We start from the raw sequence: 72,089 nt of genomic DNA, 5'->3' as shown, positions 1-72,089 counted from the left end.
AATTTTCCATCCATCTTGTCCTCTTCAAATTGGCCTAAAGGAAGGCAAGAAGATTTGCATCAATATAACAATACCCACCACTTATCGCCCAGCATCTTTCCCAGTAAAGTGGAGAAGGATCATAGATGCGATCCAGAATCCGCATTACTTGCATTCTCCATCCATAATCCGTGGAATGCATTGCCAATTTAAACATTGCTCGGAAGACAAGGAACCACTCCTAATCTTTGTCTCTCTGGGTAGGATAAAAACACATATATTAGCAAGGGAAGCGAAAAACAACTCATATCTCAGGCTACAATTACCAAGTTTTTGATTTGGTTTGGCTTTGATACTAGTTGTAATGTACCGTCCTTTATTATGTCACGAATAATGTTTTAGTAGTTGCCCAGGTTTACCTTCCAACTGTTGCCATCTGTACTCTAACCAAAATGATTGGATTTGATTTTGTCCAGCTAGTTAACCCTAGGTCTATCCCCCAGTGGAAGCATCCTGTCGTTACCCATGGAGGAGCGACTTGAAGGTTCTTAATTGACCTAACGGTTACCTATCAACAACTAGCTCACATCCAGAGGTGTCCTTCGAGAGGCTTCTTGTTCGAAAGGAGCGACTGCCATTACCCTTGGTTCATGGAGTACAACACGTTTTTCAAGTAGCAGACTAAGGATTTATGAAATCCCTCACAATGCTCTGGTGGCACAGTTGTTGTACCTTTCCCCTAAGATAACTTACAATTCAAGTTCTAAGACCAAACCCTAGGTAAGTCAGTGAATCAACCCTTCCTAGAATTTCTTCCTAGCGTTTGTTTCTGGGGAAACCTCTCGGCTAACCGAGACCATCCTTCCATAAGACTAGATTCGTCGGAAATCCATCCACTCACTTCCCTCTATGGAAGTTCTTAGTTATTTAATTATCTACCATATTACGTGAAACATATAAAAATAGTTTTAGTAATTTTTAAAAATCCTTTTATGCACAGTTTTTTGTTTACATAATTTACTCACGTACATACAATCAAAATAAAACAAATTCATTGATTATGTTCCATAATGTGTGTTTTCCCGCCCATACAAGAGAAAAATTACAATTTTACATGTTGCCTCATCCAGCGCATCTGCACATCATCAAGGTCAAATCCACCTATAACTAGCATTTTTAGGTGTCCTAAGTAGAACTTGGGCCATACAAGGGACCAAGTAGTTCCTAGGTGTGCAGAGGATTTACTAGCCAGAGTCCCCCTAGCACCTTAACCACCTCATATTTAATACGATCCCTGTTGGGAGACCTCTCGCCATCAAAGCTGGTCCATGCTTCCGCAGTGGTAAGAACATCCCCTCGTGGTATGGGGATTCAATACCTATCCTTGGGGGAGGTATAGGGCTCCTCAATTTTTATATGTTCCAATACTTAATTCAATCAGGATCTAATCTAGAAAATCGCAAACAAGATTAATGTCTTCAAGCAGTTATGACTTTAATCAATCATGCAATTTTCAAGTGATGATTAATCTTGTAGCAATCAACCTTTGAAATTCATGCAGTGAGCTCTTCCCTTGGGGTATCTAGATTTCGGGGTATCTAACCTCTCAGTTTAAGGCTTATAATGATATTCTTGTAACCAAGTTTATTGGCTTTAAGTCCACTTCTTAAAGTTAGAGATATTTCCGATTTTAAAATCTTCTATCAAAGCTTCTAGATTAAACTATAACCTTGACTAATTTCTTCAGGGTTTGTTCTTAATAAATCTGTGTTGAGAAATTCCTCATGATTTCTCTTGAGTTCTAGAATTTCGTAGTTTTCCTAACAGCTTCTAGCCTATAAGATGTTCTAATAATTTACCAAGTGAATACTCTAAGATCGCATTATTTCTTAAGAGACTTATCTTATTTCTATTGAATTCGAATAGAAATTTTTAGGAAAAAAATATGTGGTATTGAAATTGGTAAATGGCTGTTATTCACACCTATGACTCGGTTAGTGACTCCCGTGCTCGCAACTCCAACTATTGCTTCCACATTAGTAGGATAGTTTGCAATTTCCGCTTTTGAAATCTTTTTCTTTGAGGCCATGATGGAAATATGATTCGTAGAAGAAGAAGAACACAGCAGTAATACCAGTTAGCAAGGGTGTAAGACTCTCGATGATGATGATGGTTATTGTGGGATTCAATGATGTAGGCCTTGCGGATGGTTTTTCTTGCCTCCTGGAGAGCAATACTTCTCTCTCTCTAATAGACGGAATAGGGATGAGAGTAGAGGTATAACTTCTAACTGGATTGATAGAATAGGATAAAGTTCTTCATTGTCTTCTCTTCTCGAATTAGAGTAGAAGAGGATGAGAGACCTTCAGCGTATCCCCTCCTTGGGTTGAATGGAATGATGTCTCCTCATCTTGCGAAATAGAGTCTCCTCCTTCTCGATTGGCATCTTGTCCTTGTCAAGATTGCTCTTGTCTCTCTCCCTAGTCATCCCCATGCCCTCAATTTATAGTTTTGCAAAAACAGGGGTAAAAGAGAGGATGCTTGCTTTTTAGCATTTTTCGATGACATCATCGATGACAAAGAGAGAATGGTTTCTTTTAGTTCTTTTGATGACATCATTGATGACGTCAAAGAGGGAGTTCCATTTTTGCAGCTCGAAGATAAAAATTTACGAATATATGGGCGAGAATTGTATGGTGCACTATTGGGTGGCCGCTACTCCAAAGCGGCGACCAAGGCATAGACCTTGGCATCTTGGTCTTGGCATACTTGGCAACGGGCTACGAAGGCTTCGTAGGCACCATTGGCTGCACGCGAGAAGCTTCCACTAGCTTGTAGGAAAATCTTCTCGTGAGGTCACCCATCCCGCCAGTGTCGTCACCCAACTGCACTTAACTACCAAGTGACGATCCACTAGGCTAGTTATTTTTGTTGTTCTATACTACAAACGTAGTTTTAATAAGCTAGTCTTGGGAGGGTCTCTCAAGTCTTTCTTCCATGAACTGGCATATAATACCTCATTAATAATAATTATTATCTTCATAATGATATTCAGTATATTATTTTGTCTATCCATTGAATATGAAATTAGCTGTCATTCTAGCAATTAAGAATTACGAGTCACTAGATATCTCTGAAATCCATGGTCAGACTCCTTAAGTTAATTCGAAAAACTCTATCATGATGCAACCATCTTTGAAAATTTAATATAAAGTATTTCTATCCTTCTAAAATGATTTCTCTTTTTTAAAAGATACAAGCAAATTTTATGATAACATTCGTAGAGTTGACTAGAGAAAATTTTACGATACCACATGAAGTTGTTCCTACCCTTAATGTTGCTGAGATCCAAGAAAAGAAGTTCCTTCTTAAGAAAATCAAACCACCTGATTTTTATGACCAAGGCAAAAACATCAAGGTTGAAGCAAAAATATGGATCGAGTCCATGGAAGATTATTTCATTGCTACTAGAATTACCCCAGCCAATCAAGCAATGATCAACAAGTTAAAGCTAACAGGAGAAGCCTGAATTTGGTGGAAACAATGGTGGAAAGACCAAGGAATCTTTGGAATGTCTATTATTTGGGATGTATTAAAGGATGCAGTGCGAGGCCGGTATCTCCCACCAGTATATCACACACAAAAGATGAATAATTCTTTGGTCTAAAGCAACTTGGAATGACACTAGAAGCCTATTACTCGAAGTTTGTAACACTTCTCAAGTATGCACCATATATGGATATTGCGCAGCAAGCATCCAAGCTTTGCCACAAATTGGATGATCCCTTCAATACACAACTTGAAGCAATGCGTCCATCTGACCTCCAAGACGCATTGATAAGAGCAAGACCGATTGTACAGGAACATTATGCAGGAACTCCAATCCAAACTAAGAAACAATAAGTCTTGGAATAATAAGTTTCAAAATAGGAATATAACTAGGGGCTACGCAAAAAGATCCCAAGGTCAATTCTAATCTACTAATAGCAAGAAGGCTAAGACATCGGCGATGGAGAACTTTACAAGGGGTAATAAGGATACCTTTAGGTGCTATTATTGTAACGAACCTAGCCACGTCCAAAGGCAATGCCCAAAAATTAGAAAGAATGAATGCCAAAGAAAGTTCTGTAAAATGACCAGAGCTAGATAGCCACAGCTACAGGAAGAGTTCCCGGCATAACCCTCAAGGAAGTAGAGGATGATAAAGGCCCCACCTTGGAAACCGACATGGAGAGAGTGACAATTCACATCTCTCTCAATAAGAAGGGACTAAATTGACAGTTCTTAGTGATTCAAATACCATCAACCTATACTAGTAAACCCTTTAAAATTTTGATTGATTGTGGAAGCACACATTCATTCATATCACCAAGGTGTGCTAGAAAACTAGGTAGACACAATGCATGCACCTGGACTGATAGTTGAGTTAGCTGATGGAAAATAAGTTTTCTCAACAAAACTGACAAGTAAGGTGGAGTTTAATCTGGGTGGCAATCAGACCAACATGTAATTCAGAGTGATGAACCTGGGAACCTATGAGTGCCTATTAGGAATGGACTAGTTAATTTCCAATGACGCTCATATTCATTGTAAAAAAGGTCAAGTCACATTCTTGAATCTTGTAGGACAACAAGTGACCACACAATGAGAAGTAGATTGATCTCAGATTAGGGTATTACCATATTAGAATCAAGCAAGAAGATATCCCAAAAACCGCTTTTAGCACAAGGTACAGTCATTACAAGTTTATCATAATGTCATTTGGATTAACAAATGCCCCTGCTACCTTCAAAAAATTAATGCAATATATATTCAGATCTTATCTTGATGATTTCATCATTGTATTCTTTGACAACATCTTAACATATTCCAAGGATGAAGGAAGTCACGAACCACAACTGCGGACAGTTCTTGAGACAATGCAGACTCACAATATGTATGCTAAGAAGAAGAAGAAGTGTGCGTTCTTCAAGAAGAGAAAATCGAGTATTTAGGGTTTATAGTTTCAACTAATGGAATTTTAGTAGATCCGGCCAACATCAAGGATGTATAAGACTGGCTGCCTCCAACCACTATAAGTGAAGTTCAAGCTTTTTGGGTTTAATAGGATGGTATCGTGTCTTTATCAAGAATTATGCCTTGATTGCTGCACCCCTCACTGACCTACTCAAGAAGCAGGTTGCCATTAAATGGGCCCAAGTTGAACAGTCTATCTTTGAAACGCTCAAGATAAGTTTAGTCTTAGCTCTAATCCCAAACTACCTAATCTTAGCAAATAATTTGAAGTGGTGACCAATGCGAGCTCTCTTGCTTTGGGATGTGTACTCATGCAAGAAGGACATCCAGTAGCATATTCCTCTAGAAAATTGAAGACTCGCAAGAGAAATTATGCTAGTCATGACGTGGAATTACTTGCAACTATCCACGCTCTTAAGTTATGAAGGCATTATCTACTCAAGAGGAAATTCTCACTGGTAACCGGACATAAAAGTCTTAAATGGATCTTTACTCAACCATATCTAAATATGAGGCAACATCGATGGATCAAAGTCTTGCAAGAGTATGATTTTGAGATCAAATATAGACCAGGAAAAGAGAATGTGACTGCAAATACTTCAAGCCGCAAATCATTTCTCAATACACTTATCTCAGAAGAACCTCCTAGAGCTCAAACACTAGCTACAATGATATCAATGCCTAGCAATCCCATCATCAAGCTAGCCAAGGAGAAGGTGAATAATGATCCCAAATATCAACAAATGCTGAAGGAAATTCAAAATAAAGAACAAAATTCTAAGCTTAAGACAAAGTATCTTAACTTCTCTATTGACGAAGGACTTGTCTACTTCAGGACAAGATTATGTATTCCTTCAAGTCAAGAACTTAAGAAGAAGATACTATGGGAAGCTCATGATTCCCCATTTTCAGGACATCTTGGCTATGCCAAACTCTCAATCCTGTTAGAAAAAGCTATCATTAGGAGAAGCTCAAAAGCGACGTACTTAAATACGTAACCGAATGCTTGAGTTGCCAATGAATAAAAGCCAAATGAGTTAAGCTGCCAGGAAAGCTACAACCACTTGATATTTCTTAGGTGAAATGAAAATTCATTGGTATGGATTTTGTAGTTGGATTATTCTCAGTTCAAGGAGGATACAACTCAATCATGGTATTTGTGGACATGTTGACTAAGGTTACCCACCTTATTCCAGTCAAAAATAGCTACAAGGCCTCAGATATTACCAGGTTTTTTGTCAAAGAAATCTTTAGACTTCATGGACTAACAAAGAGAATTATCAGTGATGGTGATTCACTATTTACTTCGCATTTTTGGAAGGGATTATTTGAAGCTCTCGGTACATAGCTTTGTTTTAGTACAGCTTATCACCCTCAAAGTAATGGGCAGACAGAGCGTGTAAATCAGGTCATTCAAGACATACTTAGGGCATATTGTTGTAAAGAACCTAGATGGTGGATACAATATCTACCTTTGGTGGAATTTGCTTACAATGTGCCCTATCATTAGAGCATTCAGATGACCCCATTTCAAGCTCTATATGGGCAAGAATTGTTGAGATATTTGCAATTACACCCAGTATGGCCTCTTTGTATAAGGCAGTTCTGGGCTTAGGACATGCAAGTAGACTGAATCCCATATGCACAAAAAGGAAAACTGCTACCCATCCAACAACTATAAAGCATTGTACTTGACGACCACTTTTTGATATATGATGAATGCAATATCATGATGTTTTCCCATTTCAGATAGCTCCTTGGTCATTGTCAATCTTATACACAAGATTGTGTTTAGGAGTCCAAGTCTCAATCTTGGAACCTAATTCACTTGTGTAATAGGTGAAGTCGTGTCCACGTCATCATGAGCTTAATCTTTTTCTTCGATCCACCATAGTCACTACCATGCTCTAGATCCCGCTTCTTTTCACGTGGTATTAGAGCCCAATCGGGGATGGCTCAGTTTGGCTTAGCTCTTCTATGCTCTCTCTCAAGCCCTTTTCAACTCTGGTCAACTCAATTCCAGCCCATGACTTCATCTCTCAACTCTACCTTCACTTGAGCTTCCATGGCAACCATAGCCAGTTGCACCCTGTTAGCTTGAAGCTCTTATATCTCACTCCATATGTCAAATCTCCTAGAGCTTTCCTCTAGAAAAGTGTTCCCCTACTTTCAGAGCTTCTTCTTGTCACCTCAATCACTGACATCATGCAACCATAGGATCAGCATTGTCAAAATTTTGAGTCACTGCCATAGCTTGCAATTGTGACGTGCAGGACATACCCTGCTTGGAGTCCTTGGATCTCTCAATACAAAGCATATCTCCTCTTTCTTTCTTCTAGAGGATCATTTCTCAACTCAAGGCACAGCTTTCCATTATAGAAATCATTGACATTATTGCTCCTTGGCCATGGCATTACAAATTTTTTAGATCGTTGACAAAAATGCACCTGTTTATGTTTCGCACCCTTCTGCGCATGACAAGCCGTAACCAATCTTTAAGATGCTCATAGGGCTTTGATAGAGCATCAATTCAGCTTCATTTTCATTTTAAAAAATTCAAAAATCATCAAGTATAGCTCCTGCAATGTCAAAAAAACCAAGCCACTGTCAGAAACCCTAACTATGACTCCATAGCCATTTTCACCTAAGCTCAAAAATCTCATCATTTTCTCTCTCCTGCCACCTAGAGCAACCATTGCCACTCTTATCTACTATCCCAACATCAAATCAAGGAGGGGAAGGACCTAGAAAGATCGAAGAAGGATCGAGGACCCCAAATTAAGAAGATTCAAGTTCGACATCAACTCAAACATAGTCTTTACATAGTGTGTTTTCACACTACCATTACTTGTGTCTCTTGACACACTATAATCTGCTGTTCCATTGATAAAATCTGAGAATTATGGAGTTAATTTGCTGTAGATCCTTTTTCATGACAATGACAAACAAGAAGATCTTAATGAGGATGCAAAGCAACATTACTCTTGTTGCTCACTGGCAGTACATAGAAGTCTTGTTTGCATCACTTGCAGGTAATGTTGGAGCTACCTCCACTAAAGAGCAATCAATGACCTTATCTGAAGACCTTGAAGATGCTCCAAACACTCTACTCAACATGCCAAAGAATGAGATGTCTTCACTTGAGGGGGACATTGACATGAAGACTGAAGCTGCAAGCAAGGTGAAGAACAAGTACAAGATCAAAAAGAGCAAGCTAGACTACACCGACAAGAAGACCTGCAATGAATTGAAGATCTATGTAAAAAGAAATGTTGAAAACCGCAAGGACCTCACAATCCTTGACCCAATTTTTTACTAATTTGTTTAGCCTTGTATTGCCTAGCCCAAAATGCTCCTATCATAAGCTTGTAAACTCCTCATGTAGCCTTGTACTATAGCCTCTATACACTTTGTGAGGCCCCTATTACAGCTTCTGGATGTCCACCATGTTTGTGGTACCCACATTTAGCCTTTTTTGTGACAGCCTCTGGTGTTTTTCCATGTTTATGGTATGCTCACACTTTGTAGTGTTGCTCTCACTAAAGCTTCTATGCACTTTGTACTTTCTAGTTGTGATTGCGAAGGGGTGTTGAGATATTTGCAATCACACCCACTATGGCCTCTTTGTATGAGGCATTTCTAGGCTTAGGACATGCATGCAAATTGAATCATGTATTCACACAAAGGGAAACTACCACCCGTCCAACAACTATAAAGCATTGTACTTGACTACCACTTTTTGATATACGATGCATGCAATATCATGATGCTTTCCCATTTCAGTTAGCTCATTGGTCATTGTTAGTCTTATACACAAGATTGTGTTTATGAGTCCAAGTCTCAATCTTGAAACCTAATTCACTTGTGTAATAGGTCAAGTCATGCCTATGTCATCATGAGCTTAATCTTCTTCTTCAATCCACCATAGCCACTGCCATGCTCTAGATCCCGCGTCTTTTCACACAAATGAGTAACTCCGCTAAACTTCTCCAACCCTATCTTAAAGGTTGAATCTTCTAAAAAGATGCTTGAAGAGATGGATGAACAAGTCAAAACCATCAAGCAAGATATACAAGCTTCCAAGGATCGGCAAAAAGCCTATGTTGACCTAGGGAGAAAAGAGTGAAACTTCCAAGAAGGGGACAAGATTTTTATCTGTGTACGCTTAAAGAGGAGCTCTTTATCCTTGGGAAAATTCAAGAAGCTAAGCCCAAGATATTGTGGACTTTACAAAGACATAAAGGCTCTTGGACCTAACGCTTATAAGCTGCAACTTCCTGAACCCTAAAAGTTCATTATATATTCTATGTAAGTCTCTTGAAGCCCTATGTACCTAATCCTAATCAAATTCTTGATGATCAACAAGTTGTAATGCTGAGCCAAGGTATACTTGAACTTCAACTTGATAGAATCTTGGATGTAAAAGAAATAATCCTTAGGAATAGGACCCTAAGAGAACACCTAATACAATGGAAGGATTATCCGGAAGAGGATGCCACTTGGGTCCATGAGGTAACCCTTATGAAAGAATATCCCCAGTTTCTCACGAGATGAGGAGATCTCGATTTCTCTATGGAGGGAAGAATGTAATGTTCCCATTACTTAGTTTATTTTAATGTGCATATACATTCCAAAGAAATTTTATTTATGAAACTGGCTCTCATTATGAAGATAATTATTATTATTATTGAGGTATTATATGCCAATTCATGAAAGAAAGACTTGGGAGACCCTCCCAAGACTAGCTTATTAAAACTATGTTTGTAGTATAGAACAACAAAAAGAATTAGCCTAGTGGATAGTCACTTGGCAATTAAGTGCACTTGGGTGATGACATTGCTAGGATGGGTGACCTCCCGAGAAGATTTTCCTACAAGCTAGTGGGAGCTTCTCACGCGTAGCCAATGGCACCAACAACGAAGCCTTCGTAGCCCGTCGCCAAGTATGCCAAGGCCATGATGCCAAGGTCTATGACTTGGTCCCCGCCTTAGTCGCTGCCTTAGTCGTAAACATTGGAGTGATGGTCGCCCGACGCCGCGTCACATAGTGCTCGCCCATATATTCGTAAAGTTTAATCTTCACGCTGCAAAAATCAAGCTCCCTCTCTAATGTCATTGGAAGTGCTAGAAAAAAGCATTCTCTCTTCGATGATGTCATCAAAAAATGCTAAAAAGCAAGTGTCCTCTCTTTTACCCTCCTTTTTGTAAAACTATAAATTGAGGGCATGGGGATGACCAAGGAGAGAGACAAGAGCAATTTTGATGAGGATGAGATGCCAATCGAGAAGGAGGAAACTCTATTCCACAAGATGAGGAGAGATCATTCCATTCAACCCAAGGAGGGGATACACTAAAGGTCTCTCATCCTCTTCTACTCTAATGTGAGAAGAGAAGACACTGAAGAACTTTATCCTATTATATCAATCCAGTTAGAAGTCATACCTCTACTCTCGTCCCTATTCCGTCTACTAGAGATAGAGAAGTATTGCTCTCCAAGAGGCAAGTAGAACCATCTGCGATGCCTACATCATTGAAACCCGCAATAACCATCATCATCGAGAGTCTTACACCCTTGCTAACTAGTATTACTATCGTTTTCTTCTTCTTCTATGAATCATATTTCCATCATGGCCTCAAAGAAAAAGAATTCAAAAGCAGAAATCATGAATGACCCTACTAACGTGGAAGAAACAGTTGGAGTTGCGAGCACAAAAGTCACTCTAACGGAGTCACGAGCATGGATAACAACCCTTTACCAATTTTGATACACCACTGGTTTTTTTTTTCTAAAAATTTCTATCCAAATTCAATAGAAATAAGATAAGTCTCTTACGAAATGCTACGATCTTAGAGTATTCACTTGGAAAATTATTAGAACATCTTATAGGCTAGAAACTATTAGGAAAACTATGAAATTCTAGAACTCAAGAGAAATCATGAGGGATTTTTCAAGATGGATTTATTAAGAACGAACCCCAAAGAAATCATTCAAGGTTATAGTGTAATCTAGAAGCTTTGATAGAATATTTTAAAACTGGAAATATCTCTAAGTTGAAGAAACGGACTTAAGGCCAAGAAACTTGGTTACAAGAATATCATTATAAACCTTAAACTGAGACGTTAGAGACCCCAAAATCTAGATACCCTAGGGGAAGAGCTCACTGCATGAATTTCAAAGGCCGATTACTACGAGATTAATCATCACTTAAGTTGCATGATTGATCGAAGTCATAACTGCTTGAAGACATCCATCTTGTTTGTGATTTTCTAGATTAGATCCTGATTGAATTAAGTATTGAAACATATAAAAATTGAGGAGTCCTATACATCCCCCAAGGATAGGTGTTGAATCCCCATACCGCGAGGGGATGTTTTTACCACCGCGGAAGCATGGATCGCGAGAGGTCTCCCAATAGGGATCGTATTAAGTAGGAGGTGGTTAAGGTGCCACGGGGCTCTAGCTAGTAAATCCTTTACACACCTAGGAGCTACTTGGTCCCCTGTATGGCCCAAGTTCTACTTAGGACACCTAAAAACGCTAGCTATAGGTGGATTTGATCTTGATGACATGCAGATGCGTCGAATGAGGCAACACGTGAAATTGTAATTTTTCTCCTGTATGGGCGGGAAAACACACATTATGGAATAAAATCAATGAATTTGTTTTATTCTAATTGTATGTCTGTGAGAAAATTATGCGGATGAACGACTATGCATAAAAGGATTTTTTTAAATTAATGAAGTTGTTTTTATATGTTTCACGTAATGTGGTAGGTAATTAGATAATTAAGAACTTCCATAGAGGGAAGCATGATGGGTTCCCGACGGAATCCAGTCCTGTGGCAGGGTGGTCTCGGTTAACCGAGAGGTTTCCCCAAAAACAAAGTCTAGGAAGAAACTCTAGGAAGGGCTGATTCGATGACTTACCTAGGGTTTAGTCTCAGAACCCAAACTGTAAATTATCTTAGGGGAAAGGTATGGTGGCTATACCAGAGCACTGTGAGGGATTTCGTAAATGCTTAGTCTACTACTCGAAAAAAGTGTTGTACTCCATGAACCAAGGGTAATGGCAATCGCTCCTTCCGGACAAGAAGCCCCTAGAAGGGCACATCCGGATGTGAGCTAGTTATTGATAGGTGACTATTAGGTCAATTAGGAACCTTCAAGTCGATCCTCCATGGGTGCTTCCCCTGTGGGGTAGACCTAGGGTTAACTAGCCGCAGACAAAATCCAATCATTCTGGTTAGAGTATGGATGGCAACGGCTAGAAGGTAAACTCTAGGCAACTACTAAAATGTTATCCATCACATAATCAAGGATGGTACGTTACATTTAACTCGATTTACATGCTATAGTCCAAAGCCATTTGACTTTAAAACAATTTCTAGCCAAGGTAATTATATGTGTACATATTCAAAGACCCCTTACAAAAGTGCCTCCCAAATCTCATGAAGAGTGAATCCTCTAATGGACTCAAATGAGAGCTTCTTGTGTGGGTTGTTAAATTCTATAACTCAAAATATGCACATGTCCATATCATGCTCCTTATTTGATCCATCCAAGGTATTTGAGATCAGAACCATTCTTCATACTCTACCAACTCTGCACCCCCTCAAGAATAGGTGTTTGATATGCTCTTGTTCCTCACATGAGCACATTCTTTCAACAATTCCTCTGCCTCTAAGCTTTTCATAGGTCATAATTATCCCCATAGTGACTCACTTGAGGAAGGACTTGTTCTTTAAAGGACATGTTAGAGATTGAGTTTTTCTTAAGATTCAATGCACCACGTTCCTTGTTTTTCTTAAGCTTTTTCATTTAGATTAGGGCAAGGCATTTGTTGCCCTTCTTTTTCCCCCAAAGAAATCTCCAAACAATAAATTCCATTCCTTTTGTTTCTTTGAGCTCCAATGAATCAGAATAAATAAAAAGAGATTGCAAGGTATATAACATGCCTAAGAACCTTGAGTTTGATATGACGTGGCCACATTGTGATAAACCAATATCTAAACTTCCTATGCATCTTCTCTATCACCCACTCAATTTTTTCACAGTATTTGACATCCATCCCATTTGAAAATCCTAAGTAATTAAAGTTTTGTCCTCTACTTATGACTTTCCCTTTCCATTGTAGGTCACGAAGCTACTCCTTAATCATGCTTATCACAAAATATTTAGCAAGGGTGATTGGAAAAACCTACAAATCTAATAGAGATAGAGCATTGTCCACATTTCCTTTTGATACCTTCAACATCATAAGACAAATCCATGGCCTACAAGTTTTTTTCCCCTGTACATGATCTCCTCTAGCTCCCCCTTATTATTAGCTACCATCTCCATAATACAGAAGAGTATATGAAATGCTAGGGTGAAAAGTAATGGACTAACTGGACACCAAAGTCAAAAGGTGAAGGTGACGATGTACAAAAGTAGGCAACCAAGCAAAAGGTAAGAAGCTCTTTCATCTTGTTCAATTTGCCTTGGAATATGGCCACAAGAGGCTCTCAAGGCTGAGCCTAGTAGGTCTAAAATCTCTTATTGCAATGATATTTTATGAGTATGAAAAGGAGTGTATATGCAACAAATTAGCTCTTATAAGGGCTTTCCCATTATGCTTTTTTCCATTCTAGGTCACTTTGGCCTCTGTTTTGGCTCCCCAAGCTGATTATCAAGCAACTTTTGAGTATACTATAGTTTTGACTATATCAATTGTTCACAAATGTAGAGATTATAGATTTTGAATCTATAAGGTTTTAGGCCTTGAACAGCAAAGGAGTTTGGAACTATATGGAAGAAGACAATCTAGTGGCACCACTCGAAGCTTCTTTGAGAAATGCTATTGCAAAACAAATAAAGGCTAAGAAAAATTGGAAGTAGCCACAAGGTGAAACAAGTTATTGGCTATCTGTGAATATCATAATAGCATGATGAACTATTTGTACAATTTTGAAACCCCCATCATTACATGGAAGAATCTGACAAGGCTCTTTGAAATAAACACAAAGGCTAGAAAGTTATAGCTCATGTCAAAGCTAAATCAAATTAAAAAGTGTTCCATCATTCATTATGCATTAAAGACCAAGAGTAATGTAAAAGTTCTTGGATCTATCAATTTAATAGTTGATCATGATGATGTTGTGTGTGCATGTTTCAATGGATTTGAAGATGAATATAAGAGCTTCAATTCATCTATGAATATGAGTGATGATAACCCTAACTTTGTAGATTTGATTTCTATGTTTGTACTTGAAGAGAATAATCTTGGCTTGGACTCCTTTCATATCAATGTAAGAAAAAATCTAAGTGTTTTACTCTACTAGCAGAGGCAGAGGTCACAGCAGACTGAGGCCAAGGTAGTGGTTATGGTTAAGGTTATGACCCAAAGAAAAATAGAAAAGGAAAGTCTCAAGGAAGAGGAAGCCAAAGAGGGAAAGTTGCAAGTTCTACTAAACGATGGAATTCTAGTGATATTTAACAGGGAACATTGACATTCTGGTGAGAAAGACCACCTTCCAAAAACTATTTCAAAAACAAGGCCAAAATTAGATTAGCAATTATTTAACATGCAACATTTCATGAATACTATGACTACTAAAGGTTCATCTTAGAATGATATATGGTGTGTAGACTTAGTTGCCTCTAACCACATGACTTATTATGGAGAGTGTTTTAGAGAGATTCGCAATCTAGAGTCTCTATTCACATTAGCAATGTTCTTTTGAGTATGTGCAAGATGGTAAAACAAAATATTTGGCTAATGTGTTTCATATACCAAATGTAACTAAGAACTTAGTTTTTGCTAGTCATATAATAAAACAAGGATTGCAAGTTCAATTTATATATGATGGCTATTATGTAGAGGACTCTAATAATGGTTGTAGGTTGATTGCAAACAGTAAGCATGCTAGTAATGTAAGTCTACCTAGAAGAAATGCTACTATGTTTACGCAAGGCTTAGGTATCATGATTGGCATTAAGATTTGTCATACGCAAATTGCATTAGAGAATTTTAGTGGTCAAAAGGAGGGCAAATAAGAGGAGAGAGAAGGAGTAGCACGCCAATAAGATGGAGATCAATGTTATGTTGTATTTTCTCAAAAATTACTCACAAAATAGCAAAAAATACCCGAAAACCTCTTTTTTTTAAGGAGAGTACCTCTCAATGTCACTATCTATGAACAAGAAGAAGATTTGGAAAGATTCGAGGGAGGTTTGGGGAGCTTTTGGGAGGGAGGTTTTTCAAAAACTCCTCGCCTTCTCCTAGCTACCGAGACATTCTCCTCCTTCTAGATCTCTTTGCACTCTTTCTTTGTTGTCAATCTCTAATGGCTTCCCACCCTCATCATCTAAGTTCTTGATGTTCTGCATCGGTCACAAACAATGCTACTCCCTTGCCTCGTTGACCTTCAACTTATGTCTTCTCTATAGTGGTTCCCATTACCCTTGATGGGAAAACATGGACAGAAGTTCTCATCTCTAAGGGATCTTGGGTGCTCATGCAGCCACGACGAGAAAAGCGCAAGCATGAGGGAAGTGTCTATAAATGGGCATGGAAGGGACGTGTGGTGGACTTTAAAATTCCACAGGGAAAAACAACTGTGAAGGAGGTGCTCATGCAGCACGTCTACATGCACCATCAGATTGTAATGGCACATGGATATGAGACAAGGCTTCCACCTCACAAGCCATGTAGGTTTGGCTTACCCTCTTGGTTTTTATATATCGTTACTGTCACTGCTTCAAACATTTATTGTATTCTGTTTGAGAATATCGTGTGTCACTGCTTTAGACATTTATCCTTTATCCTATGAGGAGTGGTAGCCCATTGAGTGCATTGTAGGAATCATCCATGTGCTTCATGGACATGTTGGATAGTTATAGTATGAGGGAAGAACTAGGGGGAGCCTTGTAGATGAATGTCAAGAATCGCATGATGGGGGGATTTACTTGAGCTGCTATGCCAAACACACATTATATACACAAGAGGAAGCTCACTCAAGAACACAAGAAGAGAGATGGAGGCCAAAACGTTTTCTTGCTGATTTTTCTTCTTCTTCCACACACTATACAATGTACACAATGTATAGATAAGATACAACATAAAGGAAATGGCCTTCTAAGTCAAATAGTGCATAACCGACTACACTAATCGACTGGCGCTATATATTTGCCAACTGTAGGTAGGTGTAACAACCTAAATATAATAAGTGATAAGTTAGTGGCCATGTGAGTATCATAATGACCACCAACGTGCTAAGTGTAGACCTGCAGACCCATCTAGCCAGGCGGTCCATCATCAATGTCTACACATGTTGAGCTTGCCATATCAACACTCCCCCTCAAGCTTAACTCTATCTCTGCAACACCAAGTAAGCTTCGGAACTTTCGAAGCTTCTCTGCACCCAATGCCTTTGTGAAAATGTCAGCTATATGATCCTGTGTGCTGACATATACCAAGTCAATCTCTCCTGCAAGTACGTTCTCTCTCACAAAGTGGTAGTGCACCTCAATGTGTTTTGTCCTAGCATAGAACATTGGATTCCTAGCTAACTGTATGATGCTCGTGTTGTCACAATGAATGACAACGGAACCATCTCCCTGCACGTCCAAATCACCTAATAACTTTTGCAGCCATACCACCCTCACATGCTGACATAGCAGCACCTCTATACTCAGCCTCCGTACTCGATAAAGCAACTGTAGGTTCCTTTTTGTTGCTCCATGTAACTTGTGCACTACCAAGGGAAAACATGAATCCACTTGTAGATCTTCTGTCTACCAACCCAATCTGCATCTGTGTATCCAAAGACCTGTATGTCCTTACCTGCCTCATAAAAAAGTCCATAATGTAAAGTGGACTTCACATATCTCAATATACGTCTAATTACATCCAAATGAGGCTTCCTAGGCATCTGCATAAATTGACTGACAAGACCAACAACATAGCTCAAGTCTGGCCTTGTGATAGTCATGTAAATCTGATGGAACCTAGAATGGGCCGGCACTGGCTCGTGTACTAGCCGGACCTCTATCACACGCGCTCAACAACCCCACGGCCTCGCGGCCAGGAGCGTTGATAACACACGCATTGCCTTCCTAAATATCTTGTGTTTGTATTACGTCGTTTGTAATCCACTCTTCTCTCACCCACTACTCCTCAGAGGGAGTCCCTTACACATTGCCTAATGGCACGAAACACAGACATAGGGGGTCCTCCAACGGCTGAATGCCGCCACTCCTCTGCGACTCTCCTACACCTTGGGGATTGGCCCCTCGGTGCGTCGCTCAACATATAAACATTTCGCATAAAATCCACTCAATGTACCATTTAATCGTATACACGAATGTACCATTATTCTTACTTCTCTTTCCCCTAGACCCCACGACTAGCCTATGGCTTAGGGTGTCCTATCTCTCAACGTGGGTCAAGGTCCTAATGAAAGCAATTTCTGTGCATCCAGGATTTCTGATACCTTTAAATATTTCCATGATTTATGCATATTGTGGATGCTAAGTGCTCAAACAATTATGAAATCAATATTGTGCACATGTGGAAAACATCCTTTCAATGATTTTCAACTAACGTTCTTATGTGGCGTTGCACGAACCTAGCACCGAGGAAACCCTCGTGCTACTAGGCTCTCATCCTATAATTATTCACCGACCTATATGGCATGCTAACAAAAACCAGCAATCTTTTCATCATTTTACTCCGCATTTAGACACATTTTAACCACTCTACCCTCCCATCGATCAAATGTTCCATTGTTGTATATGTTTATAAGGCATTTGGCCATCATTTTATGTGTGAAAAGCGGAAAAAGACGCACTAGAACAAGAAGGTGGGGTTGAACTGAGGCAAATCCTCATGCTTCAGTCCCCACAAACATTCACAAACATTGTTCTTAATTTTCATTAATTTTTCGCACCCAAAATGCATTCTTCCCCTATTTTTAGCGATTTTTCTCTATTTTTCTTGTATTTTTCCTTATTTTCTGCATTATTTAATTACTAAAAATTCAAAATAGGTTATGACCTGTGGCCCTTAGTTCCTTCTTACAACAAAAATGAAAATTTAGTTGGTGTTCCTATTTATTCTTCCATTTTTATGCCCAAAAACATCATTTTCCCTTGATTTTCCATATTTTACGTGTTTTAGTGTATTATTTTGAGCCACAAGATTCATGTTTTTCTGATTTTCTGATTATGATCAACAAATACTCATGGAAAACAGCAACATAAACAATTTTTAGCCCACATGAACAACATTTTATCAATCAAAAGCCATAAAATCTCAAATTTCCTTTGAAAAAATTGAATTACCGCTTATTTGCGTGTCTCGGGTTTCATGTCCATGGCTGCAAATCTGAAAATCAGTAGCACTTCATGCTCATGACGATCACAAGTCACCATTTCCAGCCCGTGGAGCAATCCGGACAAGCCTCCACCATTCTTTCTTCTTCCTTTCTCTTCCCACATGAACTCCCCCTTAGAGGAGAGAGAGGGAGGAGAGAGAAAGACTGATTTTCTCTCTCCCTCTACAGGGTGCCATTCCTCGCGCGGAGCGGAGCGATATGGAGCGCGGAATGAATGTAGTGGCCTGCTGCAATTGGTTTCATGGCTTGCTTTCAAGCCATCATCTCCATTTTGTGGAGGGGGGCGCATTTTTTTCGCGGCGCCTTCTGCACACCGCCCCCCCTCAATCTCGTTTTTTTTTGGAAGGGGGGGGTGCCCCTTCACAAAGGCACCCCTTCACTTCTCTTTTTTGGGCACCTCCCAAATTTTGACCGCCTTTTGGCCCTTTTCCCACCTCTCTCGCACACGGTGTCCGAATCCAGATCTGAAAAATTCTGTGAGCTCGTCTCAGCATCCCGCACTGACTGACAGCTCCATTGACCACCACAGGCGCATGGAAAAGTTACTAAAAATCCGCAAGTGTTTCCCGGGCGTCCTTAGAGCACTTTGATGCTTAAAATCCGAGCCGCCGCCTTTGACATTGGATATTTTTCCCTTGATATTCATAATTTTTAGCTATTTTTAAGCAATTTCCAGCCCCAAAATTCCACTCTCAAAATCAAACTCCCTGCTATCCTCCTGAACATAGTAGGGTCTTCTATCTCATCCCCAAAGTCGGCACTCAACTTCACATTTTTCTCCAATGGTACTGAAAGAGGTTTACATGCTGTCATACCATACTTGGATAACATATCCAAGCCATATTGCCTTTGGGATAGCCATATACCATCATCACATTTGATCACCTCAATACCAAGAAAGTATCTCAGCTCACCCAAATCTTTCATCTCAAACTTCTTCTTCAGAAAGTCCTTAACTTCAACAATCCCATTGTCACTGTCACCTATAATAATCAAGTCATCCACATAGACGACTATGATGACCAAACTTGCATCTCCCTTTCTCACATAAAGTGAGTGATCAGTATCAAAAATACAAAATCCAATATTAACAATATACTCTCCAATCTTGTCAGACCATGCTCTAGGTGCTTGCTTCAGCCCATAGAGCGCCTTCTTTCACCTACACACATATGTGGGATGCTCTAAATCCTCATAACCTGTTGGCTACTCCATATACACTTCTTCTTGCAATTCACCATGCAAGAAGGCATTCTTAACATCCATTCACTGCAAACTCCAACCTTTGGCTACTGCCAAGGCAATCACACATCTAATTGTTGCCATCCTAGCAACTAGATTGAATGTCTCTTCATAATCTATGCCATATGTTTGAGCATAGCCTTTTGCAACTAGCCTAGCTTTATACCTGGTAACTAAACCATCTACATTATGCTTGACTTTGTAAACCCACTTACATCCAATAGCTTTCTTACCCTTAGGTAAGGGTACCAAATCCCAAGTCTTATTGGCTTCTAATGGAGCCATCTCCTCATCCATTGTTGCCTCCCAATGAGCATGACCAATAGCATCCTCAAAAAAAGTGAGCTCAACATCCTCAACAAGTTTCACCATATAAGCATAATGGCGAGCTGAATAACCTTCAAAACCAAATCTTTTAACAGGATATCTGACCCTGCTAGATCTGTGTACCATCAGATCACTCAATGGAGCCTTTACATTACTATGAGATCTCTATACACTTGGTGTCCTAACTAAAGGAATACCAAGCTCATCATCCAAACTCTCTGAACCACTAGAATCTTCGTCAATCCCAAATGATTGGTAGATGCATCATTACCATCTAGCGCTTTCTTCTTTTCTTTGTCCTTTTCTGCAACACTTATAGATCCACCTGAAGATGTGGGACTACTCCGTAGTCTCCCAGACCAAGGGCTCACTGTAGGTATAGTACTAGATAATGTTTCTAGTCCACTAAGACTCTGTGATTCTTGTTTTTCTTTCTATACATAACTGTCATGATCATTATCATCATCTCATACATTACCAGCAGGTGCATACCAACTGCCCATCTCATCAAAGATAACATCCCTGCTCACTTTGAACTCTTCAGTGACAGGGTTATAAGATCGATACCCTTTCTTCTCTAAAGATTACCCAATAAAAATACATTTTTCAGCCTTTGGATCAAGCTTCTTCCGTAGCTCATCTGGCACATGAACATATGCAACACATCCAAATACCTTCAAGTGCAATACATTGGGCTTCTTGCCAGTAAAGCATTCTTCAAGAGTCATCCCCCCATGAACTGCGGTTGTGGGGGTTCTGTTCATAATATAGACAGCAATATGGACAATCTCATACCAAAAATGTTTGGGCAAATTCCTTTAAACCATTAATGCCCATGCGACTTCTACAATATGCTTATTTTTTCTTTCTGCAACCCCATTTTGCTGTGGGGTATATCTATAAGTAAATTGCCTCTTTATCCCATAAGTCCTCAAGAAGCCACTAAACTCATTAGAGAGGTACTCTCCCCCTCCATTCGATCTCAAGTACTTCACTTTTAAGCTTGTTTCTGTTTCAACAGCAACCTTAAAAGATTTGAAGTGCTCAAAGACATCACTATTTTCCTTCATGAAGTATACCCATAACTTCCTTGAACAGTCATCAATAAATGTGACAAAGTATTTGTTACCACCAAGAGATACATTCTGTGTAGGCCCCCAAACATCTGTATGCACTACATCAAGTATTTTTCTACTCACTTCTCTGTCATGCGAGAAGGGTTGCCTTGCATGCTTACCAAACTGGCATGCTTCACAGACTTTATGCAATTCTGCAACTCTAAACGAAGGCAACCCTGTAACCAATCCTCTAGACTGCATTAATTTAAGCCATTGCACATTTTCATGTCCAATACATTTATGCCATATTTCAATATCTGCAACTACTCCTTTTCCTTTAGCATACATAGCAGCATCCATTGCACGAATTCCAACATCTAAAGTGAACATGCGGCCAACTCTACTTCCTTTTGCAACCAACCTGCACTTATCATTAAAGTCTTCTACAAAACAACCTTTTGCATTGAATCGAACCTACAACCCCTACTCTCTACCATTTGGCCAACAGACACTAGATTCTTTGTAATTGATGGCACATGTAATACATGTGTCAAACTCTTTGTCTGGCCATCATACAAGAACAAGGGAACCTTTCCAATGTGTGAAATTGGGTGGCCTGAATCATCACCCGTCTACACATAACCTGGATTTTGTAAGTCCTACATCTCTCCAAAACATTCAACATGACTAGTCATATGATTAGATGCACCTAAATTGACATACCATACATCATCATGTGTCCCCTTTCCTCTAACTGCATTCATCATATGTTGCATAACAAACAGACGCTCATTTTTGTCTTCATTTTGTCGTGAAGACGACGCATAGTTTCCTTGCTGCAATTTACCACTGCAAATATCATCCTTCTTAGCATAACAATTTGCTACAATATGAGCTGTTTTTCCACAATAATGGCAAACAATAGCAAATTTTCCAGAATCTCTATTCTGCCATCCACCTCTTCCTCTAGAGCTCCCCCTCCCTGTAAAGTTTCCTCGGCCTCCTGAAACCCGCATTTCACCAAATTGCTGATTGAGCCTGCTTTGTTGGTTATCGCCAGCATGTCCCATACCACGGCCTCTCGAAGAGGATCTACCACGTCCCCTTCCTGAACTTGAGTAAAATGCTTGAACCTGTTCACCATTTTTTTCAGATGAGTCACCTTGCATATTGATCTCTTCGGTAATCATGAGAGAGATCAACTCATCAAAATCTGAAAATGGCTTCCGTACATATACTGAAGTAACAAATGACTTCCATGCATTCTCATTGTTAAGGACACTCAAAGTGGATGAAACCAAATCATCATCATCAGGCATTGCATCAATCACTACTAAAGCATTTGCAATGCTCCTCACCTTCAACACATACTCATTGATAGACATTTTTCCTTTCTTCAAGGCATTCAACTCTTGCTTGAGTTGAATCTTTTGTGCCTTTGTATTTACTGAAAACATGTTCTCAAAAATTGTCCAAGCTGCATGTGAAGTTTCTGCATTCATGATATGTCCCAACATCGTATTATCAATGATTGCAGATAACCAGTACATCACCTTTTTGTCTTTTGCATTTCATTCTTTCCATGCTTTTAATTCATCTGCAGTTGAAGGGAGCTCTGGCTCCTTTTCTTCATCTGAAAACAAACTCATAAAGTCCCTTTCCAATAAGGAAGTTCGTCACACGGAACTTCCATGAAGGGTAGTTGTTCTTGTCGAGCTTCTCAATAATGGGATTTCCACTGTTCTTTGCCATTATCACAAACAAGGATACAACACAGCAAGCTAGTCTTCTGCAATCTTTCACAACACGTGCACAGCACTACACCAAGCAACCTTTTTCATTGATTTCTCAATAGTACATGTAATCTGCAACCTGTTTGCAGATAAACCTTATGTTTGCTTCCTACAAACACCTCAAAAATTACAGATTCGCAATCTGTAACCTGTGCACCCACTTTCGGTCAATACAGTCGAAATCATAATGTACCCTGAAACTGATGTCCGCAACCTTGCGACTCTAAAACGGGGCCTAAAACGGCCTCAGACGCCAAAAATATCTGCAGGAAAAGCCCTAAATGGCTTATTTGTAGAATATACAGTGATCTACTCGCACACCAAATCTCACAGCGATCTGAGATTTTATCTCGACCCTGCTTCCGGTGCCTCCATAGGCACTATCCAAGATAGAGAGTGGGAGAATGGGGGAGCTTCTTACCCGTTTCTTGCTTGCTCAAACCTTGCTTCTTCTCCTTCACTTCAGCCTTCAAATCTAGCCTCTCTCAATGGTGCAGCTTGGATACCATGTCAAGAATCGCGTGATGGGGGGGATTTGCTTGAGTTGTTGCGCCAAACACACACTGTATACACAAAAGGAAGCTCACTCAAGAACACAAGAAGAGAGATGGAGGCCAAAACGTTTTCTTGCTGATTTTTCTTCTTCTTCCACACACTATACAATGTACACAAGGTATAGATAAGATACAACATAAAGGAAAATGGCCTTCTAAGTCAAACAGTGCATAACCAACTACACTAATTGACTGGCACTATATCTTTGCCAGAGCTGTAGGTAGGTGTAACAACCTAAATATAATAAGTGATAAGTCAGTGGCCATGTGAGTGTCATAATAACCACCAACATGCTAAGTGTAGACGTACGGACCCATCTAGCCAAGCGGTCCATCATCAATGTCTGCACGTGTTGAGCTTTCCATCTCAACAATGAAGGCCTCTTCTTTTATGCTCATTTTTACCCCCAGTCTCATACGAAAGGCTACCTCCAAGCACTCCCTTTAGATATAGACAAGAATAGATTGGCATGGCCAGTGCCTGATTGCTTTGGAGTAGAGTCTACACGAAGTAAGATATACAGAGATGTGCAACTATCATTACGGGCTACCATTCCAACAAAATTAGTTAAGATCATGTTATCTATGCATGTCAACATTTTTGTGGAACTGTTCTAGGAATTTGATGTTAATGTTACCAAGATAATGCTAGTTTGCACACGAATGGACAATGAATTACTGGCAAAGATACTGTGGAGCCAATGGTTCATGAAACAAGTGGGACATGTACACTGCCGCATTGTCCTTGATATAATTGTGGCAAAGTACATGATCACAACCCAAACTTTTATACTATCGTTCTAGTATTGTTGGGAGCACTATATCAATGGAGTATTTGTGCCAATGGACTAGGAGACTACAAGCTTGCAAGCCAACCAGGTTATAGACATTGAGGTGGTAGATGAGGCCTCATCTCTATTAACCATTATAAACATAAGAGAGGAATGTGCTTTGGTTGAGCTTCACAAAGACATCAACGATGAGGCACCCAATATGCTACCAGAAGACTTCTACTTTGTATGCAATAGAAAGCGTGTATTGAAAAGAAGGGAATCACAAATGATGTGCAAGGACCTCAAGGCAAAGTTCAGGCCAAAGCTTAGTGCTACCAACCTAAGCTGCTCTTGTAACACGCAACCTTGAAACCTGAGCTTCTCTTGCAAGATGTACCTTGTAACACACAACCCTTCTGTTAAGGGATCTTTTGTAACATACCTTTTGTTATAGAATGGATCTTTTGTAATACATAAAGCCTTTTATAATTTATGGATCATTCCTGTCAATTTCCTCTCTACAATTAGTTGCATTATTGTTTTGGTGTATTTTGAGTGCAGAGATGGTGTAATCAACATGATCTAATTAACACAACAAGCTATACCTTGTAACACCAACCCTTCTTAAAGGATGGGTTTTTTATAACACACAACCTTTTATTAATAATTGGTTCTTTGTGTCATTTTTCTTTTATTGTTGGTAATGCTATTGTTTTGTGTGTTTAGCAGTGCTAGCCTCTCTAAGGAATACAAAGATGATGTAATTCAGACATTTTCTTAAACAAAGAAGATACGCTATCCAATGTCTTTAACAATCAAAGAATAATGTGTGTCTACATTATATCATTCGACCATACATATTCAACTGCACATCCTAGAAACACAAGAAAGCATGTCACCAATTCAAACATCCAAGATACTTAATGCAAAAGGTTAGATGACCAAGACCACTCAAACACAAACAAAACATTAATACTCAAAACTCAAATTGGAAATTCTACCAAACGCTTTGTTTACATGAATGGATACTGAGAAACAAAGTCTGGTACATTCAAGTAAGCCTACTAGAGTTACATGAATGGTCATACAAAAGACTAATTCACAAAGTACAACAAGAGATTGTAAAGAATTCTGCAATTACAAGAAAATTAAAAATGATGTCCAAGGAAAGGCGCCAAAACGCCTGGAATCAATCCAGTGCGAGGGAATGTCATGAGCTATGGTGTCAATCAAGAGTCAGATCCAGGAGAAGGTGGACTTGATGACGGCTTCATCCTCTTTAGGGAGTGCTCTCAACCATTCTTATCTTCCACCTCCGGCATCAGCATCACTATGGAGGGGCCTTCATCATGTTGTGGCAGTGCACCCCTGCATAGCCTTCCCTCATGAATCTTCTCTTCCCATATGGATGCAGATCCTCAACTTGTGTCATCCCCGCTGCAATAGCTTGACCCGCATATGACAAATAATATGGCATTCGAAGCACCTCGCATCCATACTCACATCCATATCTTATACCAAAAACTCACAAAGTGGATTGCTTTGCTACCAATATCACCTTCTTAGCATTGGTTGCCACAAGATGGCCACCCAAATACCTCGAAACTATCTTCAATGCAAAAAGAGGTAGCACCGCATTGTATGGAGAGAAATTCTTGTGAAATATTATGATTTGTCAAGAAACAAGAAAAGAAAATATGCTTGTAAGAAAACATTGCCAAATAATATGTATATAGATATTTGTCTCTCAGTTGTGTATATGTACATGTGTACATATGACTTGTCACCTTTTTATGATTGAAACGTCCCACCACATAGTGGGCCAACCCGAAATCCTTTCTAGTCTCTTTTCAATTGGAGGAAGATGAGGATGCACTGCCTACCAACCTGCTTCCTCTCGCTCTTTTAATGAACTCGTCTTTGCAAACGAGAATTTGGAAATCGAACATATCAAAATTGAAAATTTACATAGCAATAGCAACCACTTAACTCTAAGAACAAAAGAAACACATATTACCATATGATTCTCATCGTTTTTTAGCATTCTTCTTAACCATAGTGGGATTGTCCCCCCAATGTTTGGCATTGCTTCTCTCTCTTGGATCCTACCCATGTCCAACACTCCTAAAAATTTTGCAACTTGAGCAGTCTATGTTAGGGGGAAACTAGCTCTCTTGTGACTTAGCCTCCTTAAAAAAATATGTGAGCAGTTGTTTTCCTGTCATGTAATCCCCCTCCTTGACTTCTGTGTTGGCCAAGAAATATTTATCTTCTTCATCTGCAACGAAACTGATGGACCTAAAAACGGGCCGGCACTGGCTCATGCACTAGCCGGGCCTCGTCACTACGCACAAGACAACCCCTCGGCCTCGCGGCCAGGAGCGTCTATCAAAATCTCTGCCTTCCTAAACATTGCATTTGTAATACGTTGTAGTCCAACTGATCCTAACCCAATATTATTCCTCAGAGGGAGTCCCTTCCACATAGCCAAAAGGCTCGAATCACATACACATGGGGTTCCTCCTACGGCTGAATGTCGTCAACCCTCTGCGACTCTCCTACACCTTGGGGATTGGCCCCTCAGTGCGTCGCTCAACATATAAACACATCGCACAAAAGCCGCTCAAGGTACCAAATAAGCGTGTCCAGGAGTGTACCATTTCTTCCTCACTTGCTTTCCCCTTTGGGACCCGCGTCTACCTACAGCATGGGTACCTCACTGCCTCTCATCGTAGGTCATGTTCTAATAAACCAATTGCAATGCATGTCCAGGAGCTGATCACTGATACTTCTAAATTCTTTTCATGCTCTATGCATTTGGTGGATGCCTAGTGCTCAAACATTTAGCAAACAGTATCGTGCACAAGTGCAAAAACATTCTTTTAATGGTTTCCAACTACCGTTCGTGCTTCGTTGCATGGGCCTAGCACCGAGGTGATCCTCGTGCTACTAAGCTCTTAATTTTAATTATCATCCGTCCTAAATGCTATGCATAGAAATCAGCAACTTTCCCATCATCTCACACGGCATTTAGACATATTTCAACTTCTCTACCCTTCCCCATTTAAATAGTGCATCATTGGATGGATTTATAGGGTATTTTGACATCATTTTTATGTATAAAAAGCGGAAAAAAACCACACTAGCACAAGAAAGTGGGGTTGAACTGAGGCAAATCCTCATGCTTCAGTCCCCACAAACATTCACAAACATTGCTCTTATTTATCCTTATTTTTCGAAACCCAAAATGTATTTTTCCCCTATTTTTTAGGGTTTTTTTGCCATTTTCTTGTATTTTCCCTTATTTTCCTGCATTATTTAATTACTGAAAATTAAGAACAGGTTATGGGATGTGGCCCTTAGTTCCTTCTTGCATAAAAATGAAAGTTTAGTTGATGTTCCTATTTACTTCCCCATTTTTATGCCAAAACCCATCATTTTCCCTTGATTTTTCATGTTTTTCGTGTTTTAGCATATTATTTTGAACCACAAGATGCATATTTTCCTTATTTTCTAATTATGACCAGCAAGAACTCATAGAAAATAGTAGCATGAACAATTTTTATCCCACATGAACAACATTTCATCAATCAAAAGCTATAGAATCTCAAATTTCCTTTGAAAATTATAAATTACCACTTATTTGTGTGTTTCGGGTTTCATGTCCATGACTGTAATTTTGGAAATCAGCAGCACTTCATATCCAGCACAATCACCAATCACCATTTCCAGCCCGTGGAGCAATCCGATCCATGCCGGACAAGCCTCCATCATTCTTTCTTCTTCCTTCTTCTCCCCACATGAACTTGCCTTTAGAAGAGAGAGAGGGAGGAGAGAGAAATACTGATTTTCTCTCTCCTTCTACAGGCCACCATTCCCCGCGTGGATCGAAGCGACATGGAGCGTGGATCGAATGTGGAAGCCCTCTGCCTTCGGATTCATGCCTTGCTTGACAGCCATCATCATGATTTGGGGGGGAGGGGGGGGGGGGGGGGCGTCTTTTTCGGCGGCTGAAAACAACCGCCGCCCCCCCCCCCCCCCCCCCCCCCCCCCCTACATCATGTTTTTTTTTTAGAGGGGGGGTGCCAAAGGTCACCCCCCTCTCTTCACACCCTTTGATATTTCCAATTTGGCCCCCTTTTTGGGCACCCCGGCCGGTTTCGGGCCAACTTCCGCATACGGACTCCGATTGACGTGTTGTAAATTTTTGGGCGTCCGCCTCGGCATCCCGGACAGGCCTGCAGCTCCCACATCCTGTCCTGACTGACAGAAAAATTACTAAAAATCCGGAGGTGTCACTTGGGCGCCCGTCGACTGCTTATGCTTAAAATCGTCCTAGATCGAGCCGCCGCCTTTGACGGTGAATATTTTTCCCTTGATATTCATAATTTTTAGCTATTTTTAAGAACTTCCCGTCACCTAAATTCCGCTCTCAGAAACCAATATTAGCATCACTGAATTTAACTAATGCCACAAGACAGAAGTCCTCACGCATATTTAGTTGTTGCATAATGTCCACTAAAAGAATAAACTCTTCATTTTTCGAGCCCATCTTGAAGCTTGGCAGGCATGATAAAGGAAGGCCTTGAGGGTCATCCTCCATCTTTTTGCCCTTCCTTGGGACATCCACATCGAATCCTTACACCACAAGGTCGCTACTTGCCAGGCTCGCTCTTTCTCTAAGTCGATGGCTATTTATTCATCATAATCCTCATCCTTTTCCAGTTGAGCACCCTCAAAGGTGGACGAAGCCTCTGCTTCTGCATCATCTCGAAGCTAAAGGTACAAAAAACACAAAAACCCGTAAACAACTTGACATTTGTTCGAATGTAGGGGACAACTGTCCAAGCACACTATGCCACACGAGGGGACCTTCTCCAAATCCCTTCTAATATTTCTTACACTTGCTCTATTTGATGACCAAAGCCCTGGATGGACATAAGTCACCCATCTAGCACAACAACACTCGCCGCAGTTAGACTTTTGAACTCATGTTCTTAGTCCTCAAAGGCACCAAATGCTAGCACCTGCTCTAATGGAAAATCTGTCATAAGCATATAAGAGAGCTTGTGTGCTCTAAGCACAGCGCCTGCTCTGTAAAAATTTTCCAAAAGCTTGTCCTCTAGAAGCTCTTGGGCAATCTCATCATCCGCAAGAAGAACGACGTTGAACAACAAAATTTGGGCCATCACTTGATCACAACTCCTAAAAAAGGGGCTCAAGAAAATAGGAACCAAAGATTAGTAAAAGAATCAGGAAAATAGGAACCAAAGAAAAAAAAAATCAAGAAAATAGAAAAAAAAGGAACTTCGGGCCAATGGGCCAGAATGGCGCGAGTGAGGCCCAAGGACCTTCCTAGGGGGGCCTCTATCACACCATTGTGACCCATGCTGATCACTTAGGTGTGTTGAAGGCCAATGGGCTAGAACGGTACGAGTGAGGCCCAAGGACTTTCCTAGGGGGGCCTCTATCGCACTGTTGTGATCCATCTCGATCGCGCTGGGTGTGTTGAAGATCAATGGGCCAGAACAGTGAGAGTGAGGCCCAAGGACTACCAATTCATCCCCTTATTGCACGAGAGAGTTCTCCTAGTCCATCGGTGTAAATGTTTTGACCTAAAGGCGAAGATCCCACAAATGACCTAAAGACGAACAGAGGAAAGCAGGGAGAAGATGAGAGGTGCAAGAGGGATTGCTTTTGGTTTGTGACAGGAGAAGATGAGAGGCGGCGAGAGGGGCCATTGTTGTACACCATTGTGACAAATAAGGGAAGATTAAGCATACCTTGTACGAGATGGAAAGGAAAGCAGGCAGAAGACAAGAGGTGAAAGAGGAAAGAAAGCAGGGAGAATATGCGAGGTTCGTCAAAGCCAACCGCATGAAGAAGATGCGAGGTTCATCAAAGCCAACCGCAGATGACAACGTGGAGAGGACAGAGGCACACGATTCACGATATTGATTCGCTAGAAAGTGTATCCATATTGTTCACATTTAATGCCACTTGAAGTGACCCGCACCAAGTTTGTTACGGGCCACGGCCCTAGCAGCAAAAGCTCATTTCTTATTATTATTATTATTTTGAGAGAAACATAATTTGATTAGAAGGAAAAAAAAATTTACAAAGTGCCATGAGGAAGGTCCATGGCGAGACTCTTAGTAGCAACACATACTACCCATGCACACAGGCTCAGAACCAAGCACATAATAGGAATCAAACCCAATATGAAATGTACATAATAGGCTCAGTACCAAGCACATAATAGGGCAAGTTTGTAGACAAAACACAAGAAATGGACACCAAAGCTGAGGATGTGGTCATAATGAACAGACTTTCCCTTTCCCCTTCTAAAGAGAATCAAGGAACCCTAATGTCACAAAGGTTCTGGCAGAGTCTATCCCAAGATTGCTACATAAGATTTGTTTTTTTTTTCGTTGAAGGTGGCAACTCATTCCTTCTTCTTTTTCGTTGCAGGTACAGTAAATTCAAAAATACTGGTTTTGGGATTGTTGTTTGATGAGTGGTTTTGGATTTTTTATTCTTATTTTTTTAAAACAATAGGCACAAGGTAAGTTACTTCTTTGTATTGATGCTTATTCCTTGCCTCTTCATGTTCATGTTGCTCACCTCGTTCCCCTACCTCTTCATGTTCGTGTTGCTCGCCTGGTCCCCTATTGCTTCATCCCTACATCTTTGAGTTGCTGACTGTCAGAATGCAAAGCTTCTCATCTACCAAGGTATATTAAGCCTCTCATCTTCCAAGCCTGGTTGTCTTCTTTGCAGTAGGGTTCCATTACTCTCTATCTCGCTTCCTCTCTTCTCAAGTCATCACAGTGCAAGAGAGGCCCCTCAATCAGTCGACCTCACCCCCCTCGCCTCGTGATGACCTCCCTTCATGGGCCATCACAGTGCGAGAGAGGCCCCTCAATCTGTCGAGCGTGCCCCCCTCACCCCATGATGACCTCCCCTCCTGGGCCATCATGATGCAAGAGAGGCCCCTCAATCCGTCGATTGCGCCCCCCTCGCCGCGTGATGACCTCCCCTCCTGGGCCATCACGATGCGAGAAAGGCCCCTCAATCCGTCGATGCACCCCCCTCGCCCTCCTGTGATGACCTCCCTTCCTGGGCCATCACGATGCGAGAGAGGCCCCTCAATCCGTCAACCAAACCCCCTTGCCCTGTGATGACCTCCCTTCTTAGTCTAATGCAAGGCCCAAGGACTTACTATCATATGCTTGTAGATGCCCCTACAAAAAGGCCAACCACAACAAAGCCTTTCTTCAAACCAAGGTGATGCTACATTACAGGTTCAGTCCAGGAGACAAAGATACAATGCACAAAGGGGAGTTCTTGACGAGCTTAGGCGCATTTTGTTAGAGAGATCTATGAGTGTCATAGAATAGGGATGCAGTGGACCGCCTATGCCCTCCTTTCCCTCCAAGAAATTTGTGAAGATTTATTGATTGAATTCATGGAGGATTCTTACACGCTTGCTGCACATGTACACAAGGTTACTATGATGGCAAGAGACTTTGACACTAACAGGAGGCTCCATTACATATATGATCAACTGCTTCAGTCTCCTCCCATCTGTGACCCTCGCATGTATGACATCCTTGCAATCCCTCATGTCCATCTAGGAGGGCAGCATAACGCAAAACCATATCAAGTGTCCCACGCTCTCAATACAAGGTTCCAAAGAGGTTATGAATCGCAAATTTTTGTTGAGGAAGTTTTGCAAAAGCAGCCCCAGTCCTAGGAGTCCTAGCCCCAACCCATGGTCCGAGCTGGAGCCCCAGCCCCAGCCCATGGCCACGAGCCAGAGCCCCAATCGGAGCCTTAGCAGTTGGAGTCCCAGCCCCATCCCCAACCACAATTGGAGCCCCAGTAGCTGGAGCCCATGACCCGACCACAAGACTTAGGAGCCGGCCCCTCTAAAGACCGCCAAGATATTTATGACGAGTGCATCATTAGCATGCTCAAGGAGGAGGTGGAGGCCGGCCTCCAGGATTACAAGAATATGCTAACCTCCACTTCTTCTTCTTCTATAAATTGTGGCTTTACCATTTTGGGGGACAGAGAGGTTTTATCGATGGACCTGCACGACGTGTAGTGCATGTGGCATTTTGAAAGCCGGATGACCATGAACATTAGTGCATGCGACAATGTTGTAAGTATTCTATTCAATTGTCTTCTGTTTTTATCAAATGCTTGAGTCTTACTTGCCCAATTGTTATTACGTATAGATTCAATTTGGTGTCTCTAGTAGAGGAACATCAAATACAAGTTTTTGTTCTTGACCTTTTGTTCTCCATTGCATTGTGCGATGATGCACAAGTGTTCATCCAGTAGCTTGATTGGTTCAGGCCTATCAGGCTGGATGACACTAAAATCATCTATATGGCCTATAATCAAAGGTATGTTGTGACTATTAAAGAATATCTTTAAGAGGCCTTAAGCGAGCATGTTACCAATAATTGTTTTTCCATGTTACCTTAGTGAGCATTGGAGCTTATTGTTGTATTCGATCGAGACAAATACAATATTTTTAGCAAATTCGAGGAGATCCATTGGATTCCATGGTCAAGTTAGACTGTGAGTAACCTCAATACTATATTCAGTTATTTTATTCTATGCAAGTGCAACACATTTGTTGTAACCTCAAGGTGTCTTTGTAGTTGTGCAAAAAAAATTGTGATGATGTACGAGCATCTAGCATCGTAGGGGCAGCTAGCGGACGCGATGCAAATACAGCAAGTTGTGGTGCCCCCGTTCCGTCTAGTCAGACGCGTTCTCTTGTGGATGGAGAACGGCTCTGAATGCCTCACTTTTATGCGTGCAAATTCTTGATATTCCTAACGTAAGTAGAGTGACTTATTCATGTTTATTTATATGTATGCAATGTGCATTGATAGGTAAGGTGTATGTGTTGCTTTGTTTCCAGGACGTTCCATTGCGTTGTTATAGCAACTCGGCTGTTACTCAATATACCCTAGTCGCTCAACAAGGTATTCTAGTTGGCATTGACAGTTGATGGGTCAAGGAGGTAGTGCTACAAGAAGTTAACAAGCGCCATGAGCGCCTTGTACAACAAGAAGAACTAAATCATGCTACTGCTATAAGGCATGAAAAGGCTATGGAGCAATTTGAAATAGACCAAGCAGAGGTGGAGGAGTTTGTACACGTAAGAAGGGCGATTGAGAGGGAGTGGAGAGAATGGCTGGAACATGTAGCATGGGATGACATGGAGGCTGCCCGCGGGAGATTGACTAGAGGGAGCACCAAACACGACCCCCTCAATGGCGCCAAGGGAGTCAACAAAGGGGGAGGCGGAGTGGGAGGGGGAGAGAATCAACTCATTGATAACAAAAGTAGTAGACAATGACTCCAGAACATCAAATGTATTATCGTTCAAAAGCACATATTATACATTGGGGTGATCATAGTTATCAAGTCAACAATGTATCATCTATTTGAGAGGTCTCCTCTTGTATTCTAACCCAATGACGACTGTGATAGTGTCAACCTTGCCTCCATTTTACGACGAATGCTTCGATGTTCTTGTCTTTCTTTATCCTAGCATCTCATACTTCTTGTGTAATGGCTAATGATTTTAATTCCTCTTTTGTATGTAGTGACTGCAATATCCTTCTCTAAAACCATTGGAATAGCTCGCAAAGATTGTTGGCTTTTCTACTACCACCACCATGTTGGGTATGCTTGAAATACGCATTGCATGCCATGTAATGGGACTTTTCCATGCCTTGTGTGCTCCAAATACTTGGATCTTCATACTTTTCAATGAAATATGGCATATGATTGTATATGATGTGCTGCAGATAAATGGTTAGTCTCTGAACAGTGTTTAGTGGAGACTGACAATTTTATACTAACATGTATGAAACCAAAGTCTTTTCTTACCATGTAGTGTGTGAAATTGATGTTTTCCCATGCTTTTAGGAACTCTTTCTTGAATAGATCTAGAGTAGTCTGTATTTATCCATGTCTCATTATCCAACATCTAGAATATGATATCCATAGCACACCACACTTCTGCCTTTGCATGTCTTGAAAGAGGTTTGTGATCCTTTACTATGTTGTGCAGCCTTCTCCGTTGCTCAAATTCAATCCTGCTTACATGTGTCCTTTTGTAGTACTTTCCACATTTGGTAAGCTTTTGTTGCCTCTGTTGTCGATGGGTCTCGAGAGGAATCATCTTGCCTTCATGCCTCCAAGAGAAATTTTTCTTGGTATGTCTATTTCATTGTTTGACTTTTTTTAATCTTGCACGATCTACACATCTCGTCCATGAAGCTTCATGTCTATCGATAACATCTCAAGAGTGGCAATCCCCTTCTTTCGTTCTATGTGGTTCCTAATCTTCAAAGCAAATCCAATGTACAAGTTGACAAGCTTCTCAATCACCTGAAAAAGTGCATGCATTGTACATATATGTACATTCGATAGAGGTATATCAAAGATTGGTTTGAAATCTCTGTCGAACTGGTGACAATTAGGTGCCTTCTTCCATCACTTTTGATCAAGTGTTTTTGCATCCTCCATGCAATACAGGCAAGGAAGGTTGATTGGGCCTCTATTACAATTATATAAGCACTTTAGAGTCTTCAAGTCTGATGCGAGATGTCAAGTAACTTGAAAGTTGCCCCTGTTTGGAACCAATAGTGTCTTCTATCTTTTCATTTGAGCATTAATAACATCTGGTAGTGGAGTCTTCTGAAAGACCCATTCCAATGCTTCATAATTCTCTAACACAACCGGAAATGTCCCAAGCCACCATAAATTCATTTCAAACAATCTATACACTGAAGTAACGAGGATCATCCCTTGGCATGTTTGCCATTGCCCTATCCATCAATGTAATGGCTACCCTCTCCGTCTTAACATCTTTCAAAATCTAACACTCGTCCATCTTTAATGTAAAGTTCACTGCATGTGAGATGTTGTAAAACTCAACCATTTGGACCTATAGCATCTCCAAATCCATGAAGATATTGTTGTATTCGTCATAGATAACCAAACCGTGTTTTGCCTGAAACTCTCCATTGATGTGATAGGGGTTTCCAACATACTCCTCCTACTTTAAGTTAAGATATTTCTGAAGTCTCCATATTGTTGTAGTTGTGGGCAGGAGCTTCAGCTTAATACCCTATGATTTAAATAAACTTGTAACCTTTTTTTGTAAGAAACCATAGCCATTGCGACTTATACCACTCTCATCCATGGTGCTCTATATACCCTCCACAAAAACCGTGTTCTGACTCACAAATCGCTCAACAACTTGCCTCTGCACTACCTTAAACTTCTTCTCCTGTATGAGTTCTTCTGCAATCTTTGAGCTAACAAGTGGCTTAAGTCGCTTTGCAAGGTTGACATTGGGGTTACAATTTTCATTGTTTGGCTATAGCACATCCCTAAACAAGAGGGACAATGTAAAGCAAGGAGACATAATAATAAAAAATCACAGAGTAGTAAGACAAGAGATTCCTAACTCGATAGCCTTTATTCGTTTCTTCATACCTCCAGAGCCCACCTTCAAATTCTCTATGTTCTTTAGTTCTCGTTTCCTTTCTCGAGGGCCAAGCAATGTTTGCTTATGTCTCAAAATTTACAACTACTTGTTCAGCCTTTCCATCTCCTGTTGTTGGGCTTTGATCTTTTCTTCTTGGAGATTGCATTCCGCCTTTAAGTTATTGATGGTTTAGCTCTTGATGTGCATCATTGGACTCTCCATTGCAAGTGTTGTAGAGATAGCTTTGCAATAGCCAAGAAGGTCATTCTCGCCATCTCCGACAAACCTAAGAAGGGTAGTTGGGTTTGAAAAGGGTGTGCTAATAGTGTGAGGATCTTTGGGATAAGAAGGGTAGTCGGGTTTGAAAAGGGTGTGCTAATAGTGTGAGGATCTTTGGGATAAAGAGAACCATCACACCAAAGGTCGGCATGCCTTGCTCCTCCCTCATGTAGTTGCGTCTTCACTATTTCTAATATGTAATTTCCTCCCCTCCTTTTTTGTAATGGGGCATAAACATTCTCTATGTCTATGTGGAGGTGATACTTGGCATTGGTGTTGAGAGGAGGTTGTCGCATGTTTGTGTCCACCATTGCACCTATGTGTGGTGGATTCTGTAAGTTTGTATCCGCCATTGCACCTATGTGTGGTGGATTTTGCACCATTGCTACAGAAGCGGGAAAGGCTTTAGAAGAAACTCTCATTTTTTGAAAGTTTTGAATTTGGGGCATTCAGTGATGTTGCTTTCACCTTAGGGAAGAAGTTAATTTAGTATCTCGACCATTTGGTACAAATGGGGACAATTTTTTGCCCAAAAATAAGAAAATGTGCTATTTTTCTAGAGAGAGAAAGTTCAAGGTTGTATTTTCTTAGAGGGCCCGTTTTTACCACTAAAATTCTCTAATGGTCATGTAAATGTGTAGTATTTGAAAAGCATGCACTCAAATAGATTGTGGATGGCTTGCTAAAGTAAAAAGTTGATGGGATGCAAAGAATGTACATGTCAATTTAGAAAGCATGATACGCATGCATTTTCACACCAGAAGAATGTATGTAAGAAGCCACTTGAGCTTATACATTCTAATGTGTCGTCAAGTCCTACAAAGGTTTCAGCAATGCATGGATGCAGTGTTATGTATCTTTCATCATACTCAAGAATTATGGATTTATTTTAGACATGAGAAAATTGAGGTGTTCAGTCGCTTTAAAGCTTTGATTGAGAAGAAGACAGAGTTGAAAATCAAATACCTAAGGCTAGATGGGGGGGCCAAATACTCTCCAATTATTATTTTGATTTTTTGCCAAAAAGTGAACTACAAATGTAATTTACATGTGGATATATCCCGCAACAAAATGGGGTTGGTGAGTGGAAAAATAGGCATATTACAAAGGTGGCTCAAGCATTGGTATTTGAAAGAAACTTGCTTCATTATTATTAGTAGTTACTACTATTGTATATTCTATAAAGAAGACACCCAAACTTGTTGTGCATGGTGTGACACCTAAGCAAAGCATGTAGATGAAAAGCCAAATGTGTTCCATCTGAAAGTATTGCATGTATTACTTATGTGTATGTTCTTGATTAGTTGTAGAGCAAATTGGATCCCAAAGAATAAAAATGTATGTTTATGGAATATTTTGTTGATTAGAAGAAACACAAATACTATAACCATATTACATGCGAGTTGAGAGTTAGCAAGGATATTACCTTTGATTAAATGAGCAATTGGTATGGTAATATATATGATACAATTGGGTCATGTGTACATGAGAGTGTGGTTGTGCAAAAACAAGTCATCAATCACAAATATCGAGTAGGTCGTAGAAGTCTACTAGTCATGGGCCTGTTGATAGACCTTAGAGTGATAGATTGCAGTTACTCCACCGAGTACATCATAAATGTTGAGAAAAGGTAAGAAGAAGGTTGGGAACTCACCCTTTATGGTTGATGTTTCATCAAGTTTCCCTCATGTTGACATAGATTTAGATGGCTTTGAGCAGAGCTTAGATGGAGAGTTTATGATTCTTACTATTTGCAATGAGGATGTTAAGGCACTTGATAATAATCCAAGTCAATTAGAGTTAAGAATCCAATGCAACACAATTAACATATGACAGCGATGTAGCTCATCACTATGCATACACGGCTAAGGTTATGCAAGATATAGAACCCACTTATTTTAAAGATGTAGTCAATAATGAGAATTAGAATCATGCTATGGATGAAGAAATGGCTACACTTAAGATATGTGACGCATTGGATTTGGTGCCCTTACTTGAAGGCAAGAAAGCTATTGGATACAAATGGGTATACAAAGTAAAGCATAAATTGGACGGATCTATTAAGAGCAGTCTGAAGGCTTAAATGATTGCATGGTGTTTCATTGGATTTATATAGTTAGAAGGATGCAGATTGGGCTAGTGATATATCAAATAGAAGATCTATCAATGGTTCTATGTTTTGCTTTGGGAGCCTTATTGTTAGTTGGAGTGACAATAAACAACCTACAGTCGCATGGTCTATATTGAGACAAAGTATATGGTCATTGCAATTGTAGCTAATGGCTATACAAGCTACTTGGTGATTTTGGGTTGCAAGTGGACAAGAAGATTATCATCTACTGCGATAACTTCAGTAGCATTAAGTAGACCAAGAACCCAATATAACATAAGCAAACCAAACACATAGAGGTCTAGTACAATTTCATCTGAGAGCAAGTTCTAGTAAGTAATATTGAGTTGATTTCTATTAGTTTACGAAGGATCAAGATGCGGATATTTGCACCAAGCCTTGGGAGCTTACAAGCTCCACCACTTTAGAACTATGCTTGGAGTTCATGAGCTCATGCTAAGCTCAAGGGGAGTATTGACCATTCGGGCTTCACATGAGTAAGCATCCATTACATACCATGGTGATGTGGCAAGACTTATCTCACTAGTGCATTAGGTGATCAACATGGAGGATATGCCAATGATTCTACATCTAGACTATACCCATGTAGTCCACTCTACGTTACATCCTAAACAATGCTCTATATAATCAGTTGTCTAAATAAAGGCCCTAATCAACCACTATCCTTTTATATATAGAAATAAACTATTGAAATGGCATATTGTGCCACCTCATCTATCCTTAGTAGGTTCACACTTGATGACTGCATGTACATATGTTTTAGTACTTGCATATTAGTCTTTTATCATGTTGTAGATTGTCTTCTATGTGGAAGAAGAAGATATCAACCCTATTTTCTGTGTGTGCTCATGTCTCCATTATATATGTGTTTATGATACCTATCCCCTCCTATTTCTTTCCATCATTTTACATTGTTGTCCTTCGATGTATCATCTTCCTCCTCCCTTGCCATTTTTGAGCACTCCAAGAAGTAGTGCCCCCACATGTCGCAATTAAGGCATGCCCCAACAAACTTGCTTCATGTGAGCTTGAGTCTAAGCTAACTAACATAATGGATATCCACATCCAAGCACTCTGGCTTCACCTCATCAGTGTTCCACAAAAGGAAAATCCAATTCTTGAAGGGGTTTGGCAAGGGAGGATTGCATAAAGGCCTATACAATTTGCTAGCAATGTCTAGCAATTGATTTTAAAGATGGGCTGGGAGTTCTAAGATCTCAAACCATTTTGGACATTCCTTCCTAAGACAAGATTTATTTTGTCTCCATTGGCTGCTAGGGCATGACATATAGGAGGTCAAGGCCCCAAAAGTATATCCCCTATTAGAGGATCTTTTACATTGCTTCCCTTTTATTGAATGTAACCTCAAAAACCTCTTACCTCCATAGTGGATTTGGTCAACAGAGACCTCTCCTTGGAGTATCGCATTGAACCAAGATGCTACATCCATGGCTAAAGAACACCAACATCACTTTCTTAATGAAGCAGATACCATTATTACAGACTTCTTCAGCATCTAGGAAAACCCTTTCTTTTTTTTAAACAAAACCTCACCTTTCTCCACCTTTTCTTGCAAAGATGCTACTAAGATCTCAAGACCAACTAGGAATTCTATACGAGCCTAGCTTTGTTATCTTCTTCAGACCCAAGCAAGGTTTCTTTTGTCATTGTGTCCCCCCCATCATGTATTCGATCGGTTCAACCTCACCTCCTTCAATAATGTATTCCTCTCAATTCCTCTTTTGAGCACCCATTTTGTTTCTTCAACCTTTGCACTTTCATCTACAATCACTCTTACATTTCCACTTGTGCTCTCAACATCCATGACATCATTCTCCCCTACCCTCTTCTTGGGACTTGCTCAAAATACTAGAGCAAGGCCCCATGCATCATGTTCCATGTAGGCGTCCTCACTCATGCAAAGCTTTATACACCTCACTCATGCAGAGCTTTACACATAGCTAAGTGCTAAATGCACTGTTAAAATACCTGAGTACTAGGAAACATCCATGACATCATTCTTCTCTACCCTCTCTTCTTAGGACTTGCTCAAAATACTTGAGCAAGGCCCCGCACATCATGTTGCATGTAGGCGTCCTCACTCATGGAAAGCTTGACACATGGCTAAGTACTAAATGCACTATTAAAGTACATTAGTAGTGCTAGGATATTAAAACCCCACTATGATGTGGGTATCACCCTCCCCACCAAAGAGATGGCTTTCCTTGGCAACCAATTGACAACACTTTACTACTACAAGGATTGTGAAATTTGAATCATCAAAAGCCTTATACTAATTCTATAACATTATGCATGTTGTACAACAAAGCTTTAGATTTTACGATTGAAGAGGGAATGATGCCATAATTTGTGGATCCAATATTAACCCTTTGTGGTAAACACATGCTAAGCATTTTAGTGTACCACGTGGATTTGCAAGGATTTGCAAGGATTTGATTGAAATTGCACACACTAAGACACACCACATCGACAAAACAACATTCAATGGTACAACCTACATACAATTGAGCCAGCCTTCAAGCGATGGAATAGCAATGAATAGATCTCATCCAACCTTTGTTGCAATAGTTTGTCATGCAATATCATAGCCCCAAATACCAATGTTACAAGTGGTACAACCTACATACAAGCCAGCCTTCAAATGGAGGAACAAAAAAGTAATAAATATATCTCATCCAACTTTGATTACAAGAATTTGTCATGCAATATCATAGCTCTAAATACATGTTAGCTTACCAACTGATAATGCTTTATTACATCTTTCTACAACCATCACACATTCTAGCAACATATCATTAGAGTTGTAATTATCTCGAGATCTTACATGAACATTAGAGATCTAATACTCCACATTCCTCTCACCACAGCTAGGAATCAATATTTCACCTACACTTCAAACATATAGGTTAAGCAACAATCCACCCAAAAGGGGGGAAAAAAAAGAGGAGAAAAGCTATTAGTTAATGGAAGAAATTTAAAGAATAAAGCAAGTATTTGAGCCTCTCCACACACATAAACATTATATAGCGTATTAGGTGTAAATTAAGGGGTAGCACACACAAAGATGGAATTGAGGGATAACATAAATATAACATTCAAATGGAGCACCAATCATGTCCAACACGAGAGGTTTCATAACTGCAACAATTTTACAAACACCCATCAAGTCTGCATCGAGAATGTTCTAAGTCATGCAGCAATTGATGTGCACACTAATGCTATTTCCAATTGCAATGTGTGATAACATGGAAGTAAGTGTTTGACAGGATCCAAGTCCCTATAAAATCAAACTGCTCAATGCAACAAAACCTAAAACTTGACTATTCTTGGGGTACGGAATCTGCTAATCATGTAAATACATCTAAGAAACTTGGTCATGGAAATTGAATCATGAAAGCCCAGTCATAATGTATCTGAATGACACAAGAATGTATACTGATTTACACTTTCAAGCTCATTTTAGACTTGAAGGATTGTCATAGGTTTTCAAGCAGCTCTTATTTCCTAAAGTATTTGATATTAGATGTACAATGGGTCATCACAGATTTGAAGCAGATCTTGCAAGGAATAGCAAAAAAATTTACAAGATTAAATGCAGGATTACTTAATGAATCCTGCTATCCTAATGAAGGTGCACAACGCTCATGTCATCCACACATGTACAACATTCCAGTCATCATTGACTGAAGTTCATACAAAACAAGTCAGACTTAGTTTCGATACCAATTTTCTGAGTGAAGCTGAAAAGGTGTGAGCTATTAATTGAAAGCCGTCTCCATTGGTAGCACAAGGCCAATCAGGTTGTCACTGGGTTGATGAGGTATCGCAAATAGATCACAAACCTCATGAGACCATGGGAGAATGAAAAGCACACGTGCTTTCAGTTTCCTCGTCTCCGGAATCATCACCACACCAGCACGATCTCGCTGTCTAAGATAAGCATCAAAGTGCTTGAACTGCACAAAATCAAGCACCAATCAACTCTCTCTCTCTCTCTCTCAAACTTGGTTGTCGCAGAATGATTATTGGTCTCAATAAGAAACTTAATGCATGAGTGAGAGGGCTAACAGTATGCATTTCAAAAGTTCTCATTTCTCTCTTATCCAAACTGAGCATTTGAAGAGCTGTTTTCAAGGTCTTGGTGGCTCTGGAGCTTTCAATAGTATGGAGTGGTCCAATTCTGTATACACAAACTTCTGCAACAGATTTGCAGCTCTACATCTACAAATAAAAATATTTCTTTGACATTTAAACTATGCCCAAAGCCTACGGTCACTATAAAAGATCAGAGGAACCCAAGCAAGACAAATTCAAGAACCAATTGCCATAAAGATGGATCATCCTAATGCACATGTTTTTGACACTCCAGGAGGAATTCCAAGATTGAATTAGGATAAACCTTTGAGTTCAAAATGCATTACAAACTGATTAACTCTTTACGACAGCCCCACAACATGTAAATTACCAAAAGTTTCATTAAACGGTGTGTGGTCCTAGAGAGTTTTGTTAGACAGTGTCATTTCTTGGACAGTCGGCACGTCAGCAGTCAGACAGCAGAGCAGTACGGCCAGAGTGCAGGCGCAGAGGATGCCACGTCAGCTGGTCGGACAAGGTGCCACGTGGTACAGTTTCTGCAGTCGGCTGCATTAAATGCAGCCGGCCTGGTGCTGGGAATTTCCTATTTTCGGCTATTTATAGCCGGTCTTGTGGCACACTCCAGCATTCATTATTTCAGATTCTGATCTTGAGATCTGTTGGCTGAGACAGACTGTGCTCGGGCTGACGGAGATCGAGGTCATCAAGTCGGAGACATACACAAATATTTCCTCTGCCCCCTTGTGTATTTCTGCACTCTTATACAACATACTACACTGCAGATTTTCTGCATTTACACTGTCTCCTTTTCTCTCTCTCTCTTCTCTGTGTTCACTCTCTCTCAGTCTTTGTCCTACGCTTCCGCATCGCCGCAGTCTGGCATGGTATCAGAGCGGTGAAGATGGACTGACTGAGGGCTGAACCTATCTGAAGAAGATATTTCAGTGCGACACAAGGTTGTGTTTCCAAGATTCGAGAGCGAGCGAGAAGGCTGCACATCGGATCAAGGCTGAAGCGAGCGTGGACGTGCGGGAAAGGAGTCTAATCGGTGAATTTTCTGCAGGTTATTGCTGTTCTAAGGGGAGGAAGGCTGCATTTGAGGCTTTCCATTGCAGATTTTACCTTTTCATCACCTCCGACGGGTGAAGAAGGTTTTGGCAGCGGAGGAACCAGCCCTAGAAGGCTGCGTTTTCACAGTCAGAGCCGGCTGATTTTGCATTTGTACAGGTATTGCAGGTTAACATGTCTACAGAGACTGATTTGGAGTTCCAAGCGATCATGGACAGGAAGGTGCCTGTCCTACCAACTCTTCCATCGGATCAAAAACTTGATGGTGACAATTACCGCATCTGGCGGGTGATGATGTTGGCCATTTTGGAGTCTTATGATTTGGCGGAACTGGTGATGGAGGAGATTAACAGGCCCTCAATGAGGGATGAGTCCAAACTCTCTTCCAATACTCGTGCGGAGTTGACCAAGGCCCAATCTCATTGGAACAAACTAAATGCCAGGATTTGATTTTTTTTGTTTCTGTCTTGCACCACAACCGTGATAGCTCACATTGAGCACTTGACGGTGGCTCGTGAGATATGGCTAGAGGTTGACCAGATGTACAACCAGATGACCCTGATGAAGAGGGTTTCTTTGGACGTGCAAATGCGGACTTTGTCTGTGAATAAGTCTTCTTCGCTTCGGAAACATATCAACAAGCTTCAGCAGCTTCAGATACAGGTTCAAAATGCAAGGAAGCCTATTTCCTCCGAAGACATGGTGATCACTTTACTATCCCACTTGCTGCCACGATTTGGTACTTTTTATTCCGCTCTCATTGTGTCACGGCAGGAGTCGACTCTTCGATGGGAAGAGTTGGTTCCTATGGTCTTGGACCAGGAGGAACAATTAAAGGGACATAATGCTTCCAAATCGGAGGCATTGGTTGGCCAAGCCTCTCAAAAGAAGGGGAAGGACCAAAAGAAAAAGAAGGAGGACAACAAATCCAAGAAGGACAAGGAGAAGGAATCGACTTGCCATATTTGTGGAAAGACCGGTCACTGGAAGAAGGATTGCCCCGACAAAGACAAGAAGGATACCAAGAAGAAGAACACGAAGGATTCTGGAGCAGTGGCTGCACCCTCATCAGCTACTTTTCTACACTTAGTAGTCATTGAGGACTCTACATCAAAAACTTCTAATGCTGTGATGACAGCTCCCCAGGCTCAAGAGTGGATTGTGAACAGTGGTGCCTCACGGCACATGACTCCTTCCGTAGGTGTTACCCATTTGCAACCCTTCGCGTAGGCAGATTCTCATTGGAGACAACTCTTTTGTATCTATTGCTGCGCGGGGTGAGATGCAACTTATTCCAGATGGTATTGGTACCCACATCTCTGAGTTGTTGCATGTGCCACGATTGGGGTATCCTCTACTTTCGGTCCATAAGATTTGTGCTCTTGGCCTCTTGGTGGAGTTTGACACTGATACTATTCGAGTCCTTGATCGTGAATCAAGGAGGGTTCTCCCTGCAGGGTATGAGGAGAATAGCGTATACAAATTGAAGTCTTCTTCAGCTCTTACTTCTCTTTTTCTTACTTCTCAGACATAGTCCGAGCTATGGCATGCTCGGTTTGGCCACCTGAACTCCGAGTACCTTCGGAAGGCGTCGCGAGGGTCATTTGTCCGAGGCTTGCCGAACATAGTGGTGAACCATCAACCATGTGTCTCCTACATTCTTGGAAAACTGCATCGGCATGCGATTCCCAACAAAGCTTCTAGGCGGTCTACTTCACCCATGGAGCTTGTATCTCTAGATCTTTGTGGCCCGATGAGGACCGAATCCCTGAAGGGGAGCTTGTACTTCATGTTGATCGTAGATGACTACAGTAGAATGACTTGGGCCTATTTCTTGACTTTGAAGTCGGAGGCTTTCTCTCATTTCAAGGATTGGCTTCTCTTTGAGAAAAACCGTTCTGGCCAGCGACTGAAGACCTTGCATTCAGACAAGGGAGGTGAATTTATGTCTAATGAGTTTGCTTGTTTTTGTGCAGATAGAGGCATTCACCAGGAGTTCGCTAATACCAACACTTGATGCCAGGAGGCATATTCCACGGTGGATTCCGTGAGGTTTTACGGTGGATTCCGTAAACTTAGATAACCGGGGCTCATACGCAAAGAGGATTCTTTGTGCGAGAAGTTGATGGGGACGCCTGTCCTTTTCGGGCGTTTCATTAATTTAGTGTGTACATGGGTGATTCCATAGCGGGTGATTCCGCAAAATGCATATTAAATTAATAAACGTTTATGAGTTTAAAGTGCGCACTCGTAATAAATTAAGGTTAGGATTTATTTCTAACCAGTTGATTTATTTATGTAGCTGAAGACTGCTAGGTATTCACTTTTGTCGGTTTAATTGTGTTATTTTACTAACGATTGTGAATGCTTCAGTTGATGTGTAGAGATAGCAGCAGTGGCGGAGGAAAGCATTGGAGTCTAGCGGGTTTTCGATCTTTGGACTATATTTTGATAGGCGCCACGCCTATATTTTGATTATGTCTATAGAGACATCGATTATTTATTATTATTTTGTATGCGCTTATGCGCCTGGATATGTTATTTTTATTTGGACATTGAGATCGGGCATGCCAGACTCTTTGGGCACTGTCCATTAGCTTTATTTTCCTATTTTTGGTAGAAAGCAAACTCAAAAGCTAAAAGCTTGTCATATTTTTGTAATTGGGCTATTTTTTAGCATAAAGATTGGAATTATACATTAAATACATGCCCCGGTCATCTAAGTTTACGGAATCCACCGTAAAACCTCACGGAATCCACCGTGGAATATGCCTCCTGGCATCAACACTCCTCAAGAGAATGGTATTTTGGAGCAGAAGAACCGAAGTGTGATCGAGATGGCACGCACCATGATGGAGCACCGACAAACACCTCAGTTTCTGTGGGCCGAGGCAGTGGCTACCGCAGTTCATATCCTCAATCGATCTCCCACTTCGGCCGTTGACTGGATGACACCTTTTGAGGCTTATTTCGGGACTAAGCTTGATGTCTCTTATTTCAGGATCTTTGGGTGTGATGCTTATGTGCACATTCCGAAGACGCAGTGTGATAAGTTCAAGGCGGCTTTCCGAAGACAGGTTTTTGTTGGCTATAGCTCCCAGTCCCAAGGTTATCGTTTGTTTGATCCCGTCAAGTGGGATGTTTACACGAGCCGAGATGTGCGGTTCGTGGAAGTTCCGGTCACAGAGGGGGGTGAGGAGCACCCCGTCCTTGGAGATCTAGGGGAGAGTTGGACTCTCGAGACAGTTCCTTTGGAGCTAGAGCCTCTTGATGGAGATTCTTCTTCTAATTTAGAGTCTTCTCTTCCATCGGCCACCCCCGAGGAGCTTCCGCTGGTGGATGTTCCTAAGTCTTCAGTAAATGGAGAGCGACGGGGAGAGGTTCATCCTCCTCCTCGTTGGGCCCGTGACACACTCCGAGATTCAGGGATCGAGGGGGTCCCTAAGGAGTGGGAACCACGGGATGGACCGCGGAGGTCACGAAGGAACCAGGCACATTCTTCGGAGCTTGTTTGCTCCAACTATTGTTTGTTGACCCGTGTTATGCAGGATCGTGAGCCCACTTCAGTGAAGGAGGCTTTGCAATCTAATCATTGGCGTAAGGCCATGGAAGCCAAGTTGGAGGCTATTGAGAGGAATGGCACTTAGTCTCTTGTGCCTCGTCCCTCTCACAATAAGGTGATTGGTGTCAAGTGGGTCTTTAAGACCAAGTACCTTAGCGATGTTTCTTTGGACAAACACAAGGCTTGCCTTATTGCTAAAGGTTTTGCTCAATGTCCAGGCATTAATTTCCATGATACTTTTGCCCCAACTGCTCGTATGGCGACTATTCGAGTTGTTCTTGCCTTGGCTGGCCATAGGAGATGGCCTGTTTATCAGTTGAATGTGAAGTCGGCCTTTCTTAATGGTGACTTGCAAGAGAAGATCTATGTTGAGCAACCTCCTGGCTTTGGATCCTCAGATGGGAAAGTTTACAGGTTGAAGAAGACCTTGTATGGTCTCAAGCAAGCTCCGCCTGCATGGAATGAGAAGATTGACTCATTTCTTCAATTGAAGTTGGAATATCAGCGCTCTACGGCCAATCCGCAGCTTTATGTGCACACTTCCGCGGTTGGTCATGTGTTGTTTGTGTTATATGTTGATGATTTGATTTTGACAGGGGATCATACACAGAAGGTCCAAGAGACCAAGACAGCTTTACATCAGGCATTCGAGATGACGGATTTAGGGCTTCTTCATTTCTTCTTGGGTCACGAGATTTATCAGTCTCAGAGGGGGATTTTTATCTCTCAGCAAAGGTACATTTAGGAGCTCTTGGTGACTTTTGAGATGGAGACTTGTCGGTCCATTACTACTCCTATAGATCAGAATTGGAAGGCCACTTCACACTCAGATTCTCCCCTGATGGATGTTTCCCGCTACCGTCAATTGATTGGATCCTTGATTTGGCTTCTCAACACTCATGTTGATCTTTGTTTTGTTGTGGGTCTTTTGGCAAGGTTTATGATGGAACCCAAACAAGTGCATTGGCAGGCTGCCCTGAGGATTCTTCGGTATTTGAGGGGGACTTCTGACTTAGGGATTTCTTATCCCGCACATACAGATGCTTCAAATCTGGTTCTTGCAAGTTGGAGTGACTCGAATTGGGCTAGAGATGTGGACCACCGACGGTCTACTACAGGCTACTGTTTTATCTTAAGTACAGATGTTATCTCTTGGAGTAGCAAGAAGCAGCCCACGATTGCCCTTTCTTCGATTGAGGCGGAATATCGAGCTGCGTCTTCCACCACATGTGAGGTTATGTGGCTTCGGAGATTGTTGGAGGAGCTAGGCTGCCCCCAGACTCGTCCTACTCTTCTGCGGTGCGACAATAAGAGTTGCATTGCCTTGGTATGGAATCCTGTATTCCATGCCCGGACGAAGCACATTGAGATCCAGTATCACTTCATTCGGGAGAAGCTTCTGGATGGGACCATTGATGTGGAGTATTGCAAGACGGAGGATAATCTTGCAGATTTGTTCACACAAGGCACTTCCCTAGGCTCTTCTTCGGCAGCATTCCAGATCCCTCAATCTTTTGACCCGTCCAAGATCTGAGAGGGAGTGTTAGACAGTGTCATTTCCTAGACAGTCGGCACGTCAGCAGTCAGACAGCAGAGCAGTGCGGCCAGATTGCAAGTGCAGAGGATGCCACGTCAGCTGGTCGGACAGGGTGCCACGTGGCATAGTTTCTACAGTGGACCAGTTTTTCTGCAGTCGGCTGCATTACAGCCGACCTAGTGCTGGGAACTTCCTGTTTTCGGCTATTTATAGCCGGTCTTGTGGCACACTCCAGCATTCATTATTTCAGATTCTGATCTCGAGATATGTTGGTTGAGACAGACTGTGCTCGGGCTGATGGAGATCAAGGTCATCAAATCGAAGACATACGCAGATATTTCCTCTGTCCCCTTGTGTATTTCTGCACTCTTATACAACATACTACACCGCAGATTTTCTGTGTTTACACTATCTCCTTTTCTCTCTCTCTTCTCTCTGTGTTCACTCTCTCTCAGTCTTTGTCCTACACTTCCGCATCGCTGCACTCTAACAAGTATCTGTGTCCCATAAGAAAACCCTAATTTGGGAGGATTCTTCTACATCTATAAATAGATAAGCTGCCCACCATTCAGCCCATCCTTGTTTTGCAGCCTGTAGGTTACACCAGTCCACACACCCTTTGCTGCTGTTGGTGCCTTGTTTCCAGCTTGCAACCCTTCATCATTTGCTGTCCAAAATGAAGACGGAATTGCCTTTGAACCAAATTTCTCTGGTGATGTATTGAGTAGGTCTACCAGAACGATACATTTGCCGCAAGACCACTCCCTAGATTCAAATGTCTCTTTAAGGAAACTGACCAAGGTCTACAGAAGATTGCTACCTGATTGTTTAGGGTTTCACTTACGGCAGCAGATCTCTGAGTTGGGAACCGAAGTTTCAAGTCTTGAGCCCCGACCTTGATCTAAAAGATTAATCGTATACTTACTATACAGTAGCTAAGCTGCCAGCAAGAGTCTAGATTTCTTGCCACTCCATAGTTATTCAAATCTGTGTGACTTCATGCATTCTCTATTACTATGGTTGGAGGCGTTGATAGAATAACTTACCCCATCTTGATTGGTGCTCCCTGGACAGACAAAAAGCCGACAAACCTGCCTCTGTTCCAGAAAACAATATGTTATTGACCTCTCAATAGATGCTCAGTAATTATGCTTCTCAAACAACCATTCCTTTCTTTTAAAACCATTGCAGACAAATCAATCTTTCAGCCCTTTTCCAAGTTTATGTGAAGCTCATGCAGGTCCGGAGTCCTGAACATTTTTCTAGAAAGTCAAAAAGACTTTGCATACGGTTTAAAATTTCATGACAAAAAAGAAAACCAAAAACAGGTGCCCTGCAGAGACTGCCACTTAAAGCAGCCGTCAGTCATTAATCGATAGAAACAAACCATCCTAACACGATTTACAGAACCACAGAACCACATAGTCCTGACCTGCCGAATTTCCACAAATTCTCAGTTCGTGAAAGTGGCCAGACATCAACTTGTGGCCCAGCTAACATAAGTATGAAGTAAATAAGGACTATAGTCCGTCAAAGTATACATAGACTGACTTTGCAAGCTTTTGCTCCATTCTTGCATTGGACAGAAGCTGGAAAGACAGACAGACAGAGACAGCACATTCTCCACCAACCTAACATGCACACTACAATCTTGATAAATATAATGACACAAATTGAAAAAGGTGCAAATGCAATTTCGAAATGTGTCAATCATCCAAGATTCATTCATAGAAATAGAAAGCATACCTGGCTTGCTGCCGTGTTTTGAAATGAGTATCTGACAGACCTGAAGTCTGCCCGTTTAGTCACGTCAAGTTTGCTAGGCCAACTGCAATCCAATATCACATAATTTACATAATAGAAACTCCTAGCACAGTGCAAGTGTACTTAGATGACACCCTTGATAGGAATGGCTAATAGCTTGCAAAGAGGAACATCCCCCCCCCCCCCCAAAAAAACAATTTTTAAACAAAAAGGAACACACCCAAAAACCAAAATATGAATATTTGAGAAGAGACTTACTCTGTTGGTTCATGAAAAGCCTCAGAAAGGCATATGGCTGAATCTTGGCTGTAAGCAAGCACTTCACAATACTGAAAGCCACTTTTGCATAGGGGCCCTCGCCAATGCTGCTGATTGGAGTTGCTTGGCCCATCCTTTTTCATGGAATTTAACACAACTTGGGACTGACGTTCCATAAGAACAGAAGGTGAAGACGCTGACACTGGAGGAATAGGTGTCACATGAAATGGCAATGGAGGAGGAGGTGAGATGGGGGGTGGTGGAGTTTCAAGAGGTGGTGGAGGGGGAGGGGGAGAAATTGGGGGCAATGGAGGAAGTGGAGGATTAAGCTGGTCAAAAGAATTTGTGATGCCCATCGTATACCTTGGAAGGCTAGGAGTAACAGGTGATGGCAGAATAGGACCAGTATTACAAATGCCTGGAAGTGAGATGTTCATGACTGAAGATACACCTGATGAGATCGAATCCATTTGGGAAGAAGACATCCATGAACCGGTAGAAGTCAGTCGGTCCAGATGTACCCGAGGAGTGGGAAGATGCTTTAACATGGGCAGAGGACTTACTGATGGAGCCTGGGGTACAGCAGATCCAAGACTTCCAACTAAAGAAGAATGGTGATCAGGTGGCCTTGGTGTATTACCAAGCCATGGATGGTTACTTCCCTGGGACATGCTAGGGCTTTCCATTGAGCTACTTTCACCAATTCTAAAACTACCCATGGAAGAAAACCTTCCCATTACTGAGTCCATTTTGAAGATGCCATCCCTTGTATGAGGCATGCTTTCATAACGACTAAATCTATCACCTCTGTACTTACTACTATCATCTACAGCAACTCCACTGCGAGCCTGTGCCCATCCTGTCTGTCCATGGGAAAAACCCAACCGTGCATCATCCAAACCCAATTGTGCGGGGGAACGCAAACCTTTGTCCCATTCCTTTTCCTTGTCCCAAACAGACCTCAGATCCTCATTTTGATAGTTAGTTGTGTATGAAAACTCATTTTGCTGCAGTGAAAGCATGGAGTTGCTGCAAAACAAAATTTTGTATGTTAATGATTGCAAGCTCAGCCAACTTGAATTATCAGTACACAAGCCCTTCTTAACACAACCAAATACCTGAACTCAACCTGTATACCAGGATCAAGGTAACCAGCACAATTATCAAGTGCAGTGGCTGCAGCATCAACACAATCAAACTCCACAAATCTACAAGATCCCTTTGAACTTCGCACACTGCTCATCCTTGTTACTATACCAACCCCTTTGCAAGCCAAATTGAAGATAGTTCTCAGCTCTGTATCGCTTGGAAAAGCATGTATAGCATTATCCGAGAGACCTACCCATAAAGTATTGGTGGGCACTCTTTCTAAATCCCTTCCTCCCCGCAAGCCTTTTGTGCGATAGCCCAAGGTAGTACTTGTATTCTTTCCTGAGCTGGTTCCAGGTGGAAATGCCAAGGGTGATCGAAGATCTTGCCAGCTGCTTGAACTGCTAGGCGGTGGGTATAATACTGAAGAGTGGGGAGAACTAACTGAAGACACTATCCCAGACTTCAGGGAATTACTTCTGTAGTCTGTCTGTACGCTTTGATTCTCAAACGGAAGCCCATTCAGCTGAGTTTTGACACATGCTGCCTCTGGAGACTGAAAACAACATCAATGTATATTAATCTTGCGAGAAAACACTCCAGCCAAAAAAAGTAGAAATTAGCTTTGGTTTGGCAATCAATAACGGACATGACTTACCCAGAGATGCTGGTTGCCATCAACATCTTCTCCAGGAAACTTTAGCTGTGTAGAGATGAGACTCTTCTCCCTTCGGCATTGCCTGACATGCAGCATGGCCGCTGCAGCTTCCTCTGGTGCATCAAACTCCAACAAAAGAGCATTTGCACTTGGTAGAAAGCAAAAAGTACGGGGACCCTTCAAACATGCACGAGCTATGTCTTTCATAATTTCCTCTTTGGCATTCAGACTAAAGACACTACCAATGTACACATGGCAACTGCCACCTACTGCAACTCCTCCAATTGTTCCCCTACTGCCCAGCCCTACATCCAGAAATTTTATCTTGAGGGGCATTGACCACAGTGTAGCACCCTGCAGGACCTCCCTAGCTCTTACAGCATCCACTATGCTTCTATACTCGACCAAGCCAAAGTCTTGACCAGGAAATAGTGAGAATGATTCAATCACACCAAATTTCTCGAACTCGTACCGAATAAGATTCTCAGTTACCCCATGACCTAGAGATCCAACCCAAAGTTGTTTTGATGCTGCAAATATATCCAAAGCGGCAGGATCACCATCCGAATACCAAGTCACTTGACTTTGGCTCAGAGAAGAATCTGGAAATCTCAAAGCTGAGAAATGTCTTGGGGACGAAATGGATGCAACTGCATGTCCGCTGGTGTCATTTGGATAATCTCCAGAGTGTAAAGACCAAGATTTAGCCATCATATTCTCCTCAGATCCTGGCCCTTGATTAACATCATCTACATTAGAACATCTGGCAGCACGCTTTTGTACGGCCCTTGATGATGGTGACTCCTCAGCTTTAACATCTGACAAATTATTTGCAGTGCCTGTTACCTTGTGTTCAGCATCATGGCTCCGTACATCAATCCCAGAAATCTTTGTCAGGTCAGAACCTGTATCATGGCCTGCTATAACTTTGCTGTCATGAAGTTCATTATGAGGATGCAGCACAGAGTCACTCCTAGAGTTGACATTACCTTCCAAGTTAGCTTCCACAACCTCGCCAATGTCTTCCACCCTTGACTTTTCAGATATTTCAGGTAATATCTTAGCATCCTCACTTTCCATGTTTGTCGAAGGAGCTGCTTCATTGTTATCCTCAGAATGAGGACTATACTTGACATCCGAGGATGAATTTGCCCCATTCTCTTCATTTTCAGTATCCTGATGCTCCTCCCCTGTACTCTGTTCTTCTACTGCAGTCTCTTTTTCTGAGACTTCTTGTGGTTCTTTGTAATCCGGATCCAAATCAGATGGGTTGAAAGATCTCAAAGACTGTATAAGAGCAGTAAGCAAAGGAAGTGACTCAGACACAACTTCAGTGCTAGCTGATCTGCAAAATTGTCGAAAAGTTGAAACCAGCCACCTTTCCAAAATGGGCTTAGAGTAAAGCACCTGCAAATTTCACCAACATGAAGAATTAAAAACTGAGACCATGTTTTGAGAATGACTGCAATCAGTTTCCTTTATGATACTCATCAAGATCTCCTCGTAAACAATTTGGCAACTAAAATGCTCTTAAAATAAGCTGAATTCATATCCATGAACTTCAAGAACCAACATTTGAGAACAATACAAATATTTCAAACAGTTCAACAACAAATGTCAAAGGATTCTTAGGACAGCGCACACAGTGAATTCTTCCTACTCTTTGTCTGTTCATGGGAAACTAAACTAGTCTTGATGCAAAACCTTTGTCCAGAGGTAAAACAAGTCAATCTTTACATAAAGCTTGTAGAAGCAGCATACTCAGGTTAAATGGATCCTACAAAGTCTAAAACCTATTCCATTCTGCATTTCAAGCTATGCATTCAGCACTCCTAAAATTTGTCTTTATGCATGCAAATTTTAAAAACGGATTGGTTCATAACCAGATTCATAATCAAGTTTCAAAATAATTGCAGCTACAATCTGCAAAATTGGAAGAAAATGAGGAAACCACATCTGCACAGCCAAAGAAGGCTAAGAAACTCTGGCAAAAGTAACAGAAGGCTGTGATCAACTGCCTACCTCATCGTGCCAGATCAGACAGCCATGCCAATGTATATATTGTTCTGCTTAACATATTAGTTCATTTCCTGTATTTTCATGATGAATCTTCTAACCACCATTCTGATAATGTTTAGTACAGATTGCATCTTTCTATCTCCCCCCTCCCCATGCTCCTATAAACAAAAGGAGTAAACTTACTGGTCTGCATGTAAGGCAATAAATTACACCTGCATGTGACCCACAATACAGCAAAATGCTCTATTGCAGTTAAGTATATCAAGAGTCCACTGCAATTTGTAGTTGCTTCATCCATGATATGCTGCATGCATGCATGTTACTTCGTAAAATGCACATGAGCACTCCAATGAGTTGCATGCTTGAAAAGTTAACATAAACACAATTATCTCCATAAATGTTTTCTTGCTGAACTACTTAAATTCCTGTCTTTTTTGTCAAGAACTACTTAAATTCCTGTCTTTTTGTCAAGACCCTGGTACCCCACTAACCTATTGAGGAGTATATGCAGAAAAACAACTTATTTATCTTCCTTGTAGCATACCTGCATTACCAAACAGTCAGAAGCTTTCTTCTGCTGGAAAGAAGTTGACGATGGAGAACTCTTATCACATGAGTCTCCTACAGTCTCAGCAACCATACCATTGGCAGCTTCCTCTTCCAGCACAGACACATCCTTGGAGTTCTGAAATTTACAACTGTTGTCATCTGTTATTTGCCTCAAGAACATCTGCCCTTCCTTCCGTTGCTTTTCATTAGTTGAGCTCAAGAACTCAAAACAGGCAGCAAAAACACTCTGTGGATGAAGATAAAACAACCTCACTAGATTGTAGGACACCAAAGTCAATAGCCTATCCTGCATGGACGAGTCATCCTCCAGAAAAGCAGAGACATCCTCAGCAAGGTTGCACTTTATCAAATCTCTTCCCTCCAGTCGACAAAGCAAATAGTATGCTATATTATGGCACACTGCTGTTGACATATCAGAAATATCTGGTACTTCAGAAGCTGCAGCTACTGCTGCAGATGAAAGTTCTAGCATGCCTGCTAAGCATGCTTTCACAGTCTTGAATGCAACACCATCAAAATCCTCATCTTGGAAAACTAAGTCCTCACTCCACTCTAAAATTTGTATCAAGGCATTACATGCAAGATCAATCGCACTTGGACAAAATTTAGCATATCTCGGAATCAGCTCTGCAGCAATTCGTTGAACACTTGAGCACCCTGCATCATCCAAAAACAAAAGACAAACAGTTCATTTGCTTTGAATACAATAAGACTAACCTTTCAATGTTTTAACCTTGTTGAAATCCTAAAACACCACAGTGAAACAAAGAGCTTCACATTGGGCCTCAGCAACAAAGGTTGAAGAGGCACATCAACAACATATCTAAAAATAATTCAGATTTATGTCTCATTCTTTCCAATGTACAGCCTTCCAACCCACCAAACCCTTCTGTCATGAAACAAGGGCCATTAAAAATTTCCAAGCAGCCAGCTAAGAGAAGAAAGACTCTAAAACTTAAGCAGAACAATGACATGAATAAGTCTCAAAAATTACAAAGGAACTCCTAGACAAAAACCAATCTGCCCTTAATTTTGGGTTTCCCAAGAGGTTGCTATTGAGGATGGCCACAGTTCTAGTGGGAAGAGTGTAGTCCATCCAGCCACATCAGCAAGGGTTAGAGTGCTTATTTCAATGGCTAGACATGTCTGCATTGATGTGCTCAAGTCTGAACTGAGGTGACTGAAATACCAAGGAACACACTTTCAGCCAGGGAAATGGGCAGCCAAGAGGGCCTCATGCAGGTAGCAGCATTGATGAACAAAACAGGGAAGTGGAAACAGAAATGGATATGGATACACATACGGATACAGAGATGGAAACAGCAAGTTTCAAGGAGGGGGAAATGGAGACACCACATCTCCAAGGGGGGGGGGAGAGAGAGAGAGAGAGAGAGAGAGAGAGAGAGCCCTATTAGTGGGATGTTGTGCTAAGAAATGCACTTAGCCACTTAAACAATCCCAAAACATGCTTATTTTAGGCTTATTTTAGCCAAAACCTTGAAACGGGGAGCGGATCGAGAAAGTTAAGTGGGAGAAGATCTAGAACCCTAATTTTCTATAAATTGGCAGCCAGCACTCCACTCTTTCACAATCTCGTTTTTGCAGGTTTCAGGTGTTACCGGCTTGCTGCCCACACCCCGGTCACGGAGGACATCTCAGCCCTTGCTGTCCATCACTATTCCCTACAGTCTGGCGCCTGTTTCCAACCCTCCACACACTGATTGCTGCTGTTTTTGCCTAGCGACTAACTGTTGTTCATCTGCATTGCTGTCGTACAGCCTGCTACGCCAGCAAACTGCTGCGTTTGCAGGCTCCAGCTGCCGCCCTGATAGTTTTCTCTCTCCTGTCTGCAGTCACTGCAGTCTTTCTCTCTCCTGCAGGCTGTCATGCCTGTGTTTTCAGTATTTCTCTCTCCTGCAGGCCGTCTTGCCTGCGTTTTTAGTCTTTCTCTCTCCTCCAGGCTCCATTTTTATTCTTTCTCTCTCATCACTACTATCTGCATCAAATCCAGCTTCTCACTGCTGCGTTTGCTGGTGTTCGACATCTGGAGGCTGCCTTGCTACGATTCAGGATCCGTTCGGAGTATAATACACTCTCCAACTCATTACCCCTGCCCTCATCCTAGAGATACAGGAGTTCGAGGTTTAGTATTCATTCACTGCATAGTGTGTTTGCTGCATGATCATCATATTATTAGTAGTCATATCATTTCATTTATTCACTGTGTTCATTGTCTCTGAGTTACTCTAACCCTAACCCTAACTGTGTTCTTTTTATCAGTCTGTGCTTTGTCGTACGGTTTCTGTTTATATTTCTGTGTTAGGGTATTTTTCTTCACATGGTATCAAAGCCTGGTACTCTCTGAGAAACCTAGGCCTTTGATATGAAAGCTCTTCGCAAGAAGCAAGAACAACAGTAGGTTCAAATGACATCGAACACATCAACACCGATTCAGTCTCCAGATCAACCTATGCCGAGAACCGAGTGAGAGTGGACCGATCAGCTTGCTCCACAAAGTTCCGACATGGTGGGAGAAACATCTGAGTACATGGAAGAAAAGATAGGCAAGCTGACCTCTGAGGAATATAAACTAATCATAGCCTATCGACAAAAGAAGATTGAGGAGCTCGACCGAAGGATTGCCCTTCAAGAAAAGCTTCTAAATGAAGGTATGCATGGATTTCACTCTTCAGATGTTGCGCGTAAGTCTGATGATGTTGCAAGGCCGTCAAGACCTCCATCAGGGATTGGCCCCCCTCTTGGAGAGCAAGATCCGAAGTATGTTCCATTTTTTCAGACTCTTCCATCCTCTCCGGTGCAAGGTACTTTTGATTCGTCTTTTGTGCCTTCTTCTTTTACCTCTTCTGTTTTGCAATATACTGGTAGAGATCATGTGAAAGAAAGAGTTCAGTCTGTTGACTACGGAAAAGGTCCTCTAAAGAACCAATTCTTGTATGTTAAGACACGTCGCGGGGATTATAAGAAAAAGCTAGGTAACTCTTCTTCTGTCCTTTCTTCTTTTCCGTCTACTTCACATAATCAGAATGAATTTGGTGTTCCTTTCACTTCATTACATGGTATATCATCATCTTCACAATTTCATTTTCAATCTTTAAATGATAAAAATGAACACTTGTTGGAGGAGAGAGTCACTTGTGAAGCCTTTATTTTGGTGGCAAAACTTTGGATACACACTAGAGACCCTTCAACCCTTAGCCATGAGGGTCCTTGCCCAAGATTGCTCTTCGAGTACATGTGTGAGAAAGTGGAGTGCCTATTCTCTCATTCACACAAAGATTCGCAATCGGCTTAGCACACGACAGTTAGAGCGGCTAGTCTATTGCCGTACTAACTTACACATGATGAGAGCTATGATGAGCATGGGTAGTCCGAAGCAGGTAAAGTTTAAACACTTACCATAACATTTAAATTTTAAAATTTATTGTTTTAACTTTTAAACTTTGAACTTTGAAGTTTATACTTTACAATTTAGACTTTAGCATTTACAATGATCAATCTTACATGCATCACTGCATTGTGTAGGTGAATGTTGATACATTCAAGTTTACAGGCGACACTCTTCTGAGTATACATAAGGAGGTTGACGAGGAGGAGATGATTTTTGCATAGCTCTATAGAGAGCTTATAGCAGCAGATACTCATGGCACTCGCAATCAGCGTGCTCGTGGACGAGGAGTTCGAGTAGGTGATAGCAAAGGCATGGTCATTCGACACCCTCCATCATCAAGGAGAGGTGGTTCGAGTGGCTTGCGGATATATGTACGCCGGGGCCCTAGTAGCTCACATCCTGTGCCTCATGATAAAATCCCCCCTTGCCTACACAACCACCACCTAGGGAGTCATCATTTAACGATGATCGTAACCTCATCAGTGAGGATGAGTATGAGTGTGTATCATCATCGGATGCCGAGGAGTCATCTTCAGACTCTCTTGATGAGCACTCAGATGGTTCTGATCATGATGATGCGATGCCTCATCATAGATTCATATGACATAGGTTTCTCTTTTTTTTTGTATCAGATATACTAGACTATAGTTGTATCCCATGTTTTGCGCAGCCCATGCGACCGCGATGGTCACTCCATGTATTCATCTTATTCTATAATGAAATGGCTATTTCCACTTTAAACATGTATTCTATAATCTATCATTTAATTATTTATGGTATTTGTTATTTTAAAAATCATCTTAATTTTTTTTCGTACAAATATCGTATCGTACCTTATAAAATCATAAGGTACCATTTAGTACCGTATTTTATTATACCGTACCGTATTGTACCTTTCGTACCTTACAACTATGCTTTGCACCTACCACTCTATTGACATCATTTCGTCAATTGGTTGCGCTCGCCACTCACCACGGTTGGTTGATCTATCAAATGGATGTCAAAAGTGTCTTTCTAGACGGTTATTTGGAGAAGGAAGTCTATCTGGACTAGCCTCCTGGCTTTTCTTCTGTTGAACGGACTGACAAAGTATTTCGCTTGCAAAAAGCTCTTTATGGACTAAAGCAAGCGCCGAGGTCTTGGTACCACAAGATAAACAAGTTTTTACGGACTCATGGATATCATTCTACCCCCTATGATCCAAATCTATATGTGCACACCACTAGCGCGAGGGTCAGCTATATCTTGTTGTATGTTGGTGATATATTACTCACTGGCTTAGATTCTATGACTATCGTAGAAATTAAGGCACAGCTTTGCTCTACATTTGAGATGACAAACTTAGGATTGTTGTCTTATTTCTTGGGGATAAAGATTGTTAGATCTGAAGGAAGTATCTTTTTGTCACAACAAAAGTACACCCTACAACTAGTGGAACAGTCTTGCACTAGTCAAAAACACCCAGTGGCCACACCTCTAGATCCCACTGTCCATTTGCACAAGGATACCTCGGGTTAGCGTTTTGATGCTCATACCTATCGTTCTATTGTAGGGCAATTACTCTGGTTGATTCATACTAGGCCAGATCTTGCATTCTTGGTTAGTTTGCTGAGTCAGTATTTTAATGCACCTCGAATGTCTTGTTGGATTGCTTGTCTTCGTGTATTAAGATATTTAAAGTGTACCTATAATTATGGACTAACTTTTGGTCATGGTTTTTGCTTACAAGGGTACACTGATTCTGACTAGGCAAGAGATCCTAACACTCCGTGTTTCCATGGAGGCTACCTCTATACCTTGGGCACGGCACCCATCTCTTGGGCTAGGCGTAAGCAAGAGACGGTGGCGGCTTCATCAACCGAGATAGAGTATTGGGCTCTCTTTGATGGTACTACAAAGGCCATCTATCTAAGAAACTTGTTGGTTACACTACAATTTCTTTGCAAGTTGCCTACCGTTGTCTCCTGCGATAGCCAAAGTACCATTGTCCTTGCGGACAATCCTACCATCACCCCTCTATTCCGCCACGTGGCAGTTTACTACCACTTCACCAAAGAACAGATTGAGCTAGGCACCATACGCCTCGAGTTTGTGCCGTCTAGTGACAATTTTGTAAATATTTTGACCAAGGCAATCAGCAGACCACTTCTATAGTATCTTCTACCGCAATCGGCTTAGATACACCCTCGTCTACTTCTTAAAATTGACAAGAGAGGATGCTTCCCTCTTACTTCCAGTTTGAGAGGGGGTAGTTTCCTTCTCTTAATAGTGACAGTAATGATGCTAACAATTTTTTCCTTTCAAACACTTATTTATTTTTTATTATATATCATGGACATTTGTAACTTCATTCGCCCTGTCAGGATGACATGATTGTAAAAGAACGCTTGGGCAAGTTAACAATTCCTCTGCAAAGGACACTATCCAAGTGGCACCATTGCATCGCATTCTACATGAACATGAATACTTGCATCTTTCTTTGCATTACCCCATGCATTGACATTCTATTCAAGTAAATACGCATCTATATGTATTTATCCCTTTTCAATCACCCTTGAAGTGGTCAACTCTGGATCCACTATACTCATGGCATTGCACATGGCAATCTCCGAAGGCAATTTTTCCCTATGCTTGCTTGCTTACTTTACTTGTCTTGCTTCCTTACCCATCTTTCCTTTCTCTCCACATATTCTCCATAAGGTTGGCACACGCACACACCCCCTTAGGAATTCCTAGGTACTTATCCTACTAGTGTGTGGGATTGTTTTGCTTGTTTTATAAAGCTAGTGTGGCTGTCCATTCTTACTTTCCCGAAACCATCACTTAATACTCAATCTTTTGCACAAGTTACACCAAAAGCCCTCACTAAAAAAAAATTTTAAGAACCCCACAAAGTCCACTATTGATTCCATCCGCCTTTGCAAGACTTTGTAGGCCCATAGGCAACCGACGCATACCCTTGGTTTGATGCCCTCACCTCTCTAGGGTGATCACTTGGGCTCCCTTGGTAAGATAATCACCACCTCTGTAGCCTTGGTAAGTCACTGGGCAACCAACATGAAACTCTTTGCCCGATACCCTAGCTACTTTGGGGTGGGACACCTTAAGGTAAAAGAAAATAAACATCAAGGTCTTATTTATTATGACTCAATTTTAGACTTGAGAGGAGGTGTTGTGATAAAAATGCATTAACTTAACTTAAATAGTCCCAAAACACGCTTAATTAATGAAAAAACCTTCTTATTTTAAAAAGAAATGCAATCCTAGAGAGTTTTGTATCCCACATGCAAAACCCTAATTTTGGTGTCCCAAACTTTCTATAAATAGGCATGTAGCCCACCACTTTTCCTTAATCTCATTTTTGCAAGTTTCAAGAGCCTTATTTCTGCTACCCACACCCTGTTCGCGGAGGACATCACAATCAAAGCTTCCCCCAACCATTTATTACTATCTAGCGCCTTGCAGCTCTCGCCTTGTACCTTGTAGCTATCGCCTACAGTCTGTGTGCTGCCTTTAATGCTAACGTCAACATCTGGTGATGTCGCCAATAGTCGAGAGCTATCACCTTGATTTTCTCTCTCCTTCATAGGCTACGTTTGCACCTAACAACTGTCATCCAGTTTTTCTCTCTCCTCAAGTACCTACGTTTTTAGTCTTTCTTTCTCCTGCACTGATGTCTGCATTAGATCCAGACTTCCTTGGTTACATATGCTAGTGTTCAACACGCAAAGGCTTCCTTTATTGCGATTCAAGATCCATTTGAACATCAAAACACTCTATTACTCATAACCTTTGCCTTATTAAAAGTTCGAGGTACAATATTCACTGCATAGTGTGTTTGTTGCATAAGCACTGTATATTCAATTTTCGTTCACTCTATTATTCATTGTGTTCATTGTCTCTAAGTTACTTGCCCTAAAGCTAACCCTAACTATGTTCTGAGTTTATCAATCTGTGCTTTATCATACGATTGGTTTTGTGTTTTCTATGTTTAGAGCATTTCTTCACAACACTATCACAAAGTTCCCTTTGCTTCTCCAAGGTCACATTAGGACAAAACTGCACCTTGGAATTTGGCTCATGTAGGAGATGAGCTCAAAACTAATTATGCATAAGAGGAAACAAATGGCAATTGGTATTCCATATTCTAATATAACGAAACTTTTAAAAATTAAAATCAATGAAATTCAAAATAAAAATGCTTGGTTTACCTTGTTTGCTCCACTAGTTTACTTGTATGGGCAAAGCTTGCAAAGTCCATGGTCGACATCCTCCACTACTTAATGGGCAGTCAACATTTACCTCTTCCCAGCATCACTAATCATCAGACATTCTTCCTCAACCACCAGCACGACGAGGGGAGTGGGAAGATGAAGCCATTTCAAGGCTGAAAGCTGATTATTTTAAAAATGGCTAAAATTTTAAAAATAGCTAATGAAAAGAGCTGCGGGTGAAGAGAGAAGACAAGTGCCAAGATCTTGAGAAGAGGGAGAAGAGAGAAGTGAGAAAGGAAAAGTAGAAGTGAGAAAGAGAGAGGAGGAGAAGAAGGGAGAAGAGTAGTGGGAAAAGAGGGAAGAGAAGAAGAAACAAGGAAGAAGGCAAGAGGCCCGTAGCTTCAACAGGCAACCTCTAGGCAAGTGCATTGCATGAGTGCCAACTAAAGACAAGTGGGTAAGACGGTAAGAGATAAGTAGGTAAGACGAGAGGGAGTAAGCAAGCAATTTGGCGGAAACATGCAATCAACGCAAATCCACAACAAGCAAGTGATTTGCCATGTGGCATTCCTTACATTGTTCCTAACAAGAAACATTCCTTGCTACATTCCCTATCAAGAATGGGACAAGAAATGTACCACCCAAAACACGGACACATTTCTAGACACACTTTGTTAGCAATCTAGTTAGCTCATGTGTGAGTCCACGATGTGTCAGGCATTATTAAGTTATTTAGGTATTTTTTAGTGGTCATTTAGATGATTATTTAAGCATTTTACGTTGGCCGACCTAATCACTTTCTTGGAATTATTTTGTCCTATTTATTCGGGCTCCTCCTCCACATTGAGTCATTCATCACTTGTTGGAGACCCAGTCCATGCCCTGTTGGAGCCGGTGCCCGTGCCCACGTAGCTAGTCTCTCACTATTGTGTACAACCGTCTCATTTTTTGTAAATGGATTCTATTTTCCAAGCACATCTTTGAGTTCTCCTTTGTAGTGTTCTGTCTTCTCTTTCCTTTCTCTTGTCTTGTGTGCAGCAATTTATTTCAGCATTCTTTCATGCTTCCATTGTTGCATCTACTTTTGACATGGTATCAAAGTTTAGGATCTATGCTTCTACTGCTATTTTCTATTGATTCCAAGTCTACCCTTGATGATTGCTCTTGTTCTTCTATCCTCTATTGATCAAGCAACTTATATCTACTACAAATTGTCATATTTCCGGCATCTGCAATCTATGTTTACTGAATGAAACACTCCTCCAGCCTCTATTTTGATTATCCGCATCTGCGTTTTTAGCCTAACTAGCTTTTGCTAACATGGTGCGTCCTCATTAGTTGGCAACTGCTAGTTACTCCTAAGAAAATCTACGTTTTCAAGTTCTGTTGTTTGTACAGTGCTAGGTGACCATGTGTTGGTTGTTTTCTTACAGATCTTTCTTAATTTTGACATTTGTTTTTCTGATCGGCTTGTCTATATTGCGTGTGAACTCCATTTAGTGCAATCTATGTTGTTGGTTTGGTTGTATTCTCTCTCTATCTCTCTTCTTCTTTCCTTTATTCTCTCTTCCTATCCTCTCCAAATGGCTCCCCCCTGTATGACAAACTTTACAACCCTAATTACCTAACATGGAGTGCTATTATGAAAGCATGGTTTGTCCAAAAGCGTTAAGATGCATTGTTTCTCGAGCTTTTGAGCATCTTGAGCACCCCACTCCTCTTCCAACTACTTTCAAGACGATATCAACTATCATGAGGATATGTATTTTTGAAACTTCATTTAACATGTGGATTCATTTATAATCACATAGTTAAGTAAATGTTGCACATGTGAGGTGTAATTGGGATTAGAGTAAATTTACGAGCCCGGGACTTGAGAAAATCACAAATATCAAAGGCAAAAGTTGCTATAAGTTATGCTGCACAAGTACTTGGTGATATTTGGTGTCAATTGTTGGCCTAGGTCATTCATTTGGCCATAAGTGTCAGTTGTTTGGTGACACTAGAGAAGTGGCACTTAATAGTGCCTAACGTCAATTTGATGGTTAAAGACAGCGCAAAGACACTCGAGAATGAAAGTTGCCTAGCCAACTTAATTATTGGCCCATCAGATTATTTTTCTGGGCACCAAAATAATCATTTTATTAATTTTCACCATTTAAAGACTAAAAAATATTTAATTATGGATAATGCTGGAAAAACCATTTGGGAAGGCTGCCATTTGGCAAACTCGTCCATTAAGGCTGGTGGAAGACTGAAGAAGAGAAAAAACATGACCATTCTACTATTGTGAATCGTGGGGAGCTATTGAAGCCGACTAGGATTGTTTTTTCTCCATTTTCCAGCAAGAAAGAGTAAGTTGGTTGCAAGCGACAACTCCTAGGGACCCCCAAACTATAGGCGACAGCATCTAGACTGTTGACAGTAGTTGTTTATTACAGGCGACAGCGGGGAGAGGGTTCCCAACAACAAGCAACAACATCTACAGGCTGTTGAGACAGGGTAGCAGCAATAAATGACTGATTTTCTTTGGTTATTTACAAAAAAGTCTGAATTTTCTCTCCTCAACATTCTCTCTCATCTCCCGGCCTTTCTACTGCCTTGCTTCAAAGATTACCGCATTGAGATTACCAGAGGCTGAGAAATTTTAGATTTCTTTGTTGTAAACCCTAGTCTACAGAACAAAAATTAGGGTTTAGCAACAACATCGAGAAGCGTGCCGAAATTGGAAGCTCCGAGACTTGGATTCAACAGAGCTGAAGCTGTTTTTAGTCAAATTCAAGTGGAGGGACCAACAAATCAATGAATTTGGGACATTTTCCATCTCCATCAAAGCAGTTGAAGGCCAATTGACTGCCCAATCAAGGGGCAAATCAGATTGAAGACTTGCTGGTCATTTTCGACAGCAAGGGGAGTTGGAATACCAAAAGGGATTGGGAAAGTCCATTGTCCAAGATTGTGAGTTAATTTGCATTTCTCAGTTTTATAATAAATGTTGCTGCTGTGACTAAGTTATAATCAGGGAATTACCTTCCATCCATGGAAGGAAGGTTTGTTTCATCAACTATTATGAAGTTGTGCTCACATGGGATACTAATGATGCCTGTGCAAGTGACATTAGCACATTTGATTAACTTTTAATCAAATGCTAAGCAAAGCAATAAAATTTAACATCCTCGTGACAATTACATACAATGAGAACTAATTAGTCTCTACACACAACCTGAGATGTCGGTGAAGACACCGGATCAAGCTAAATAATGATGGCAACACCTTCGACAGTGTCAGAGATGGTGATAGTAAAAAAGTTGAAGTATGCAACCTGCTGTCATGGCAAAGACGAAGTAGACAACAGCCACCTCACGAAGCACATATGAGACAAAAAGTGGATTATCTACCGAGCCAAGTGTATCAACTACAAATAGCTAAGAACCTCAAAACCGGCTGACCTGCCCTTGACTAGGCCAATTGCAAAATATGCATTACAACTGCATATTAAAAACTGCAAAAATACTGAAGTGGCAGTCCTGGAGCAATTACAAACTAGCAAGGGCTGGGAAGGCAGCATAGGCTTTGAAATGCCTGACAAACCTAAGAAATGCATAGTGTGGACCAACCAACTGAAAAGGAAATGCATGCTCTAGAATAAACTCCCTCCTCCATCAAAACACATGACATACATCTCAAAGCTCCTAATGTCCCCCTCTAACTTAGACTAAGGCTCATAGGCAGGAGATGACAGTGCATGACAAACATAACTGCAAGCAAGGGTTCCCTCATACCCCCATCCTTTTCAAAGGGGAAAATTAATAATGCAATAACATTGCGAATGCCTTGGCCTTTCTATCAGTCTCAAAGGAGGATTTCACAAATTTTAAGGAGCCCTTAAAGGATGCACATTATCTCAAGGCCTTTACCTTCTATATTGGCTTCTTTCCCTCTTCTCTGAGCCATCCTTCCTTGTTGCTCACATGGCCATCCCATGCTCTTTTTCCCCTAATGTCTTTCATTGGCAAGAGTGCTTTATGACACATTTGATATCTTCATACTATTGTCTTCTAGTCAAATTCGAGACTTAGCTTATCCATTCCCAACTAGATACATTCAGTATGACTCATTCGAGGCCTCTCTACTCCCATTGTCTTGTTTTAGCCACCCCTTTCAGCAAGGCTTCATTTGGAGAGGAGATCATGCTATTTGAGTCAACATCTTCATTGATGGACATCATCGACATACATGTGGTCCAATCTTATATTGAATTTTTGCCTCTCTCATTCAGCCACACCCAAGTTTTGAGATGGGATGTTACCAAAAGCATGTTGTACATTGTCTTTTTTTATGTGCATCTATTGCTTATGAGCCTCTATCTAGGTCAGACAACGACTTTGGGAGCTCTATTACTATCTCAATCTATCATTTAGTCTCATGTGTTAGTCTTCTTCATCTAAAGCACTTTAGGTGAAGATTAGAGTGCATTCCCACTAGTCCACTTTGGCCTGTTCACACTAAAAACTTATGATCAGTGGGTGCATTTGTCACTTATGACATGTGACAATAAGGGCACCTTGTCTTCAGCCACTAGGCGGCCAGATCAACTAGTCAGACATCAACATGACATCAAGTCAGCCTGCTTACTGATCAAACCCTATTTATAGCTGCCCATCCATGCCTCCCACATTCGGATCAGATCATTTGTTCCAACCATCATCATTCTTAAATATCTTCCTCAGTCAAATCTCCTCCCATCAGTCCATGAGATGTTATTCATTTATTAGACATTTGAGTGGTCTGCCTATACAAGGATTCCATTTGATGGCAATAATGAGTTTGCCAATGATTTGACAATTTTTTTTGTTTTACTGTTGTTCTATCCTCGAATTCATGGTTAGATGGAAGTTTGATCAAGACCTTGATCATCATATCATAGTGTTTTTGCCAAGAACGTATGGTTCTTGAAGCAATACTTACAAAGGTGAAGCATGCCAAACATAGTATGGCGTGCGCTTCTTTGAAGCAAACACCTTCAAGATTCTATATTGAAACCTATTGGACTAAAGAGTCCACTGATGGCTATTTGCTAGCCACTCAACCTTCTACTTGGACCAGAGTTTAAAAGGGGAGAATGAGGAAATTCAAAAGGCCCAACACAAGCATATATGAAGGCTATCATATCACTCACCGTTGACTTTCCAGGAGGATAAGTCTCAACCAGGACTGAAAGGATTTGGGGTCTCATTGATGTGACAAAAATCAACAGTTTTGCATATGCTTTTGCCTACTAGAAGAAACACTGTGTCCAATGTGGTTATCTGTGTGATTTGTCATTTGTGAAGCACAATCTCTCTCTTTTTAATAGTGGAAAACAACAACCGTACGTTACTCTAACTAGGCAAGCTCTTTGATAGCTACACCAACATGACAGCTATCGGACTCAAAACCCTCTTCAGCAAGCAAACAGAAGAAATGAATAAAGCTTAAATGAATTGTCTAGCTTTTGCCTGATTCCATCATAGGTAATCTGCTGTATGTATAATCAGATAAAGGGTCACAGTATCTGCGTGAGGCCTACACTAATTTATGAATGACTATCTGCATTCCTACAAAACTGAAATGGCCGTTTCCTGCCATAAAAGGGGCATCAAGGTTTTCTTACCCAGAGATAGCTTGAGGATAGAGCAATACGCCTCCTCCAAGTCCTTGCTCGGAGCCGCAGGAGAGCTGACAGTGCGTTTGCGGTCCAGACAGAACTTGAGACGCCTGTAGAGCTTGTAAAAGGACCCGATTTCATCCCGGTTTTTCTTCTTGCGGAGCTTCTGTTCTTCCGTGAGGACAGCAGGCGCACTAGCGGGCGGCGAGGAGGCTTCAGAGGCGGCCGCCCCCGAGTCCTTAACAGAATTGCCTGACTCTGCGTCATAGTGCTTGCGCTTCTTCAACGGAGGTTCGATCGCCATAGCCAGTCACTGCTATGGCTACCAAGGAACACTGCCCAAATGGGGAGATCTACACACGCACGCATGGACAAACAAGTTGCTTGCCTACATGATTCTTCCTTTAATCTAAGAGGCGTGACACACGAAGATTATATGACGGTTATCGACTTCCACAAGTCTCCACAATCAAGTCTATGTCCATGTGGATCTGTCGAGTTAACTTTAACTTTGAGAAGATTGAATGGTCCAGAATGGCCCAGTGTCAATGTCAGGGGTCAAATTTGAAAGTCACCGTACCTTCAAAGGGGGGCTCATCCTTCACAAGAACGGTAGAAATATTTTTTTCCTTCAAAGGACATACTTAGGATAATAAGACTAATGTATCATTGTTATCACTTCATAAAGAAATTGAGGTTTTAGTATAGTCATTTGAACTAAAAATTTGAGTTGTCCTCCAAATTTTAACACTAATCAAAACTTGTGATAATCGACCACGATTGAAACTTGTGTAACTAATAAACCAAGTCCTAATGACATGGCAGCTTACTATTGGTGGATGTGCCCTTGAGTGAGCTCTCTCTTTCCTCAATTTATGGTTTCTCTCTCCTCCGACAACCTTGGCAATGTTGGGGTCCACCAAGTTGTGCTTGCATGTGCCTAGTTAATTTGAACCAATTATACATGCCCACTAGTACCCCACACAAGTCAATTGGCCTGCACAAGGCACGATTATAAAAGAATGGTTGGGAGATTCAAAAACCACCATAAAATAAAAAACATGCAAAGTATGCTTCATGTAGTAAATTCTTCAAGTGTCTCACATGATGTAGGGTGGAGAGTTGGCACAACTATTTGCCAACTCTTCCCTCATATGTATAAACACTAGGTTTGTGTCTTCTCCATTTGTCCAATCAAATGTCCTTTCTAATACAAAGGCTTCAATTTTGTGAATCAATGCACAAACTTGAGGAAGCATTGAGCTTTCTACTTCTAAGGATCCGCATGCATTTCTATAAACATTCTTATTTCCATGGTCTCTTTATAGTACATCATGAATTAGTAAAAGCACTGCATTAGTAAATGACTACTTTAATTATCTAATGGTTCATCCTATGATAATTCAAAAGCAAAATTCCGAGAATGGATAACAAAGCCATTAAGACCATAGTCAATCTCTCTTTCTCTCAATTGTGTGGTGGTTGTAAAACTTCACTATACATCTCACAAGCAGAAAATGAAAATAATTATCCAACTAGATACATGCTCGTGCTTTGTGAACCTTGAGATTAAAAGAGGTACGGGATGTAGGCACCTTCCACATACCCAGCATTATTCAATTATTGACACATTTTTGTAATCACAAATGTTCTAGTCAAATCCCTTGGGCATTTTGATGTCAGGAGGCATATTCCACGGTGGATTTCGTGAGACAACAGTGGATTCCATGAGTTTTTTTTATTCCACAGTGGATTCCATGAGGTTTTGCGATGGACTCCGTAAAACTATATTTATTTGCCAGGCTCGTACACAAGGTGGATTTCTTATTTGAGAAGTTGACGGGGACGCCTGTCCTTTTCGGGTGTCATATTAATTTCATGTGCACATGGGTGACTCCACAGTAGGTGATTCCGCAAAATACAAATTTAAATTAATGGACGTTTATGAGTTTAGAGTGCACTAGTATTAAATTAAGGTTAGGACATAGTTCCAACCTATTTATTTATTTTGTAGCTAAAGACTGCTAGGTATTTACTTTTGTCGGTTTAATTTTATTATTTTCTAACAATTGTGAATGCTTCAGTTGATGTGTAGAGCAGGTAGTGGTGGCATGGGAAGCACTAGGCGATAGCGTGTATTCAAATTACATAAAAGAAATTATCATTTTTTATGAATACGTGTCTTATCATTAAAGGTGTGGCACTAATATTTATTTAGGCACACTTATTTATTGAAGCGCTTGACAAATATTTATTATTTTATATATGCATGGGCGCATGGTTTAAATATTTCATTGTTGGACATTGTATTTGGGCACAACCCGACTTTTGGGCCGCCCAACCGCTTTATTCTTTATTTAGACAAAAATAAACACAAAAGCTAAAGCATGCTAATTGTAAAATTGGGCTATTCTTGAGCTTTGAGATGAATAAATTTATAAATACATGCCTTGTGAAGCACTCACACAAGGCATGGGGAGAGGTTGTACCCAATTTGTATTTTTGCCTCATGTCGTGCAAAACTCTCTTCTTGCTTTTATGAGTTTTAGTAGAGTTCTTTGTTTTTAGGGACCTTCTGGCGCTCACTATGTACGCATTCAACATCCAATTCGCGCACCACATTTAGCATGTGATACCAAATAGAATAATTGTATAAGCTTGCAACACGGTTGTAGAGGGACAATGCATCTATACTCACATGTTCCTTTTGCATGTACTTATAGTTGATAAACTCTACTTCTTCTTATATCTCTCCTTAACTGCTTTACATCACTACATTAAGCATATGTGATTAATTTTTATAATATTATCATAATGTTAGTAGTTGAATTACATATACACAAACAATATCACACTTACATATACATTCACATCCCCTCTCTCTTGATTATTTGCATGAATGTTATAATTACGTCGTAATATATTGGCACTTTAATTGTGCACATATGAGGAAAACCAGATACACTTATAGATTCCTCTCTCTCTCTCTCTCTCTCTCTCTCTCTCTCTCTCTCTCTCTCTCTCTCTCTCTCTCTCTAACAATGCATGCATTAATAGTTCTCTTTCCTTAACTTATTTACAGCACTAGATTAAGCTTACTTGATTATTGTTGATAATATTATCACAACGTTAACAATTCAATTATGCATACATATAAGATAACACACTACATATATATTCACATCTCCCCCCCTCTCTCTTCTTTGCACATATTTTGCACACACAAGCAAACCACAGATACATATCCTTATACTTACACATTCCTCTCTCTCTCTCTCTCTCTCTCTCTCTCTCTCTCTCTCTCAATAAATTGATTGCTTATTATGCATTCTGTATTTAATAAATTCATGTCAATAAATTAATGACTCACTTTTCTTTAAGTGTTGATAATGATCTAGCATGGCCATGAGACCATTTAAAGACCAATATTCCTAGTGCACCACGTAATGGGGTGATCAGAGCAATGTGACATGGATATCTGGTACATGCAATACAAGTTATGAAGGGGAAATGAAGTGTTTATCAAGTGTAAGAGTGTACACAAGAGCCAAGGAGTTACACATAAATGAAGATGGATTAAGTTCTAAGAAGAGGAAGTGCATTAGCATTGTGTATATTTATGTGTGCATCTGGGGATGTGTAGGAACGTTTACTTGTGTGTAATGAGAATTGCATTCATTTGGGGTCATCCTCTCCCTTACAAGTCAAGGTTTAAGGTCTTTTCTTTCATTAAGAAAGACAAGAGAGGTAATTCTCTCACTAAGAAAGACAAGAGACATGATTCTCTCGAAGTGAGGAGAGAAGTGATTTTCTCTTTCTAAGGTCTAAAAAGACAAGCTTTTGTGTGGAAGACAATCTTAAGATTGAGGCCCAAGGCAATTTAATGAACTCTTCTTAAGGTGGTTGCATTAAGAGTACAATTTGAGAAGCTGTTCTTAAAAAAAAAATGGTGAATCCATCTTAAAAATATCTGGCGATAAAAACACGATCTCTAAAAATGGGCCGCCAAGGTTTTCAAAAGCAGTGAGATCTACAACTTTCATGTTTGACGTTTTTTCATCCGAACAACGTACAGAGAGATATCTCAAAATTAGTGCTCCAGAGTAGGTCCTAGAACAACCACA

At 40.9% G+C, this 72,089-nt stretch overlaps 1 protein-coding gene across 3 annotated transcripts; it reads right to left on the bottom strand.

The window, feature by feature from the left end:
• Positions 1-41,429: 41,429 nt before the first annotated feature.
• On the bottom strand, positions 41,430-68,366 carry LOC148035203 (nucleic acid binding protein). 3 transcript variants are annotated; one of them, XM_087680166.1, is made up of 8 exons: positions 67,972-68,364; positions 54,670-55,352; positions 52,107-53,513; positions 51,478-52,004; positions 50,360-51,388; positions 50,084-50,165; positions 49,384-49,434; positions 41,430-42,031 (listed from the first exon to the last, which is right to left on the bottom strand). In XM_087680166.1, exons 1-8 carry the CDS (start codon positions 68,267-68,269, stop codon positions 41,834-41,836), a joined length of 4,275 nt encoding a protein of 1,424 aa, XP_087536292.1. In that variant the 5' UTR covers positions 68,270-68,364; the 3' UTR covers positions 41,430-41,833. The 3 variants fall into 3 exon arrangements, with proteins under 3 accessions (XP_087536292.1, XP_087536294.1, XP_087536293.1); XM_087680168.1 differs by lacking the exon at positions 54,670-55,352 and having other exon boundaries at positions 41,431-42,031; positions 67,972-68,357; XM_087680167.1 differs by lacking the exons at positions 41,430-42,031; positions 49,384-49,434 and adding an exon at positions 49,450-49,968 and having other exon boundaries at positions 67,972-68,366.
• Between the last annotated feature and the right edge of the window lie 3,723 nt (positions 68,367-72,089).

The sequence above is a fragment of the Lygodium microphyllum genome, chromosome 6 (assembly GCF_053477565.2).
Source record: "Lygodium microphyllum isolate KBCC chromosome 6, Lygodium_microphyllum_v1.1.10, whole genome shotgun sequence".
In the NCBI taxonomy this organism is placed as follows: Eukaryota; Viridiplantae; Streptophyta; class Polypodiopsida; order Schizaeales; family Lygodiaceae; genus Lygodium; species Lygodium microphyllum.
The sequence above is the reverse complement of the archived record's forward strand: the minus strand, read 5'-3'. Positions and strand labels throughout refer to the sequence as shown.

Coding starts and splice junctions, on each gene's coding strand:
- LOC148035203 (XM_087680166.1), bottom strand. CDS start 68,269: ATGGCGATCGAACCTCCGTTGAAGAAGCGCAAGCACTATGACGCAGAG. Junction 53,514..54,669: donor CTGACTGTTTGGTAATGCAG/GTATGCTACAAG, acceptor TGAAATTTGCAG/GTGCTTTACTCTAAGCCCAT. Junction 51,389..51,477: donor GGTATACAGGTTGAGTTCAG/GTATTTGGTTGT, acceptor TTTGTTTTGCAG/CAACTCCATGCTTTCACTGC.